General features: G+C 40.6%; 1 protein-coding gene across 2 annotated transcripts; it reads left to right on the top strand.

Annotated features, from left to right (window-relative positions):
• Positions 1 to 28,049: 28,049 nt before the first annotated feature.
• SPOPL (speckle type BTB/POZ protein like) lies at positions 28,050 to 61,263 on the top strand. 2 transcript variants are annotated; one of them, XR_010028530.1, is made up of 11 exons: positions 28,050 to 28,131; positions 43,118 to 43,252; positions 43,425 to 43,546; positions 43,797 to 43,948; positions 47,413 to 47,540; positions 51,577 to 51,754; positions 51,849 to 51,904; positions 53,450 to 53,572; positions 54,806 to 54,948; positions 55,035 to 55,193; positions 57,083 to 57,223. XR_010028530.1 is itself a non-coding variant. In XM_063161582.1 (11 exons), exons 2-11 carry the CDS (start codon positions 43,175 to 43,177, stop codon positions 57,225 to 57,227), a joined length of 1,179 nt encoding a protein of 392 aa, XP_063017652.1. In that variant the 5' UTR covers positions 28,050 to 28,131; positions 43,118 to 43,174; the 3' UTR covers positions 57,228 to 61,263. The 2 variants fall into 2 exon arrangements, 1 of the variants encoding a protein (XP_063017652.1); XM_063161582.1 differs by having other exon boundaries at positions 55,035 to 55,088; positions 57,083 to 61,263.
• The last annotated feature ends 10,826 nt before the right edge of the window (positions 61,264 to 72,089 follow it).

The following is a 72,089-nucleotide window of genomic DNA, read 5'->3' as shown; positions in this document are numbered from 1 at the left end:
TCTCAAGCAATACTGTCCTTCCATGCTATTAAGCATCTCATCCTCCCAAGTTTATAATAATTGGAATCCTCTGTATTTTACCACAGCATTTCCCACTGATTTAATCAGTCTATTCATATTTCTTGCTGACCTGATTTTTCTCCCCTTTCACTTCTGAATCCTCTATTGACTTGCATTAATCTTGCCGAGTACAAGTGGGAACTCATTGAGCTTTGCATACAATGCCTAGTGAAAGAGGTAGCCAGGTGCCATTGAGAAAAACCACAGCCCAACACACACAAGTAGAGAACCAAAGTGATGGTTAAAGCAAATCTGTTCCTGAGAAACAGATTCAATTCAAGTCAAAACTCATTTGGGTGAAAGAGTACAACTTTGTATAGGAAAATTAATGACAAAATTGTTACTGAAATTAAGGTCCAGACAAGTTTCATCTGTATCATACTTAGGTCCTGCAATAAACTCTCTTCATGCTGTGCCACAGGCAAAATACAGACAATGCTCTGCAAATATCAAAATTTGTAACCAGCTACATTTAAATAACATGAAGCCATTTAACAGGACCTGATCACAGTTTGGTACTTTTGACTCCATCTTAAAATTGGAGAATATTTACACAACAGCTGCCTGCTTGTACAAACAGGGACACTTCAGTATGATATAAACTCATGCTGTGCACCTAATACAACCTCCCTAAATTAAAACTTATTAGTTAAGAGATTGTGAACAGAGGACAATTCAAGCTGCTGCAGTTTCATGACAAACACACTTTATTGCCTCAGTTTAATTGCCCCTTCTTAGCTGCACTAAACTGAGGAGACAAAGAGGCTGCAATTTCATGACACAGGCTGAAACTTTGTAAGATAATAAATAAGCACACCAGGAACATAAATGCAAAAACTGGTTTGTAATAGTCAGATGCAAACCCATGTATACTAGGAAAGAACCATTTTTATGCTATGGAAAGTGTGGAAACAAATATCCACTGGTGCCTAGAAAAATATGCAATAGCTCATCACCTTTTTTCCTCAGTTTTAGTCTCACTCACGGTGTGGAGTAAAACAGTTCTTCCAAGTACAGTGGCTGTACTTGACATTTCTACTGCTATTTTATAGATGAGAAAATTCTCTCAAACTGGGAACAAGAAACAGCATGATACTACAGTACTGAACAACACAACACAGCTGTGATAGAAAGCCCCACCACAGTTTGCCTTTCATGCGGTTCTTTGGTTTTGGGTAATTGCTCCTGAAGTGTGGTCTGTGGATCACTGCTAGCCAGCTAAGTCATGCCAGGGGATCTGTAGAGCTGCACACAGTATCTGCAGCAAAGAATTTGATAGAAGGGAATGTTTCCCTGAGAAATTAGAAGCCTAATGTGTACCCATAATTACACACTCAACCCCTCCTCTCAGTTATAGGGGAATATTATCAGAAAGCAGCATTGTCCCTGTAAAGAACAAGGACTCAGGTTTCAGCTGGAAATAGAAAGGTTATAAATGGCCACAAGCTAAACTTTCAACCAGGGGAAGGTACCCTTACCCACTTACAAGAAAACTTCTAGTCCCTTCCTGAGATTAAATCATTTGCCTACACTATTAATACTAGCACAGCAGTATTTTTTATCTAGAGAGGCAAAAGCCAGAACATGCAAAAAAGAGCAGCCCTTTGGCAAGGGAAACAGTGTAAGTTTAAAGGCACAGAAGGCATCACTTAATAACAGAAGTGTAATTAACAGGTTTTTATCCCACTTTTTTGCTAATTTTTTCTCGTATTTGCATTGTATTCCTGGTTTGTTGTGGTTTTAGGGTTCTTTTTAATGGATTACTAAGAGTTTTGTGAGCTTCTGCCACGAAAAATACAACGTAACTATTTTGCTAAGACAGAAACAAATGGAAACACTTTTTTCCTTAAGTGCTTAAGGCATAAGGGGTAAGGAAAAGGAGAAAACCATTTCAGCTGGATTTATTATTGCATTTAGCAAGTGTGCATGCAAAGATACTTATGAACACAAATTTCATATTACAACAAAAGGTTCAGAACCTTTTGCTTATGTTGACAATTCTCCTCATCACTATACTATTACAATAGCTATTGACAGCACTCTTATGAAAGTAACAATTATAGAAACTGGCACATTACATCTCATTTTTTTTCTTTATTCTAGTGCTTTGACCTTTGAAAGTTAGTATAGATTCTCAGAGTAATTATGTAACTGTAAGTTTATGTCCAGTACCTACTGAAAGTATTTGCAAATTTAAAATAAATAATTTCCACCTTTAATTGCAATAGCAGAACTATTGCCTTATTACTATTCTTACTCACTTTGCAAGTGCCAAAGCTGCTGCAGGCAAATTGCCCTTCTATAAAAAAAGCTGCACATGAAGTTGCTGAAATAATCATGCAGCACAGTATGGGCATTTAAAAATGAAGTAAAAACATTATTTGCAGATTCAGAGGGGCAATGAAAAAAAAAATGAACTCTATCCCAGCCAAAACCAGAACAAGTAATAATGAGCACTTATTGGTTTTAAAGTTTTAATTCACCAAATACTGCTTATTGGTATTTGATGAATTAAGCCACACTATCTCATTACTTTAAATGTCCTTGAAAGTTCCCTGCCATTTGCTATCTGAGAAAAGGCAATGCTCTTTTCCATCAATATGGGCATGAAATCCATATCAGATTTTCCTTTGAAAAGCTTATGTCTGTCAATAGAGTTTCTGCATACCACTGTTTTCCATACTGTAACAAATTAAAATTAAATGTCTGGTGAAGAGGACAACACACGTGCATGCTTTTTGACAAAGAACTGTCTTCACCAATCACAGGCGCCAAGAGCAGAGGAGTAAGAGGAGGAGAAGGAATTTTAAATCCTTTTTTAAAAGGATTGGAAAAGGCCTAAAAGCTCTTTGACACCCATAACACAGCTTCCACCTCACTGGCAGAACACCCCTTACAGTCCAAACAAGCATTTTCCACATCCAAGGAGTGTTCTCCTGGAGTTTGAAGAAGCCAACTACTTTCCACAAGCCTGAGCAAGCCACAGGTGGCCCAGGACATGTCACAGGTGGGATGGCCACAATACACAGAATATCACTGTACAGTTTCAGAAGGCTTTAAGCATTCCCAAACAGAATAACACCATACCTCATCAGAAAGCTTCAAACAACTTCAGAAGGCTTCAGGCATCTGCCCATACTGAGTAACACCATACCACCTCAGAAGGCTGCAAGCAGCTGCTTTTTCTTGCCCTTTATCCCAACCTTTTATACCCCTTGTCTTCATGCACTGCACCTGTGTGCCTCTGTTCCCTTTGGTGGTTGGTCAGTGCACCTGGGCACTCCATGGCTCATTGAAGTTGCTGAAATAATCATGCAGTACAGTATGGGCATTGAAAAATGAAGTAAAAACATTATTCACAGAATCAGAGGGTAAGCAATGAAAAAAATGAACTCGATCCCAGCCAAAACTAGAACAAGCAATGATGAGCACTTATTGGTTTTAAAGGTATTTGGTGAATTAACCCACACATTTTTTTTTTACAAAATTGTTTTTTACAACTGTCAATGCTGTTCTCCTGCTTCTCACAGCTGTACCCATTGGGGATGAGGCTGGGTCACAGCTCCACTCCCAATCACCACAAAATGTGTCCCTACACACAGGTCCTCTGGAAATGCTCCCTCCAGCAGCACCTCTGCATGGCCACAGCCTCCCTAAGTGTTCCAGCAATGCAAACACTGCTGACATTCCAACATGACAGGTCCAGCTCCTGGCTGCCTGCTCTGCTTTGCCCTTGAGACAAAGACCACAGTCAGGACCATTAGTCACTCTGTTGATCAGAGGAAAAGCCTGGCTGAATCAATGCAGTGTTAGGATCTAATCCTGCCAGAAGAGTGAAGAGAAATTTCTGGTCAAGCAGATTAGCCACACTGCATGTCTGTGATTAATTTCAAATTAGGCTGATGTAGTCTAAATAGAAGTGACAGCTAGAAAAAGCTGGAAACTGAACCTAAAAGTGAGGGGATGAACCACTGCTTGAACAGTGATCTTCCCACTGTATTAAAGTAATTAATTTAATATTTTCATTGAATGACTGCAATTACAGTTAACTGAAGGGGAGGATTCCTGTTTTCTGAAGATCCAAGATATAAATTATATCCTTCATCCTCCTATCTATTTATTACCTGAATTTTCAAGAACTCTTGGCTCAATAAAAGAGATACCATTCCTCCAATTTCTGGTTTTATTTCAAATGTCTTCATATCACTTCATGATATGAAGTCTGGATCTATTTGGTCCATATCATTCTCAGTGAAAACAGCTTGAAAAGGGTTAGAGATAATAAATTTATGCTAAGCCTTCAGGTGTTAATTCTTATTAATCAATTTGGCCTGTATGAAAAAGCCTGAGACCACGGAGATCCCAGGTCTCAGCTTTTTAATCATGATCACAATTTAATGCAGACTATATACACAGTACCAGGTAAAAATCAGATAGTTTAGCCCACCTAAAAGGAGTACGGAAATACATACTCCAGGATGCAGTTTCAGTATTACATTTGAGGTACTACAGCTGAACTATAACTTATTTGCAATTCCAAATTACTAAAATCACTTAGGGGACAGTTTGGTACAACATTCAGAGCCTGATCACTGCAGAGATAGCACAAAAAGGAACACTTGCTGCTGTAATGATTATCTCTGGAGACCATGCCTTTTGGAACTGTACAGATCCCATTCAGAACATTTTGCTTGTGTTTCAAAGTGAAAATGGAGCTGCTGGAACACTGAAAAGAAGTCAGAAAAGAACCTTGGCTATTTCTCAGTTTTAGATCCCCATAAGCATTCAGATATAATTCACTTTCATATGTTAAATCTGAAAGGGGAAGATTTGAAGTTTCAAAGGCCTATTTATCTTCCTCTTAATCTGCCCTGCTTGCTCCTGTGCAGTGAAACTCTTCCTGTTATCTGCTCCTGTCTATTATCACATTCTCCAACTCCCCTCTGGTGTTTCTGACCTTCACCTGCATGTGCTGCTCCTCTCATCCCAAGTTCCTCTGGGGGATGCCAGCTCTGCTCTGAAACATGTGGCTACTTATTTGTAAACTCTTTTTTCCTTAAAATCCACATCCACTGTGACACGTGGAAACAATGACATGACTAATGACAGGTCTGCCAAAGGGAATCTGGGAAATGTATGATAGTGGAAAGAGCTACAGCAAAATTTGTTCTTCATTGATGAGTTGTTTTAGGGCATTTCTGCACTGTAAAATACTTCAGGACACAGGATGTCTGAGCTGCTACTGGATGGGACAGCTCTCAAGGACAGAGCTGATCAGCCTGAGCCCAGTGCTGTGCCAGGAGGGTTAGAGAAGGAACTTAGTGTGTCTTCATCAGAGCATCCATTAGAGTGTAGAATTTCATTAGCAACTGAGAAAATGCAATTCCATTCAAGTTAGCAAAACTCACATGATGCCTTATTTGTAGAGAATTTTTTTCTTAAGGTCTTAGGTGCAGGCAAACAAATGCTCCTTCTGGTAAAAACCTATCAATTTTGAACTTCTGTTGTAAAAGAGGGAAAGGAATTCCTTGACATTTCTTGAAACAACTACAATGCATCAATTATTCTCTTTTTATGGTCTTTTGACAATACAGAAATTTGAATAACCATAAATTTAATTTTGAGAGGTCTCCCATCAGTGGAAGAGAAAGCCTCCCAAGCAGAGCTGCTCTGTTGCTCACAGCTATTCCAGTGAGCTCTGAAATGCCATTCCCCACCTGGGGAGGCAGAGCAGAGAGCTCTCCATGCACCTCCATGGGGAGTGACAGGCAGGGAACAAAGCAGCTTCAGGGACAATGGCCGGGTGTGCCAGCCCTGTCCCAGGGGTCACTCCCCCACGCTCCTGTGTGTGGTCAGCTCTGCAGCATCACAGCTATTTTTGAAAATGTAGAACTCCTACACTAATGGGATTACTTGTAATGCTGTGTAGTGAAACCAAAACATGAATTTTGATTAAGTGCATGTCCTGAATTTTTTAGCTAGCCAGTGCCATAAACTGCATTTTTATGACATCTTCATCCTTGACATTTTGACTTCTATTTTTTCCAGGTGGGTTGCTTAATGACCAATTTCCAGCATGCTCCCAGTGACTCAGGCATCATTTCTGCACCAGTCTGATCACCCTGACACAAGTTCTCGCTCACACCCACCTTCCATCTCAGACTGGGGGCCATATCTTATTGGCTGAACAGCAGGAAAGCATTAGCAGTAATTACAGAAATGTTTTTCCTCTGCTCTAATTACAGTGACATCAGCATTCTATTAACCTTTAAATTACTGGTATTTTTCCAGAGAGAGCTGTAATGAAAAGCAGTTAAGAAAAAGAGTTTCAGAGCAGAGAAGAGAAAGCAGAGGTGCTTTATGCTGGTGCCAGTGTAGAACCCTCCTGACAGTGCCCTGGTACAGATGGACACCACTGCCTCTCACAGGCCAGAGACTCAGCCTGTGTGTTTTGGAACAGCTTCACTGATCCTGCAGCCTGGGATCTACAGAACAGTTTTTATTTCCCAGTACTCAGATATCTTGGGAAAAGCCACCTGGAGCTCAAAGTGCTATTGCAGGTACCTTGCAGCTGAAAACAGTGAGAAGTTACCATCTTGCATGTGCTCCTGAACAGATAGAAAAATAATTTTTCTGGATTTACCTCAATAACAATAGACATTAAGGGCTGAAGAACATGAAAAAAAATTAATTTTCTTTCTTTTGTGATAGTCCAGTTTCATCTGTTATAAAGCTGATTTTATTCCCTTGATGAGATTCCTTAATTTCTTTTGCAACTGGTCTCAAAATGGAAATATCTTTTCAAGAGAAGCTATGGAAAGATGAGGCTGGCAGAAAACCAATTTTTTTTTGAGCAAGTCAAATGAAGTAACAGATATTTTTGTGTATTCTGAAAATTATGTTTAACATTTTAGGGACGCTTAGTTAGAGGAAATGATATTTTCTTTGTCCCTTTAGGCTTTCCAAACACTTCTTTCCTTTAAAGGAAGTGGGTGGAAATACTTGCCATGAGAATATGGGGACTATTTATGGTGATAGATATTTTTTACTCAATTGTTTCTGGCAGAGATGCCTGTTCCCCAAATACACCTCAGCATCCAGATACACAGTGGCAAGCACTTCTACAGTGATACAACACAAATTTGTGCTCACAGCATACACAGAGCTTGGCACAGGAAAAGCAGAGGAAAACCAGCAATGGAGTAAAATAACCTTACTATCTCATGCACAGCTAGAAGGAGACCAATGCAGATGATTCCTCATAGTAACAAAATTGTTCTCTTCTTTCAGTGACAAGAATTACTTTTGTAGATGCAGTTCTAGCTTCAGAGTAGACCTCTGCTGTGTATCCTTTGTAAATGTGCCTAGGGTTAGCACATTTATGTGAAATCTCTGGTTATCACATTGATTTGTGGCTAACGTATTTATGCACATGTATTGTGAACTTCACACAATCCACTCCTGAAGAATGAGACCTGGATAAAAGAGTTCTGACTCAGATATTTTTTTTTTATTTATTAGAAGGCAATCCTTATTTCCTTTTTCTCAGTATCTTTCCAAAGAACCGTTCTAGTGCATGTAAATATTTAAAAATAATTGGACAAGGTGAAGTGGGTGCTATGACAAAAGATCTCAGCTGAGACTCAAATCCTTGATCTGAGCCAGGCAGAGAAGGGACTTGAGCCAGCTTTCTTCTCTTGCTGTGTGACAGAGCCACCATGCCATAGATAATGCTGGATTGATTATCTCCCTTTGTGTTTGAAATTTCAGGCAGAATTTCAGAATCCTTCACTGGCCAAGAATCACTGAAACTGCCCTTCTCAAAGGAGAAATTTCAGCCTTTCCACAAAACAGTTCTGTCAACTGAACAAAATATCATGACCAGTGGACTTGTACCATTTCCTAAAACAGCCAAGAGGCTCCAGGACCATGATATTAATTTTCAGAACTTTATACTCTTAGAAACCTTAATCTTACTTCATTTCCTTGAGGGTGAGAACAGTCAGCGTGAATTTACCACAGGTCAGATGAAGATCACAGCAAGCCAAAGGCAGAGAGGAGCATGCAACCTCAGCCCAACCCTGATGGCTTTAGGAACGTGGTGTTTTCTGAGCCTTGGCAGGGCTGACTGACTCCAATACAGGAGCTCTTAAATCAGCACACATTACATTTATTGGAAATACATCTGCAAAGAATTTCCTCCTAATGAAGCAAGTAAAAAGAACTGAAATTGCTTAGTATATACCTTTAGAAAATTACTCATCTTAATGTTAAACCTTACCATATTGGCACTGCTACAATTAATAGCCTGTTTGAATTTCCCTTACACTTTCTATTACAGGAGGCTCATAATTCAGGCACAAGAACCTTACTCTAGGCTGAAGCTTGTTATTATTTAGTGTCTGAACCCATTTCATGCAGCTTTTCTGCACAACCCAGCTCACCTCCCACTCCCTGAGAGTAACAGATGTGGGGTTCCCCAACATAACCAGCTGGTAAGGGGCCAGCCAGCTCAGGTGTAAAATTTGCAAGAGTGTATTTTTAAAAGAAACAGCTGAGTCTGTTCAAGAGCAGGTGGGGTAAGAGCTCAGGAAGTGGTTCTTCTATCTAAATCTTTAAACACAATCAGAGAATGACCCTGCTCAGGGACAGGTCAAAGAAATTAGCCAGAGAATGGAAACAGAATCATGTCTGGAGAGATTTTCACCACAGCAAAAGAAGTGATGACTTTGGGATTCCTTCCAGATTGGTCATTACTGCTCATTCTGGCTCAGGTTGTGACTGCAAACATCAAAACCAGATCTGGGCAGGATCAAACCACTCTGCCATGTAAATCTGTTCCACCAGCCACAGATGCACACTGCACTCCTGTCGAATTGTCCAGAACAATGATGATGCTGAGAAAGGTTTTCTACCATGACATGAAAACAGAGCATCTTAACCGGCAAATTAAATTTATGTGAGATGATGGTTTGCAGGTGGAACACAAGATTTTTCTGGTTGGGCAGCTGGAGTTCAAAATCCTAATTTACTGCACCCTCAAATCCACTACACATTTCCTTTTCCTTGAGGCATTACAGGCTTTCTACACTCTCATTTTTACAACAATTTCTTTGAATGTTTTTGATAATTTCCTAAAATTTACAAGTCCATTCCTTGAACTCTCTTCTAATTTTTGAAAGTTTTAAAGAGTCAGAATTAAGATCTGCTTTTTAAAAAAAAAAAAAATAAACACTGCCAGTTTTACCTTTTACCTTTTATTTTGCATTAAAATTGCAAAATATTGGTAAAGGTGACTTAATACATCACTTGTCATACTATCTGCAAAGCCACAAGAATCATGAGTTTAAAAAAGCAAATTATGGAAAAATAAGTAGTAGGGAATGGTTGCCATCCAGTAGAGTGGATCTGGCAGGAAAGATCTCCAGTTTCCATTCCTAGCCTTGCCTCTCACAGTATCACCATGAAAGTCACTTTCCTTCTCTGTTCCTCACCTTCCCCATTTGTAAAACATGAATATCGTGTCTGACTTCACAGAAAGCCTTCATGATTCACTTAATCCAAATGCTTAACTGAAAAGTTTGTATGAACCTTCATTGAGGAAAAGAAAATAAAACCAGCAGTTGATGTAGTTGCCAACAAGAAAAATCCCAAGAAGAAAATGAACTGTAAATTATGATTTTTGAGAACTTTACCAAACTGTAAAGGTTATGCCCTCCCCCCCCCATGGCATCATGCTAAAACAGAGTTCATATGAAAATACAACTCTACAGATGATCATTGATGAGCACTGAACAGGCAGCCACCAAGGAAGCTGTGTTTATAGGAATCACTTGATCACAAAACACAGTGTTCTTTTCAATTTTATGTGCATCATGTCAGAGCATGATGAGATTCCACCTATTCCTGTACACTGATGCAGATTTCTCATAAAAACGAAAATCTCCCAGGTTACATCCACATATTTTAAGTCAGAGATTGGCTGAGTTTTTCATTAGCCTTAAAATTAAACCTGTTTTTTAGGGTTTTAAAAAAATCTCTTTTCTTGCATGAGAGACAGTAACTCCTCATTTACACTGTTTTGTGTTTTCAGTGAGATCACTGAGCATGGATTCCAGCTTCCTACAGTATGGATGATTATCTTTGGCCTGGAGTTCCCATTAAAACACTTCCTCATTTTGCTCTACATTGATATTTAAATTTTGAAGACAGAACTACCATGAAAAATATACAAAAAAAATCAACACTTAGTTTGGATTGTTACAGTTGTTTTGGTAGTTTGTTTCTGGATAAGAGTTGGAAGGTGTATTTCTGCTAATCAAAGGGAGAGAAAAAACCCAACTGAACTAGAAAGGTTTATAAATTCTCAGATGAAATGATATATTTTTAATTCTCAGGCATCTCTCTACAGCTCAGAAGCTTTCCTCTACTGTGACAGATTGGAAAACTCCAGTACAATTTGTCTTTTCAAGCTGTCCCTGAAAGAAGATTCTGGGGGAAGCTTTTCAAGTGCAGAAACATGTGCTGTGTTCTTTGCTTTTAGCTTATGTCCAAGCCACTGAACTGAGAACATTTTATGTTCTGTCAGTTTTAATGTTTGCTAGTCTACATCTGTAATTGTGGCACTTGTGAGATTCTGTTAGAACAAAGACTGGGGTTTGTGAAAATGTGAGGTGTGAACACAACACAGGAATTCACAGAGTTTTGTCTTCACAAAATTCCCAAACAGAGGATGTGCAAACTCTCTGGTGCTCCTGGAAAGATTTGTCAACTCAGGCTTTGTCCTGTCTCTCATGTGGGAAGTGGAACCAGTTCTTTATTCCAGAGCAGCGAGTTCTGCCTGCTACTCAATATCAAGGCACCATTTTTTATTTTTGTGGCACAAGTTCCTTGATTCCCTTGGCCAAATACTATTTTTTTTTTTTTTTGGTTTGCCAAAATACTGAAGAGAACCCAAATTATTTGTGATTTTGAGTTATATTTTGTCTGGGTAAGTGTCAAAAATGGAAGGTGATGGGAGAGGTCAACGCATTTTAGAAGAAATATTCTGTCTAGGTTATACAATTATTTCATTTTGGTTTTTCATTAGGAAACATTTTAGAAGTCACTTTAATGCAAAAGAAAAAAGTAGAAAAAATTTTACTCAATTTGATTTTAGAAAAAAAATGAAACATTTCTATGGAAGATAAATTAATAATTCATCTGAGATTTACTCAGCTGTTTTGGGAAGCAGTTTTCTTGGAAGATAGGGTATTTCTGTACCAGTTGTTTAAAAATTCAGGCAACAATCATGATCTTGTGATGAATGTTTTGACAGCCAGTCCACTGATCCTGCAATGCTGAAGTTCTCTCTCATGGACATGTACCAGTTGCTTATCAGTGTTGCTGGAGTGAGATTGCAGCTCTGCTGGTCAGCCAGAACTCAGCTTTTTACTGGGCTAAATAACATCCAGGATTTAATTTTCTGTGAAAATGAAAAGTGTCCTTTCTTATGTCCACACAGAAGGTGTGCCCTTTTGAGAATCTTGTCACACAACTTGTGTTTCTGGGTAGCCTCTGTGGGTGCTTGCACGTGCTTCAGTTTCCATTTCCTTTAGGGAACAAACACTGGGATATTTCCTCTGCCCAAAAAACCTCAGTAATATTTTGGGCTAAGTGTTTTAGTTCCTGGTTTTTGTGCATTTTCTCTGCCTTAAGAGGCAATGTGTGCTCTCTCAGACAGTGCCTGCCTGCTCTACTTCCCTGTTCCCTTACCTTGAACTTTTGTAATTGTTGTGCATTAATGGCTATTAAGGTTTTTTCACTCTAAAGCCTCTTTCTGTCCCAGGTCACAGTTCTCACCAGACACTAAACACTTATTCCAGTGTTTCAGGCATTATGCCTAGTAACAGTGTCAATCATTTTATGTCCTTGCTTCACAATGGGAAAGTACAGGAAAAAAAGAATAAGAAAAATGAAAAATAAAACCCATTTTACCGTCATTTTTAATTCGTCACCATCTTCTGTAGGTGTTGCAGTGTTGCCTTGTTAATTGCATTTCCTGCCTTGTTGTGGATGCCATAAATCTGCTCAGTGACATCAAATTCATCTTGGGAATGCTGAACAGTAACAGCTCGAGCTTTACAATCAAATTGTTCTTTATCTGCTGCTTACAGAAATCCCAGAACTGTGGCAAACGCCCGAGCCATGCATTTAGATTTGTACTGTCTGGCCTGCACTCTTCTGTCTTTCAACTTGCACTCCTCATCTAAGTGCCATCCAATTTATTACTTGCATGAAAGACTCCTTACAGCACAGGAATTGAAAAGCCTTCAAATGCTGCAGGTTTTCAGCCAGAATTGCTGCTCAACTTCAGCCTTATCTTCGTGGATAGCCCTAACACCATGGTAATTTCTTTCTTTCAGGTGAGGCACCACGGTCAGCAATAGTTACAAACAGGGCCTGCACTTGTAAAGTTGTTTGAGACTCAAAAGAGCTAATTAAGGCTTTTTAAACCAGCACGCCATACTCTATAAATGGCAACTCTGCTATGAATAAAATGTTGTAAGGTCAGGAGCACAAGTTTTTTCTTTTTCAGCATTGTCTCTAAGTGCTCCCAGGACCCATTCTGCCAGTTCTGTACTATGAAACCCTGGGCTCAAGTCCTCAGAGGTTTCTCTTATCTGTAAAAATGAGTTTGCATGAATTCCCTCTCTTCTTGCATTGTTCTGAAAGCCCTTCTGTGTATCTGCACTCTATTATCCAGTGAGCAGAGAGAAGAACAAGTAATATTGACCATTCAATAACTAATTCTCTGATAAAGAGCCCAGCTGAATGGAAAACAGCTTTCCATTTATTTCAAAGAAAAATATTGATAGACTTATCTTTTTAAATAAAACAGAAACACAATACCACCATCCATGTTTCTCCTAAGTAAATATGTTTGTCACTGATGAGAAACTCTCATAAACCAGTTTTTTAAGCTCCTCTTGTGATTGTTCATTTAGGTAGAAAAGAGCCAAATTCCCAAGCTTTGGTAACGCATTTGAGACAAGGTGCACACAGTTAAGAGATAAGAGCTATCCACCTCCTTGCACATGAGCAGCCAAGGAACTAGAAGCAAGTAGAAGTGATATTAACTGAGATCAACAGTTGGAAATTTCCCTCTCTGTTTTGGGTTCTGAGCTAGCCTGTAACTCCAAGGAATTAGTATTTGTGAAAAGTCTTCCTTCCATAAAATTTTTTAAATGAAAACTAAAAAACCAAACTCAGTAATGGTTGATGAAGCTTTGTCAACAAAGACTGATCAAAGCACTGAAAGTAAATCATTTTCCATCCAGATATTATGGAATTCAGACTCCTTCCCAAAGTATTGGATGAAAAATCAGAACTGATTTCTAGAACAGAATGCCAAAGCTGCAAATCAAAAGTATTTCAAAGGCACTTTGATTAACTGCACTACAGCCATGTGTTGTGCCAATTGATCTCTGTTTGTTTCTTGGCAAGTACTGTTTCTTGTCTCCAGAATAAATTGTCCATCTTCAAGAGTGACCTTAAAATTGCCATCAGGGAGAGATGACTCAGAGAAAAGCCTCAAGGTATTCCATTATATCACAGCTTCCTGTGAATCTCTTCATTTTGAGATGACGCTGTCATCTTCTCTGATGTTAAAACTTGCAGGGCCAAACAGGTGGTTCAGATGACAAATCTGATCCTTGTGTGTGGAAGGGGCTAGCAGCGGGCCTGTTAGCTAAAGGAGCGAGAAGTAAGAAGAAGAAGAAGCTGATAAGGAGCTTTCTCCAAGGCCGTAACCAAGGAGATCGAGAGAAGGAAGATAAGAACATTCTTCAGCTGGATGAAGCATTTTTAGAAAGTTAGGTGGAGTCAGAGTAACTTTTCACCAATGGCATGGTATTGAATTATTGTGGCCAATAGCTAAGGTAGAGGAAGGGTAAACAACTGGAAAGTGTATAAAAGATCAGCCATTTTCATTAATAAACTGTTGCCAAGTGTTACTAACTGAGACTGCTTGTGGTCTCTGCTTTGTGTCGTGACCGCCTCGACTGCGACATTTTGGTGACCCCGACGTGATAAGAACAAAGTCGGTGGGGGCCCATACGGGGTCCTAGTAATTGGCAACCGTGACCCACTGGGACGTAGTGGGGGAGGCGGCGTTGGTGCAGCTGAGAGTGGCAGGTGGAAGCCACAGGGAGGTCCGGACCTGATTCTCTTCAATCAAGACACCTGGAAGTAGGTGAGCCACCAACTAGTAATAATGGGACAAAATTTATCTAAAGAGGAAGAAAGTGTTCTGTCTACATGGAAAGTTTTGTTAAGAAATAAGGGAATTAATACGTCAGACTATGAGCTTCGTAATATATTGCTGTGGGCTAAATCACAGAATTTTGGCACTGATCCCAAAACAGCATTTAGTGTTAAGGCATGGAAGAAAGTCGGGGACAGACTTTGGCAAGTTATTCGAGTGGGAGATAAAACAGCTGTTGATTTAGCAGTAACCTGGAACTCGCTCTTTGAAGCTTTAAAGGAATGGAGAATAGAGAGAGAAACGGAGCAAGATGCGGACGAAGAGTCGGGGCTGATATCTGACGGGGGGGCTGAGGTAGAAGGGGGCTCTGATGGGGAACTTGGTGAAGAAAGTTCAGATGCCATGGGAGTTACCCGGCATGCTGCCAGAGCTTCTGGGAAAGCTGCCAAAGCTTCCGGGAAGGCTGCCAGAGCTTCTGGGCTGGGTGCCAAAGCTTCTGGGAAAGCTGCCAAGGCTTCTGGGAAAGCTGCCAAAACTTCTGGGCAACCTGCCCTAGCCTCTTCTTATCAGACTCCTAAGCCTCCTTATCTCACACCTGCGCAGCAGCTCAAGATGGTGCCTGTATATACTACACCGCTACGCCAGGTAGCTGAAATGTCTTTAGCAGAGAGAAAGGTCCAGCCATCTGCCCCCCCGCTTCCCTCCTCTCTGGTCCAGCCGTCTGCCCCCCCGCTCCCCTCTGAGATGCTTGAACAACCTGCAAGGCCATATCCTCCTTTACCTGACAGTGACAATAACAGTGAGTCAAGTGATGAGTCGCCCGCAGTAACACCTGAGTTGGGGCATGGAGCTCTGGTTTCTTCATCTCCTAAGAGCTCTAGTCTTACTGCCCCATGGACTTTGCCTCCATGCCAAGTCACTGTGCTTCCTCGACACCCTCAGGAGTTTTGGGAATTTGTTAGGAGGAAAGCAGTTGAAGAAAAGAACTGGGACATCATAGAAAGGTTAGGTGCTCCAAGAGTACCTCAGGAGAACAGTGCCATTGCAAATGTTGCTTGTGATAACCCTATGGCTTTTCCAGTTTTCAAAGCAGCTCCTGGAACAGGACAGAACGACAGTCATCATGTCTTTGCCTGGAGGGTTGTGCAGGACCTCCAATCAAAAGTAGCTCAATATGGTATTAATTCCTCAGAGGTAATGCAATTAATACGTGTGATTAATGCAGATTTGCTTGCACCTTATGACATCACTCATCTTGCTACAATTCTATTCCAGCCAGTACAATATGGTGTATTTCAAGAAACTTGGAGGCGAGTGGCTGAGCGCACTGCTTTAACAAATATGCAGTTGCCTCAACACGACCCTCGTCATGCTGTGGGTGTTGATGCCCTAATGGGCTCTGGGCCTTTTGCTAATCCAGATTTACAGGCAAGGTGGGATCCTTCGATTTTGGCACAAGCTCAGCAAATTGGCATGAGTGCCTTAACTAAAACAATGGAAATGGCAGCTCCAAAACAGAAATATGTTACTATACAACAAGGAACAAGAGAACCATTTTTGCAGTTTGCAGAAAAACTTGCTGCTGCTATTGAGAAACAAGTAGATGATGAAACTTTGCGAGACAAATTGTGTGTACAATTGGCTAAAGAGAATGCAAACCCAGATTGCAGAAAGATTATTGATACTTTGCCTGGGGAACCCACCTTGTCTGAGATGGTTACTGCTTGCTCGAAAGTTGGTTCAGTCGAGCATAAAATGGCAGCTCTTGCTGCAGTGTTAAGACCTTCAGCGAAATGTTACAATTGTGGACAACAAGGGCACGTAAAGTCACAGTGTACTGTCCAGAAAACAACATTTAGGCCAAGTGCAAGTAGCGACGTTGTATGCAACCGTTGTGGTAAATCTGGGCACTATGCTAAGCAATGCAGAAGTAGATATCATGCAAATGGTCAGCTATTGCCGGGAAACCCAAAGAGGAGCGCGAAGGGGCGCGTGGGGAAACAAATACCCCAGCAACCACAACAGCAAATGCGGGCCTTCCCAGCCCTGCAAAGCTACTCATTTGCGAACAATACTCAGGGGCAACAAGCGGGTCCGCAGGGATTGATATACCCACCGCTGACACAGTAACCATTCTAACAAAAGAAATATGTAAAGTGCCTCTTGATGCCTATGGTCCGATAGGACGGGGATTGAGTGCGTTTTTGATAGGGAGATCAAGTGCTACACTTAGAGGTATTCATGTGCATCTAGGGCTTATTGATGCTGATTATTTAGGGCAGATTCATGCTATGGTATCCATTGATGACCCTCCTGTCACTATTCAGAAAGGAACTTGCATTGCTCAGCTTGTACCTTTTGTGAGTTCTGTTCCAAATGCAGTGGACCGAAGTCGCGGCACAGGAAGCTTTGGATCGACAGGAGTACCTCAAGTGTTTTGGACTGAGAAAGTAACAGAGAGCCGTCCAGAAAAGACATGCACTCTCACCGCCAGTGGATGTCATCCAGGAACTATATCAGTAACAGGTTTGATTGACACTGGAGCAGATGTCACAATACTCTCACGACTTTGCTGGCCTCAATCGTGGCCTCTCACTCATGCAAGTTTTGGACTCCTCGGGTTGGGTGGTGCTACAACAGGTGGCCTGTCAGCCATTGTAATTAATGTGAAACATCCTGATGGCCAACAAGCTAACATCAGACCCTATGTTGCCGATACTCCTCAAAGTTTGTGGGGACGAGATTGTTTATCTCAATGGGGTGTCAAAATTACTACGGATTTTTAATGGGGGCCACTGTGTTGCAGGGCAACGAACGTCCAGTTGTACCCCTGGCATGGTTGACAGATAAGCCTGTCTGGGTTCGCCAGTGGCCCCTGACTACTGAAAAGCTTACTGCCCTGCAAGAATTAGTTTCAGAACAATTACAAGCAGGACACATTGAGGAATCATTCAGTCCCTGGAACACCCCCGTTTTTGTAATAAAAAAGAAATCGGGAAAATGGAGACTTTTACATGATTTACGGCAGATAAATGCTGTAATGGCAACAATGGGAGCCTTGCAACCAGGCCTTCCTACACCCACCATGATTCCACAAGAATGGCAAATAGTTGTCATTGATCTAAAAGATTGTTTCTTCACTATTCCATTGGCTGAGCAGGACAAAGAAAAATTCGCATTTACGGTGCCTTCTATAAATCATGCTGAACCTGATAAAAGATATCAATGGAAGGTACTCCCACAAGGCATGAAAAATTCGCCAACTATTTGTCAATGGTTTGTGGCACAGGCCTTGTCAAAAGTGAGGGAGCAATTTAAAAACTGCTACTGCTATCATTACATGGATGATATCTTGTTGGCATCGGACAACAAACAACAGTTGTCAGCTCTTAAACAATGTGCTGTGACAAATTTGAAAGACTTTGGCTTGATTATTTCTCCAGAGAAAGTGCAGGAACACATGCCTTGGAAATACCTAGGTATGTTGGTGACCAACACTCAAGTTATGCCTCAACCTGTAAAGTTAGACATTGATGTTAAAACTGCTACTGATGTACAGAAATTGGTTGGTTTAATAGGTTGGATTCGATCATATTTAGGCATAACTAATCATCAGATGCAACCATTGTTTGATCTGCTGTCAGGCATCACTTCCTCCACTGATGAGAGGCAATTGACCTCAGCGGCAAAAAAGACCCTAGAAGAAGTTGAATTAGCCCTAGCACACAAATTTGTTAACAGGATAGATCCCTCTGTTGGTGTTCAATTGTTTATTTTGAAAGACCATGAAATACCATGTGGAATACTGTGTCAATGGAATGATAATTGGGAAGATCAATTGCATATTTTGGAATGGATATTTTTATCTTTCAGATCTCGGAAAACATCTCCAGGACTTTATGAGCTCTTTGCAGATATTATCATCAAGGCTCGCAGGCGTTGTCATGAGATTTTGGGACAGGATCCTGTGACCATTGTGATACCTGTGCAACAGTGGTATTTTGAATGGTGCTTTCAAAATAATCATGAATTGCAATCTGTCTTATCTTGTTTTACAGGCCAAATCTCGTATCACTTGCCTTCTCATCCTGTTCTAACACTGACTAAAGAGATTCCTTTTGAAGGTGTTCCATGTCATGTAAAAACAGATAACGGCCCAGCATATGCTTCGCAGAACATGCAGGCATTCTTTCGTGCTTGGGGCATTGAGCATTCAAGAGGTATTCCACATGTTCCCACGGGCCAAGCAATTATTGAAAGAGCTCACGGACTTCTTAAACGTCAGGTTCAAAAACAAAAAGGGGGAATGCAACAGGAGTCACCTCAAGTGAGATTAGATAAAGCTGTTTATGTGTTAAACTTCTTGCGTCCCCTACCTGACTCACAGTTATCTCCAATCTTTTGCCATTTTTCTTCTTTGAATTCTAAGCAACCAAATTTCCATAGAAATGTCAAGGTATGGGTCAAGGATTTGATTACTGGTATATGGTCTGGTCCAGTGGAACTGGTAACCTGGGGAAGGGGTTATGCTTGTGTTTTGACAGATAATGGTCCTCGATGGGTTCCTGCTCGCTGTGTCAAACCTTACCTAGAGCGTGCGGGAAAGGACAGGATCAATTGCTCCGCAGCTGAAGCAGAACGTGCGGATGACACTGGCTAAGACCATACATCAGTACTTAAAGATGGATGAAGGAAGAATGGGAATTTTGTTGATGGTTGTGATTGTGATTTTGTGTGTCCCCTCTCTGCTTGGGTTTTTGCAAAGGGCCCTGCAAAAATCCATAGCAGCTGTATTTACAGGTCAAAAAACAAAAAGGGGGAATTGTGGAAGGGGCTAGCAGCGGGCCTGTTAGCTAAAGGAGCGAGAAGTAAGAAGAAGAAGAAGCTGATAAGGAGCTTTCTCCAAGGCCGTAACCAAGGAGATCGAGAGAAGGAAGATAAGAACATTCTTCAGCTGGATGAAGCATTTTTAGAAAGTTAGGTGGAGTCAGAGTAACTTTTCACCAATGGCATGGTATTGAATTATTGTGGCCAATAGCTAAGGTAGAGGAAGGGTAAACAACTGGAAAGTGTATAAAAGATCAGCCATTTTCATTAATAAACTGTTGCCAAGTGTTACTAACTGAGACTGCTTGTGGTCTCTGCTTTGTGTCGTGACCGCCTCGACTGCGACACTTGTGTTCTTAGAACACATTTTTTAGAGTTGCAGCCATGACTGTCAATGACTTTGAGATAATGCATTTCAAGTTTTGTCAGCACTTAAAGAGAGTTCAAAGTAGTTTTCCAGAATGATCATATTTAACTTATTCCTTTTTAATTATCTAGGTTATGTGCTTGTGTAAATACCTTGAAATACTAAAATTCAAAGGACATTCCAGTTTTTGATTACTGAACAACTGAAATGCAATATATCTGTTTGGATTTGTACCTACCTGGTCTTTTTCACTAAGACTCACTAGGGAGCTGTTATTTATGTTTTCTGAATTTAAGCACAATATCTTGCAGTTGTTCCATGGTTAATTCCTGCTTTCTGGATATGACCATTGCTGAGTCACCTTCTGTACCACTATAAATAATTCTGTTGAATTTAACAGAGATACTCAGGAATAAACAGCCACATTAAAATATCTGGTTCTAAACATCAAGTATTTCATTTTAAATATTCAAAGTATAAAACAAGAAAGAGTTGAAAGCAATCAGGCACCTGAATTCTGGGTTATAATAAAGTTGTTATTTTAATATATGCTTGTGATAACTATGGCAAATTCTTTTTTAATGAAGAGATACAGAATGAACCCACATATAAATATGAAAATATCACATCTTTCCAAATCAATGGTGTCAACAGACTCTCTTTTTTTAAAAATAAAGCTACTTTCACCTTTTGATATAAGTGGAACGTTGACCTAAGCATAATGTGCACAGGAGTTTTCTGCACAATATTTGTCACTAATTAGCTTTTGTGTTATGTAAATATGGTGAAGCAGTTGAAAGCTGAAATCTCAAATGAAGTTTGCATCCAATTACAATATTGCAAAATGATTTTAACCCTGTTTTACCACTACATAATCTGACTCAGAAGTCACATCTGCCTTAATCTACCTCTTCCTGACCAACAGTTTTAAGCTGCTGAAGGGACTCCAGCAGATCTCCATCAGTGAGTGGTGCACTTGTCATACCCCATTATTCAGCTGAGATTCTGCTCTGGGAATAGGACACATCCATGCTGGTCTCTTGAATCCCAGAGCAAGGGGAAGCTATTCATCTTATGAATCATAATATGTCTGGAGACACTAAATGCTTGCCAGCAAGGAGAAATGAACTGGATGAAAATATCAACAGTGCAAAATCTTTGCTAAGGAGAACTACAGCACTTACAGCACACATTGATAGGTAAAAAGGTGTTAAGTCTAAGTAGATGCCAAAAGAAATAAAAAATAAATAAGAAACACCTGTATTGTCTTAGAATGAAAAGATTGGCTTCATCAAAATTTCAAATATCTGGCAAAATTCTGTTAGAAATTACCATGGGGCTGTTCTGTGTTCCCTGCTGGGTATTTAGCATTTGCATTGGGATCCTTCCAATAATCCTGAATGTTGTTTGATGCTTTTTTCTGGTATTCAGAATATGCCATTTGTCCTTACATCTATTCACAAGGAATGGGGAAACTCGTATGTAAATCTCCAATATTTCTTAGAGATGAAATTCAGTGAGCCCATATCTCTTCAGCAAAATTCAGGAACCATTCTGCTTAGGAGATTTTCCTCCAAAAACTCAACCTTATTGCACAGGTTATATTATTTTGACTACTGAAGATATTGTTATCTCTCTCTCTCTCTCTCTATATATATATATATATATATCTAACAAGATATTGTTATACATATATATCTAATATTGCTTATTATCTAGTCTACATGGTTCAACCACTTTAAAATTAACTTGGAGGATAGTATTGTACTTTAAGTACTTAAATTTTATTAAAGCCATATGTCCAGATTAATTATAGATAGTAGTGGTGAATTAAGCTGTGTAAATTATGTCTTTTGTGAGGACAGTGAAATAAAAAAAAAATAGAAAAAACAGCCAATAGAATGCTTTCATTGCCCATAAAAAATTATGAAAAACAATTTATGGTCAAATAAAAATGCTGTTTGATACACAGTAAAAACATGTTTCATTAGGGATTAATTAACTTCCTGAATTAACAGAGGCCAAGTCACGTGTAAAACATGAAGGCATGAGCTTAAAATTTAATAATTTTCCCCCAATCCATTTTTTCCCCAGTGTACAATTTCCTACCCAAAAAATTGCACAATAGGGGAAAAAAAGAATAAGAAAATACAGGATGGAATATGCAGAACTGAACAAAATAGGCAATTTCATGTGTAACTCATAAATCCATGGGTAAATGATTGTGCAACAATCAGTAAATATCCAATTGTCTGTTATGCATATTTGGCAGGAATAAAAACAGGCATTTACTGGAATGACAATGCCTGATTTATTTTAGTCCTTATTAAATGTTATGTATTTTATACATATGTATTTTATATTTAGTGCTCCATGTTAAAAAGTTTGGTTTGTCAAGTATGGCAGAAGAGCTCAGTCCTATAAAATGCTACGTGAGAAGGAATATGGGGGGTTTTACCTTGCATAGAGACAATTATACCAAGTCCTGTCATGAAACTCAAGAATTTGGGGAATATTAATATTGAAATGTGCTCCTGTGAGCAGCATAACTAAGAATTTTGTTTATCAGCTGGGAAGCAGGAGGCTGTTTCTGGAGGCAACACCACAGAATCTCACAACCAAAAAGGGTAATAAAGCTCAAAACAGCTTTTCTTTCTGACACAACTGAACTGAGGTGTGGCTTTTCCTCAAAATGTGCCTTAGCAGCTTGATCTTCATTCAGTGAAGAATCTGGATTCTTCTGAGAGTCTGTTCACAGGCTCTCTGAGCCAACTGAATCGTGTTCAGATGCTGGGCATATCTCTATTTATAAATAATGATGTTTGGGGCTTTCATGAAATTCAGAACTTCATGCTTGTTCTTCTCTCTATGAAAGTTACTTTTAAAGACATTTTAAAAGCAATTTGGTATTGAAATGAGGAAGAGACTGCATTTGGCTTCATTATCAAATTTATGAGTATAAGCCACAAAGCAGCATTTGTTCTTTTTTGCTTTCTGGTACAAAAAGAAGTTTCCACACTCTCTGAAGTCTGTGGAAGGGAAGTCCCTTTGTGCTTCAGTGGAGTTTGGAGAGCAGAAGGAAGCAGAGAAGGACAAATCTGGCATAACATTTAAAACCACAGGGCTTGATTTTACTTTTTTTTTTTTTTTTTAAGGAGAGGAATGTTTATTTGCAAAGAACTTTAAAGAGGTTTTCTCATCCTCTAGCAAGTTCTGAAAAGAACCAATCAATTTGACCAAATCAATTAAATCAAAAGAAATATTTTTTTAAAAAATCTTTCCTTGAAGAAACTATTATAAAAAACGTTACCACATCCAGTTGTGGCTGTCAGGATTGTGGCTTACTGAGCAGATGAAATAATACCCCTGGTTTGCCATCTCACCTGTGACCCTCAGTGGCAGTGAAGGGAGAGTAAAGGAGACACAACCTGGGACACAGCACATGGCTACACAGCCATCATGGTTGTGCAGTTCTGGCAAAGATGAATGAAGAAAAACTAACTACAAAATGAGATTTGTTAGGGTGCATTTGGTATTTTTTAACAAGAAACTGGTGATACTACGTAAGAAAATACTGGGGAGGAATAAAACAATGATGGTCAGTGATTTGCAGTTCATCATTCTGCAGAAAAGTTGTTGTCATGCAGTGTTGCAACCAGTTTCCAGGAAGTTTTCTGCCATTATGAATTAAAGAAATACCCACAGGAAGATAGGATACCTGCTTTGAAGTCCTTGCTCTCTATTTTATGGCATAACAGTGAATAGCACAAACACAGAAACTGAGGGAAAGGAACATGACAATACAAAGCAAATTCTTTTTAATAATTCTTTTTTAACACTAATAACTTATAAGCACCTCTTGAAATAAAATGTGTTGAAAAACTGACTGAAACTATTTGGGAAACCTGTGCTTGTCTTATGAAAGTTAGAAAATTGAAACGTTTTCACATTTTGCATGAAAATCTGTCCAGTGTTTATTTATTTGTTTTAGTGGAAGAAGAAAGGGAAGCTCACACCCAGCAGCTGCTGAGCTCAGGCAAAGTTTGGAAGTCCCAAGTTCAAGCCTCTGCTAAAACCAGTGTTTGTTTATGCAACGTATAAACAGAGAAGACTTGGTGGTTACAGGAGCTTGGTGGTTTTTATCCGTGGTGAAAGATGGAAGATCAAAACTCACACTGAATCAGGAAAAACAGAGACTTGGCTGTGACTCACCCCCAGTCAGGCTCTGTGCTGCAGCCACTGGCAGGAACACTTCACTCCTCCAGTGTCACCCTCCCCTCCCAGGGAAACTGCATCTGTGCTGAAACCTTCCTGCAAGCTAGCAGATATTCCACAGTGAAGAGTGCTGGCTTCAAAACACTGACCTTTCCAATTGAAGACACATTCTGCTAAAACACTACTAAATAATTTCAGGGCTGTATCACCACTTTGTAGGAAATTAGTTATTTGTAATGACTTAAAAGTTTTATTCTTTTCTTTTTCAGAAAGGAAATCCAGGAAAATATAAAAACAATTTAAGGTGGGAAAGTCACTCTAAATTGAGTAATATCTTTATACCCTGGAACTTTAAATTCCAAAAAGCAATTAAAATTCTGAAGCCCTTCTATTACAAAAAGACAAAAAACTTTCCTGCTGAAATTTTTCACTCTATTAAAACTGCCCATATAATAGTGATTTATATCAGCTAGATCTGCCTTTGCATTTACTTAATGCAAAGTCACCCATACATCTTGGCAGCACATTTGCAGTGTTGTCTGCTGGCTCTGTTAAAAGTAAATAGGGTTGAATGAAATAAGATGCTATGGATTTATCATGATTCCTGCAGAAAGTGCTCACATTTGGACAACAGACAGAAAAAGAAAACAGAAATCATGTAATACTTGCCCTCTCTCGGGTTGCTTGCAGTGGATTTCTCTAGAATATGTTAATGAAATAATTACCCTGATTAAAAAACAGATTAAATTAAAATTCCTGTCTTTAATTTCTTTCAAAAATGTTATTTTAGTGACATAATCCTGTTGTGGATCTTGAAAACTTATTGCAGCAATGTGCTTACACACATGTATATAAATGGCTCCTTTCAGCAGAAATATCTCAGAGATTTATGATGAATCTGTAATTAGGATATATAATTTCACCATTGAAATGTGACTACTTATTGAGTGGAGAATGGCTTCCACTCACAATTGCATTTTGCAAATCACTTCAATTCATGTTTACATATGCAAGTACTTCCCTTAAATCTGTGGGAGTAATACTAAAACCAATCTATTTACAGGCCCTGGGAGTTAACATCACCATGTGCAGCAGCTGAATTCAGCTCACCTCATACCACAAAACAAGGGTGAAGAAATCTCATCAACAACCTAGAATAAATCATATTTCACATAGAAGCACAAGAAATACCATGTTTAAAACCATAGCAGACAGAATTTGTGTTTTGAGGGGTTTATCTAAGGTGAACCTCCCAACAGCCTGAAACTTGATCACACTGTATTGCCTGCCCAGACTAGAGCACTGAAAATCTCCACATACTAATCCTTTTATAGCTACATGTTAATATGCTCTCTTAATCTTTCTAGGAGCAATAAGTAAAATTATTTTAGAGGCCTTTCACATTAAACAACCCTTCCTCACACAGAAATGTATGCATTGAGAGCTTTTTCACAATGAGAAGTGATGGGCAGTCTAAATAGAGGAGTCAGTACTGCTGGCTGTGTGTACAATTAAAAACAACTACAACAGCCATTGTGCTTTCTTCAGGTGTCTTTAGACATACAGTTTCCCAGGATGTAATTTGGAAATTAAATACATTCAGTATTGAGTTTTATTTAGGAAAAGAAACTAGCATGGTCTCTTTCTGAACAGTTTTTTGAAAAGTATAAATACCACTGAGAGGGTGCAAAAAAGGGAATCTGAGGGGGAACAGCAGGAAACAGCACTAAGCAGTGGGTTAAAAGTAAAGGAAAATAAGTTAAATTTCTGCTAAAAGCAAGAGGGGACTCCAGATCTGGAAGGTGGCAGCAGCTCTGCTTGGCCCCCATTTACACACCCTGCCATGGCATGTGCCCACACCCCACAACATCTGAGGGGGAGCAAAGGAACTTTTCAGCCCAAGGGATGCATGAGCTGTAATCTCACCTTTTGACTGCTGGCAAATATGCATGTTTTCCACAACTTCTGTTAATGATTCATCTTTGCAGACTTTCTCTAGAGTGGGATTTAAGGGAGGTGATGGTTACTAGACACAAAGATTCACTTACTGATTTTCTTATGTGCCAAGTTACTCTATTTAAATCCTAAGATTCCCGTTGCAGACTCTTCAGTTACAACTAGAAATGCACCCCTGATTTTCACTAAGAGTGACTGAATTCTGCCCTGTGAAAGAATGGTCACCTTTCACTTCCCAGTAGCAACAGTGTCTCCAATCACTCAACTGCTCGGCTCACAAGACCAAACATTCTGTGTTCTGTTTGTGTTTCTCACGAATGACAAATGTTTACTGTGTTTTCTTCTAAGTAGTGGGCAACATAAAAGCAGCCTGGTCCCCCTGCAAGGATCCTGCTCACTAAATGGAGTAAGCACTGGCTGTGGGTGTAAAGTTGTTTCCTAAAAGGGCTGGTGTGAAAAAGACTCCAAATAAACAAAAACTGCTGAGACATCTGAAAATAGAGTGCAGTGCTGAACAGGTTCATGAAATAGCTCTGAGAGAACTAGTACTACGAAAGGCAGTATGGCCCTGTCAGGGCAGTTTTTCTCTGCAGGATGAATTATCCAGGGCTCTGAGCCTCACTAATGCAGTTGTATCGATTTTGAGACCTTGCTAGCCTGGGTATCCTTACACAGCACAATGCTGTGTGTTTATTCTTAGTGCTCATTCTCAAGAGAAGCAATTAAGGTGTCACTGGGTCTTAATTGTCTCCATAGAGGATGTTTTCTTTAAAGCCCTGTTTGTTTGAAAAACAAAGCAAAACACATTGCTTAAGTTTTATTTTCAGACCTCCACGGGGAATTTTGCAGTACTGTGCATGTAATTTACAAATTACCACACCATGTATTTTTAGAAGCAACTACTTCAGTGATGTAGAGAAATTCACCTGGTTCAAAAGGAAACAGATGTGACCAACAGGTCTGAGAACTGCTAGGTGGTGAATATTTGTGGAGGGAGCAGAAGATTCGTGGTCAGGGGCTGTGGACTGAAGATATTGAAGTGTCTGTGCCAGCCTGGAGCAGATCTGTGGGCAGGGTGAGAAGCTGAGAGCCCAACACCAGCCCTGTACACGGGGGAACCGTCACTGAGGACTGGCTCTTCTCCAGCCCCATTACTGGGAGCAGACAGAGCTTGCGAGTGACAATTTCAGGTCAATTTCAGGTCAATTTCAGGTCAGTATCATCTGAAAAACAAAACAAAAACAAAAATAAGTAAATAAGGAGTCCTCAGAGGAGCCCTGCTGACCGTTTGGAGCAGAGGTCCAGAGGAGGGCAATGAGGATAAATTGAGGGACTGGAACATTTATGAGGAAAGGCTGAGGGAGCTGGGCCTGGCCTGTTAAGCCTTGAGAAGAGAGAGCTGGGAAGGAACCTCATTAATGTGTATAAATACCTAAAGGGGTGCCAAGAATATGATGCCAGGTGGTGCCAAGTAGGAGAACCATGGAATGGTTTGGGTTAGAAGGTGACCTGGATTATCATCTTGTTCCACCCCCTGTCATGGCAGGGACACCTTGGTGGCTGCAAGCCCTGTCCAGCCTGGCCTTGGACACCTGCAGGGTGGGGCAGCCACAGAAACATGTGCCAGGGCCTTACTACCTTCAATATTTATATTTTTTCTCCTAGTATCTGATCTAAACCCACTCTTTCTATCTGAACCCATTCACCCCGTTCTGTCACTACGTGCTATGTAAATATCCTTGCCTCATCTTCCCAGTAAGTTCCCCTCAAGTCCTGCAAGGCCACAGTTGGGTCACCCCAAACTTCTCTTTTCCAGGCTGAACAATCCCTTTGTCCCAGCCCCTCAGGAGAAGCGCCCCATCCTTCTGCACGGGCAAGAGAGGGAACACGAGGCCAGGGGAAGGCACAGGAAGCTCCACGGGAGCACGGCGAAGAGCAGAGCAGAGCTCCCTTCTGGAACAGACTGAGCAGAGAGGGTGAGGAGCAGAGATATTCCAGAACCACCGGGACGCGGTCCTGCGCCATGTGCTGTGCTCTGGGGTAGCTCTGCGAGCCCCGAGGAGCCGCTGAGGTCCCCGGCAGCGTTCACACTGAGCGTTTGGTTCGGTTTGGCGGTTTAGGTTTGGTTCGGTTTGGTTTGGCTCGGCTCGGCCCGGCCCACTCGGCTCCCGCCCCGCCCCGCGCGCGTTCCCGGATGGAAGCGGCGCGTCCCGCGGCCGCGTGACCGCTCCCTCCCGGAAGTGCGGCGGGAGCGGGAGCGGGGCCGTGCGGGAGCCGGGAGGTGCCGAGCGCGGGGCGGGCACGGCCGGGAGCAGCGGGACTCGGCGCGGGGGCAGCGATGCGGCTCCGCCGCCGCCCGGGCTCGCCGCCTTCGCCTCCCGCCGGGCGCCGGTGACCGTCACAGCGTCCCCGCCCCGGCGGAATGAGCCCCGCCGCGCCGCCCCGCCAGCGCCGCGATCCGGTACGTGCCGGGCCGGGGGTAAGGGGTGAGGGGGAAAGGCTTTGTTGTGGCCTCGGGCAGCGCCGGGAGGTGCTGCGGGAGGGCCGGGCCGTGCTCCGGGCCGGGCGGTGTCGGCTGTCCGCGGTCCGAGCGATCCCCGCATCCCGCAGGCCCCGGTGAGCGCTGCCCGCCGCGGAGAGCCCCGGGAGCAGCGCGGTGTTCCCCGCCCGTGCCCTCGATACCCCCGGTGCGGTTTGGCTTGGGAAGTTGACGCCGTGTGGGAAAGCAGAAAGAGGCGGCGGGGGAGGGGGTGGTGGCTGGGAGGTTGTTCTGGTTGTTGGCCGTCTTTGGGCTGCGGCAAAGTTTGTGGCGGGGTTCGGGGGATGGTGTGCGAGCAGTGCTCCCCTCGGCTGCGCGCTCCATCTTAGCCATGGTCAGGAAGTGGAGTTGAGTCAGGCTGGTTTCACCTGATGATGTCGTCTGCTGAAATTCCCGGGAGTCCGGGGAGGATTTGCATCACACTGAGGCTGTTCGAGGGCAGAAGTAGGTGAGAAAGACCGTAAAGAATGGAAAACGGCAAAACAAAGGGAATAACGATATCGCTCAGGCTGAGGTCTCGGTGTTTTTTAAACTGTAGGATACTGGAATCAGCAATCCGTTTTAAAACGTAGCTTTGTTTTGTGACTGTATTCTAAATTTCTTTTCTAAATAGGTGTCGAGAGTCATAAAAATAGTATTGGGACAAAAAGGATTGTCTCGAACCTCCTGCCAGGAAGAACAATCTGTGACAGAGTCGAGTAGAGTCCTTCCTTATTCTTATCAGTTCTGCAGAAAGCATTATTTTGATAGATATCCCATATGGTTACAGGAATTTTTACCACAGTGGTTCTGAGCTAAACCATTTGTATGACTGCCAAGGCATTTTGTTTTAACCATTAGAAAAAAAGGTTAACAGAAATGTCTCATTTTCTGTTCTTTACTTGTAGTTGTATTATTTCTGGAAATAAATATCCCTTTTTAGTTACTGTCACTTCTGGAAGTATTTTACCTGGCTTCTCTCTGGGCCTTCTGGGATGTGTGACCAGGATAACCATAAATGTTTGTGAAGGATTTCCAGTGTGTGTCTACTGCATGGTTATTTCCCCCTCACTCTGCAAGGGGATATTTACTCAGGAAAGGGAAAATAATTTTTAAACAATATGCCTGTTGTGTATAAAGCTGCAAATTCGTCAGCCTTTGGTACATCAGCAGAAACTGTATTTAACTCTCTTCTGGAAATCTGAGATTTTAAATATCCAGAAATATCCTTGGTGTTATATTCCCTTCAAACAGCTTTCTGCCAAACTTTTAACTTTGGTACTTTGCAGCCTGCTTTTAAACTGTCAGTGAAAATAAAGAATTACATTCTGTACTTGCATAGGCGGCGCAAGCTACTTGTTGCTATTAAAAACTTGTATATGCTATAGACAAATATAAAATGAATTTGAAAAGCTACCAAGTTTTCTCTCTGGCCCTAATCACTGATTTCAGCCGTCATGCTGTTTACAGTTTTGCACGTTCAGTTGAAATCACATAAAACTACTTTTTTTCCCTCTTTTTTTTTTCTATAGGTTGTGTTTCTCTGTTGTTTTTTGTGCTTTTAAAAGCACCTGAACATAAACATGCAGTAGAGAGAATAAAACCAGTTGTCATTATCAGCATAAGTTGGAGTGGAGAAGAAATAGCTGAGGACAGCAACAGGAAACAGTTGACTTGCCCTTAAATCTCATTAAATTCTCGCTTCATTCATTCTTCCCAGGTTTTCAGCCTGCTTTGGCAGACAGTCTACATTGTTTTTCATATACAACCTCTTCACATCTGTTCACTTTTTTTCTCTTTGCATCCCGTGCAGTTGTAGAGGTGGTGGTAATTAGAAATTTGTCTTGTTGAATGTTTCCAGGTGCTTTGGGTATGCCCAGGCATAGGCTTCTGTGTGTCTTGCCTTACAAAACCACCTCGGCCTGCTTTTTTCTTTTTTTTTTTTGTTATATTTTCCTGTTGATGACAAGTGGATATTTTTGGTGGGTTTTTTTTCTCACAGTTTTTGTGACAGGTTCATATGCTCCTTATGGGCATTTCTGTCTCCTTGTCAAAAGCAGTCTGCTTCCTGTGTATTTAGCAAAACCTGGTTGAGACTAAGGAAGTCTTAAGTGAGATTGTTACACTTGCCAGAAGCAGGAGCCTGGTACCTGTAGTCATAAAATCCTGGCATCTTCAAAATGCTGTGCTCCCAATCAAAGCATGAGGACCGTGCATTTTGTCCTGGATGTCCTGGCCCTGGATTTTGGGATGAAATAGAGAAGTTACTTGCCTCAGTGCTTGACTAATGGTCTTGCCTGTGGTCTCCAAGAGCCTCTTGTACCTTGGCACTGGCACGGGGTGCCCAGAGAAGCTGTGCCTGCCCCATGCCTAGCAGTGTCCAAGGCCAGGTTGGATTGTGCTTGGAGCAACCTGGGACAGTGGAAGGTGTCCCTGCCCATGGCAGGGGGCTGGAATAAATGATCTTCAAGTTTCCTTCCAGCTCAAACTATTCCACGATTCTCTTGCCCCTCTACAAAATACGTACATTTTCACAAGAGGTCTTCCTTCCTTTGATTTCTTGAGAAAATTTCCACTTCCTCTTCCTGTGAGATTCTGTTGTTTCTTGTCCCACTCATATCAAAAGGCTTCCTATTGGAATTGTCCCTTCACATGGAAGTAGGAAATCTCTCATTCAGCTTGTCCTCGGTACCTTGTGGAGATTTGTTGCAGCTGTGTGAGAGGTGGTGGTAATTTTGATGTTGTACCTCTTAACTGAGAGAAGATGGTCGCTTGCCTTAGTTCAGTGGGTTTCTTAAGAAGTGTAACTGTGTTACAGAGTGAGTATTTTGCATAAATGTGGGGTTTTGGTAATGTTTAAGCTATTCAACTTGTGTGGTGGAATTTTGGCAGGAGTGTGTGTTCAGTATTGGAGAGAGCTTAACCTAAAAACCCTCAGCTAGAAACCTCAGCTGTGTTGGTTCCATTTTATCCAAATTTAATAGCTTTCCAATGTGTTTTTTGGTAGCCTGGCTTAAAATTATTCTTTATCAGCTACAAGGTTTTTTATGTTCTGTACAAGGAATCACTTTGCAACCATGCGTGTATCTGTCAACGTTGTTGTGATGAGTGTTTGCATATAGCATTTGGGAAATGTAGTGGAAAGTCAGATACTCTTTCAGCTGATTCAGAAAGTCATTGGCATGGAATAATCCAGAGAGCTCACATATCCAAATTCCCTGAATTAGATTACTTATCCTTGATACTGCCTTGCATTTCCCATTTATCACTTCATTTTTGGGTGAAAAATATTACACGTGCTACTTTTAATTGTAACAGTCTGCGTTAGTTCATCGTGGTTGATGTGGCATTTGCTCCTTGCACTATATTGTGACTTAAGAATTCTTAACTAGTTCAAGGGTGAAGTATCATTTGATGTGCAATTTACCTGTGTGCTTTAAGAAAAAGCAATTGTGTGCCAGGGAGAACGCAACAGAGTAGCTCTTGGCATAGGCAGTGCTGCTGTTGGTGGAGTAAATGTCTCCAGCAGTTGGGAAACTTCCAAAGTTCATGGGGTGGGAACCTCTTATTGTTGTGCAGTGGAAAGGATCACTGGGTGAAACCTGGGAGCCAAGCTTTCTCTTGGCCTCCTTCCTGGTAGTTCCTTTCATGTTGGTCCCCTCCCAGGAGCTCACTTACCAGTTGGTCAAGTCTTTTGCAAAATCGATTTGTGAGTAGGGCTGCGAATGGAGATGAAGGAAATGGGGGGTGATGACCTGCACTTGATTTCTTCCTAATGCCTTGTTTTCTTGTGTGCTGGATGTTCAGCAAATTAATTAGAGAGCTTTTTTTTTTTTTGGGTGTCTCTAAAAGGGTTTGGGGTGGTTGCATCAGCAGTTGCTTCCTGAACAACTGGAATTGAGCTTCTCTGGCCTGAGGAATAGCTGGTATTACTTTCTCCTCTGGTGTTCTACTTTCTAGTTCTCTGTTCCATGCTGACTTTTTCTTTGGAAAAGTTCACAAAAGCTTTCATTTTCCTGGCTTTCTTTATTCAGATTCGGTTTCTAATTGATGAATCTGCTTTCTCCATTAGCAGGGCCTGTAGCCTATGAAATACAGATGATTTCAGTACACAGAGTTTAAGTTAAAAACCACTGGGTTAAGTCGAAGAAAAATCTCAACACAAGTTATCTGTTGTTTCAAGCACTTAGTAAATTATTCTAGTGATTCAGATTAGCTAATAATTCCTCTAAATTCTTTAGAGGAGACACATATTTATTGTCTTCACAATAGGGCTCTGAATTACTTCATATGTAGACATTACCTCAGCAACAAAACCATGACTCTTTAGTGGCAGTTGTTCTTAAATTTTAAAACAGATTCCTTGTTAACTGAGATTAGTTTCAGAATTACTTGTTTGTAATCAAAACTCTTGAAGATAAAACCAGAACTTGTTTGTAATGAATTTATATAATGAGTGGTTAATATAGTTTCTTCAGCTTCAGGGATGGAGCAATATACAATGAAAATATTAAATCTTAGCTCCTTTTTGTAAGTGTCAGATGTACCAGTGGGTACACTGATATTTACATATCAAGTTCAGTTACTGTTCTTGTAACAGGACAGAATAGTAATTTTAATGTGTCTATACTGTGTGCAGTGTTACTTGCAGCAATTATTTGTGTACATCTGGATTTATACCTCTTTTTAGCTGTTTTCTTAATGCATTTGGAAAGTTCCACATAGACTCTATGTGAACTTATTTAAAGTCATACTGCTCAGCTCTGAAAATGTTATTCTGAAGACAAAGCTGTCTGGAATCTCTGATTTGTGTGATTGCAGGTCAGTGCAATGCATTGCTGTGCTGACTGTCCAGGTGGGCGTGATCTCACTCTTGGATCTGGCACTGCACTTGGCGTGTGGTGGTTTCAGAGGAATAAAATGTATGAAATCTATTTGCAGTGGGTTTCTCTGATCTCTGCAGAGTATATGTCAAGGTAGAATTTTTTTGTTTATTTATGTGCATATAGCGAGCAAATTTAAATTAAAATGGCAGCAGAATAATATTTGTGTTGCAATGGTGATATAGTTTCTAAGAAACTGAAACTACTTATACTGAAGAAGTTTGCATAAATACATTTTAGGCAAGTTTTGCAAAATCCACTGGGCAGGTGGTTGATCCAGAGTAAAGAATACAGTAAATAAATCTGAAATATTTGAATTAATACTGTTGCATCTCATGAGAGGCTTGTGACTAGGGGAGGTCCTGTCTTGCTTATGGCAGAAAAGGGCATTTTTAGTAACATTATGCTGAAGTGGGGGTTTTCCCCTTTTAAAAAAAAGAGGAAGGGAAGAGAGAAGGAAAGCATGATATAACTAGAAGTGAAAGAAAAGCTTCCATAAACTGCTCAAATTTGTGTGTGGCAAACTATACCCAGAGTTAGTTTCTATGATTAGTTATATTAATAAGATCAAGAAGCAAAATCCACTTTTATTCTGTAGCCAGTGGTTTTGAATATTGTTTTACAGGCCAGGCATCATTTTTAATGATTAAATAGCAGTTGTGTTTGGAAAGGTGCCATCCCCTCCAACAAGTGTGAGACTCTGCTCACTGAGTGCTGAGGGGAAAGATATATGGCAGTAACATCATCAAGTGTTAGTCTGGGTCACTCATAAATTACAGTGTCTGAGCCTTCAGAGCCTTCCAGAGTCACTTGTAAAGAGGTGCTCAGCACTTGGTGCTGCCTGACTTCTTGATTTCCTGGTAGTAAATCTCTTTTTTTTTTTCCCTGCTGTTTGTTTCTGTGCTCTGGGAGAGCGTTGTGCTGCGTGTGTGGGGTGGGATGATTCACTGTCTCCTGTGTGTGCACCGAGGCAGAAAGCAGCACACTCACATCTGCTTCTGGTCTGCCTTGTTTGACAGCACCCAGGATGAAACCAAATCTATTTACTGCACAGCCAGGCCACCCCGACAGGCCTGTGCCAGCCTCTCTGCCTTGCTGCTCACTTGGGAAATATTCTTCTGGCTTGAGCAACTAAGAGTGTGTCAGTGGGGAAATTTACAGGAAACTGCCAAGCTTTGGCTTGTTTTTGTAGTGGAAAAAGGGGTCTCAAACAGATTATATCAGAATGGTTCTTAAATTCTGAAGTATAAGCAAAACAGTACCTGGATGTTTTTTGAATGATAGAAGTTGTCTGCTTGTCTTTGAAATTCGGAAGCCAGTTTTGTTGGACTAATTTGTGAGCTGGACTCAGTTGTCCTTCCAACTCAGGATATTCTATGAACTTTTAGGATTTTCTTTATCTCTGTGAGTCTAAACCAGTTTAGCTGCAGTCCAGTCCTGAGATGTGAAGTTTTGCTGGCCTTGATGGCTTTTAGAGATCACAGAATCACAGAAATTCAAGGCTGGAAGAGACCTGTAAGATCATCAAGTCCAACCCATGTTCTAACTGTTCATCTAGATCATGGCAGCAAGTGCCACATCCAGTCTTTTTTTGAACTCTTCAAGGGATGATGACTCCACCACCTCCCTGGGTAGATGATTCCAGTATCTGACCACTCTTTCTGTAAAATACTTCCTTCTTAATTCTAACTTGCATCTCCCTTGGCGCAGCTTGAGACTGTGTCCTCTTGTTCTGTCTGTTGTCACCCGGAGAAAGAGACCGACCCCAGCTCACCACAGCCACCCTTCAGGAAGTTGTAGAGGGTGATAAGGTCACCCCTGAGTCTCCTTTTCTCCAGGCTGAACAACCCCAGCTCCCTCAGTCGCTCTTCATATGGCTTGTGTTCCAAGCCCCTCACCAGCCTCGTTGCTCTCCTCTGGACACGCTCAAGCATCTCAATGTCCCTCCTAAAGTGAGGGGCCCAGAACTGGATACAATCACTGCTTCATATTCACCAAAGCAAGTGTGTGTGCAGCTCTACCTCTTGGCCTGTCTTTCCTAGGACGTGTCTAATCAGCTGTTGTGGATTAGCTCAATTTCAAGACTGTTGGGACAAATTAACATCAAATGCAGTTTGGCTCTCTGGCATAATTGAATTTTAGACCCTTTTTTCTCAATTTCCTAGCTTTAAAGTATCACTTGTTTTTTGCATTGAGTCTGACACTCGGGCGTAGAGGGGGCCTGCAATGAGCTGTGACTCTCAGAATCTCCGAGGTGCAGCTGTGTGCTCAGTGTGACCACTGCTTTGCCATGAGAGGTAACAGGGCAACAAATGACTGATCAGCCCCCTCCTGAGAGCATCTGTGAGCGTGAGCTTTTGCCTGCTGACAGCGCTTGTACCAATTCAGTGTGAGCTTTGCAGGTGATGCCAGTCTGCAGAAGTTAATGAGGAGAACATTCTGCTGCCCTGCACAGCTCCTTTGCAGCAAATGACAGTACAGCACCTCTCTCCAGAGAGTGCGGGCCAGTGCTTTCCTGATGGATTTTAAAGGAAAAGAAAACCAAAACAACCCACACCACACTAGACTAGCTGTGAATCTGCTAGAAAAAAGATATTTCTTTGTTACAATTGCAATCAGCTTTCTGTTGGCTTAAACAAACTCCTGTTCCAAGTGCAAAGAAGAAAGTGAAGATTAGCATTTTTGATTTGGTGAACTCTTGATTGTGTGGAACTGAAGCATTTAGGGAAAAAATGTCTTCATTTAAAATACTTTTCACATGTCAGTGATTTGTTGGAGTAAGAGTAATGGAGTGAAACTAAGGAGGGGAAAAGATCACTTTGGCTCTATACCAGGAAACAAACCCCAACAGCAATAGATTATTTGAATAGAATATTTTCCCAAGAGGAATCGTGGTGGAAATACACCTCTTTTGGGTCCTGTAAAACTAGACTGGGCAATGAAAATGAAAAATGCTGTAAGAAATAATCTTGCATTTCTTCTCCAGGGAAATGCATAGATGACTGCTGTAGGGGATGGTCTGGGATAGCTAATACAGAGCACAGTGGGTTTTCTGTATTACAGAACAATAATGCAAGGCTAATGCTGAGGCATTTTTATCAGTGATGTAAACTAGACAGCTTTAGTTCCAGCTCTGCTGAGCACTTGGGCTTTCTCACAGCTGAGGTAAAATTCAACTTTATTTTTCAAAGCCTTTGGATAGGAAAGAAAATTGAGAGAAAAGCCTGAAAATAGCGTGTAAGCAACTTTACAGTTTTTACAACTAATAGTATTCCCTTGCTAATTTTGAGCTGCTGACCTCAGAGTCACCAGACATAGGTACACCATCATCCTTCTGAAAAGTTGGGCATTTCCCACGTGCTGGGTTGTGCCTTGCTGGGGCCTTTTTGCTGGAAGCACCACGAGGATGTGCTTTTAAATTCTGGAGTCTTAGTTGCAGCTATTTTGAGATGGCTGTGACCCCAGCTGCCTGCCCTCTCTCTGCAGGAGTTTGCTGTCCCCAGGCAGGGGTGACAGGGTGTGTATGGAGTTTCTCAGCTGTCACAGCCCAGTCCATGGCAGGATTTGTTTTCCTCGCTGGAAGAGTGCGGAGAGAATCATGAGTTGGCTGGTGTGGCTGCTGATTGTGTCTCCTGGCAGGGCACAGGCTTCCAGCAGGGCTGTGGCATGGCAAGGGTGACATGGTGAGCATGAAGCACACAGGAGCAGCCAGAGCTTCTGATTTAAGCCCCAAAGCTGGGTTTGTGTCAACTTAGTTGCTGTTGTGTGCTTCCAGAGCAAACATATACTTAAATAAGCATTTTTAATATCGTATTCCAAAAAAGCCTCAAACCTTTCTAAGTGTTATGGGCTGCCTCCTCAGTAAGTGTTATAGGGGTTTCCTGAGTGTAACCCAACTGCTGTTCCCTTCTTTTGCCACAAAAAGGAGAAATTATTCATGTTAGAAGTACTGCAGATAACACAAACTCTAGTACCTCCCTGTGGGATCTCAGCACCTCAGGACTGATGTGCAGAGTGACCGAGACCACCCTTGGGGGGCTCGGAGGTCCTGGAATGTTGCCAGAAGTGTCTGGTGGCTGGACTTTGATCCTGCACGGGAGACAACACCTGTATGAGGATGGGAGGATTTCACTGGGATAAATGGTGAAGGGATAGGTTAATTAGAGTGTGAAACACAGGGTTTAGGATTTCTGTACAGGGGGGTCTAGAGAAGTAAGATGGAGGAATTGGGGTGTGTCCTGTCCTTCTTCTTCTTCTTCTTGGCCTCCATCTTCTGTGGTGGTGTTGGCACTTTGGGATTGGTTATTACTAAAGGTGCACGGGTCAATAAGGGTGAAAGTTATTGGGGAAAACAGGTAAATATTGTATATGTAATTTTGGGTATAAAGATAAGTGACCATCCCGGGGGCTCTCAGTGTGCTCATGGCTGGCTGCTGTGCAGACTCTGTCGGGCAGAGAGAAAATCTTGTAGATAAAAAACTAACAAACACTGAAGACCGAGAAAAAACCTGAAGCCTCTTTCCGTCCTTTGGAGCGCGGGCTGCCCAAGGCCATCCCGAGCCTTTCCAGGCCATAAGAAACAGCCGAGAAAGAGACACCTCCTTAACTTAGAATTTTTCTAGCTTAGGGGATGGATATATGTTATTGCAATTGTGTAAGTGTGAGCAATTCTGCTCACTCAAATGATGCAGTGATGGAAAAAAATCCATAAATGCTGAACACAGTATTTAAATTTTCGTAGGTATATCATAAGTGTGTTTTCAGAGGAGATAATAACTGAACAAATTGGAAAATTGCCTGAGCTTAATAGACCTTTCAGGCATCTGTTATTGTGTTGTGGATCATCCAGCAGGAAACTTAGTTTAATAGTTAGCTGTTTAGGAAATACAAGAGCAATTCTTTCAAAAAGATCAATTGTGAAGGGATGCAAATCCTACTAATTAAGAAAACAATCCTATTTCCTGCAAAGTTCATTTTTTTTCTACTTACTAGTAAAAATTGTAGGCATTTATGTAAGCTTAATTAGCTTATAAGACAAAATCTTAAACAAACAAATTGCAAGCCATAGGCATTTCGTGCCACCAAATAAGTGTGACCCAGGTGGTGGGTGGCTGTTACACAAATCCTTCTGTGATCAGTGAGAAAGGAACTTGGCTTTTTTCACTCTTCAATGGTTTGGCCTTCATAAGCTGGTGCTGCCTAGAACTGTGTGATCCAGCTGGGTCCAGGTGGGGCAGTGCAGAAATAATTTTATCTTTGGCCTTAGAATGTCTTTCACTTCAGACATAACTATTTTGATTTGGTTTGTTTGTTTCCTTCATTTTTATATTCATACATATATTCTTCCTCAGCCAAGAAGTGGGAAGATGGTGTTTTTCCCAAGAATGTCTTCTTCATAATTTGAAAAATTAAACACATTCCTTGAACAAATATTGCTAGTTTTATATAAAACACTTACATATTAATTATATAATACCATGTAATACTTTGTTCACTGATCATTTAATGAGAGGAAATTAAATAAGTGCTTAATTAACACCATGTTTATTTTGAATGAGTTTTTGGGAGTTGATGTTACTGAATGAAGAAGAACTTATTTTGGATTTTTTTTTAAAGCCAAACCCTCAAAACTTCATAAACTATATTTGGTTTCTAAATTATGTATTTACTAATACATAATTAGAAAGAAGTGCTTTCTTAAGCTAGTCACTTTTTCAGTGACAAAGTTGAGATAATTCCAGCACAAGATGTAAGAGACTGGGGATGTGCTCTTGTTTAGCTCTGAGAGGTTAAAAAGTAACCTTGTTTGGAATAATGTTGATAAATACTCAATTTCAGACAGGGGAGACAAGATGATATTTTTGAAATTCATGCTATTGATGTAGGAAGTAACTTTGAATCTTAAGATCTCTTCTTAAAAGTTGAGAAAATGGAGATCTGATACAGCTTTTGATGAAAATATGTGCAAGTACATATTTTGGAAGGTAGCCTGTGCTTTCTTTATACTGTGTGTGCAGGTAATTAATTAACAATAATCAATTTCACATGGCTTTAAGTTCAGCATAAGTATTTGTTTGACTAGGAGGGCACTTCAGTTAATTCCTAAATAAAATGTACTTTGAGAAATCTCCTTCTTTTATGTTATTTCTGCCTACTTGCTCACTGTAGGAGGATCAGCTCCTGGGAGATGCAGATTTAACAGAATCTGGTCTATTTGCAGAGTGATTATCAGGTGAAGCCAATACCTTCCTTAACAGACCTGTAGAAGTGATAAGCCCATCATGTTTGGGGTCTGGAAGTACAAGCAAAGAACCTCTGACTTTTTCTTTTTTTTTGAACACAGAGTGTTCAATGAGGACAATGAACACAAACTCTGAGTTAAATCAGCACTGGCTGCTGTACAACATTCAGTATATCAGTTCATTGGAAAAAAATCCAAAGAAAGGAACTTGACACCCTTTAAAAATACATCTCATTTTCCTTTTGAAAACCAGAAACTTCCTTTACCCATCCATTGAAGCTTGTTTTCCTGCTCCCAGTGCATGCTTGCCCTGATGGTCAGACATTTCTGCCTGGCCACACAGACTGGTTTGTTGGGCCGTGTCCAGACAGGCACAGCATTGCCTGAAAATTCTTGGAGCTATTGTCTGATAATGTTCCCTCATTTCTGCTGCTTTGTTCATGATAGCCTGCAGAGTAATAAATGCAGGTTCTAGCATGAAAATTGTCCCTCTAAGTTGTTTCATCCTGCAGATAGCAGACCTGTCTTCCTGCACTTCACTGATTGAATTCCACCCAGTCGTTCCCTGACTGGTTTTGTGAACTGCAGCTCTCTGTTCCCAACCATTTGGCCTAATGGGCTGTGATGAGGGCTTGGTACTTGGAAAACCATTTTGTCAGAGCAGATGACAGTGGCTGATCAATGATTCATAAACAGTTTCTTCAGAGTAGTATTTAGTCTCCTCCCCACGTAGAGCACTGTAGAACAAAGGGTTGCATCTCTGTTCTCACCTTCAGGCTGCCTGTGCAGGGTCTGCTGTGCCCTGGTGGCCACTCAGTGTGGTCTGGCTGTCAGTCTAAAGACTGCAAAAATCCCTCTCCAAACACCTCCAAAATCCTCTTGATTTCAGGACAACATCGTAAAAGCTTGTGTTCTCTCTCTCCTTGTAGCTCTGGTAAATATCCACATCACCCCACCCAAATCCCAGTTAATTGATTTAATAAAGTGAAGGGCAGGTCTGCAGTACTGCTAGACCATTTCCACCCTTCTCCCTATCTTTTGGGACATGTTAACAGAGCATCAGAAGCTCTGTTTATTCATTCTCCCATTATTCAGTTTGCCTTGGTTGGTCCTTTGTTTTGCTTATGTTGTGTGCTCAGACTTACTAAAAAATACAGACAGCTCCTCAATGCAGGCTCCCAGTATCAAGGATTTCAAGTTACTGCATTCTGCCAGTTTTCTCAGTCTAAAAATGTGTTTGGCTTAGTAAATCCATGCAAAAAAAGTGAAGTGTTAATCTGTTCCTCAGAGGTGTATCAGGAGGTCGTGAAAATCACTTGTCTGGTGCTGGTGCCGTAAAGGGGAAACCTTACAAAAGGCTGAGGCTGTTCAGAAGGACCTGAGAAGTGTCCTTAGGTGAAATCAAGCCTTCCTTAAATAAAGGCCATGCAGCAGGTGGGAGCAGCCTCTGAAGCACAGCTGCCATGGGCAGAGCAGGTACAGAGACAAGGCAACAGATGGACCTGAAAATAATTGCAAATAACTACCTTTGCTGAGAGTTAAATTCTCAGTGATTCAAGCTGATTTAGCTGTGAGATGGGAGTGGGCAGATAACTACTGGTAGCTGGCCCAAGGTCACTGAACACTTTCTTAAAAAGAGATTGTGTACAGCAGTTATTTTCAGGCTTTTCCAATTTAGAAACCCCTTCAGAGCAAATTTGGCTCAGATCTGCTGCTCCTTCATGGTTACTGGGAGCTGGCTGGTCTGATGGGCTGGAGAATTGAGGTACAGATGAGAGACCAGACAGTCCTGTGCATCTCATGCAAATGGCAGAATTAGGAATGGGCTGTGTTCTTCTTGCCTTTAGCTGTGGAGCATCAAGGAGCAGCAATCAGGGTCAGTCAGGCTGAGGTAAGCTGTTTAACCCTTTCAGGATATGGTTCTGTCTCAAAATCCATTGCATTGGGGGAGCAGCTTCAGTTGTCACTACTGAGGGGGATGTGCTTCCAGAAGCAATGGTAATATGAGTGCTAATATTTGCTTTATGAGAGCAGAAGTTCATATGTATCCTTCCCAGGAATTTTACTCTGGGTGCTTCTGTACAGAGAATCAAAACGAATTGTAAACATGTAAGCAAAAACTGTGTAAACACAACATGCACAATAGATGTGTTTCCTGCTTAAAAAAACATGAAGCAAACAAGTTTGGTTATCTTAAATTCAGGGATGATGTTGGTTTTTCATTTATAGAAAATACTAATGAAGTACTGAATGTTGCCACAAATATTAGTTTTATTTGTGGAGAACTCATTTGTTAAAGACAGCTGAATTGTGTTTATGATTAGTTTTCAGTGTCTCAGGGATCCATATCTTACAGGAGACCTATTCAGTATTTGGTTTTCACCCTGTCCTAGCAGATCTGTTGGTAGAGATTCATTAATGCATATTATTATAAAGCATCTGCTTCCTCATCTGGTGAAAACTGAGAATTAGCTTTCTTTTCAAGCTCTTATACTCCTGTGATTCAGAGCAATCACCTGTCAGCAGGCTTTGATGTGGAAGGGCTGCTTCATACCACGAGTGAGAAGCAGTTCCAGAAAGGCAGAGGGGAAAACATCCAGTGAGGATCACAGCATTTCACAGAGCAGAATTCTTCCTGTAGGAATAATGAACTTGTTACATCATGACTGAATTATACATGCTCTTGCCGTGGCTTTTTACCAGTGTTTGCATAAAACCTTGTTTCTAAGTGTTGCTCCATCCCTGGAGAGTTCCATCATGATTAGTGATGTGCAATCACATCTTTTGAGGAAGACAATTAATGCTGTTCTATCACAGCTAAAAAGAGCTGTACAGTGAAGCAGTCAAATGTTGCAGAAAGATGGCTGCTTCTAAGTGATAGCAGGATATGTTTAAAGAAACTTTCAGCACTAAGAGAAAATGTTTTGTGGCAGAAATAATTGATTTTTTTTCTGGTTTGATCAGGGTTCATTTCACTTTTTTAGCAATTTAATGAGGCGGCTTAAGTGGGAGGCTGTGCCTGTGACAGGAATCTGCCCACAGCTGACAGCAAACCCTCCCTTAAAGGAGAACCAGCCAGGAACCCAGAGCTGCCCCATCATTGCCCACCTTCTTTCATTGGCCAGGAAAATTGCTGCTGTGTAGCCAGGTGTGAGGATCTGGGCAAGTGCCTCAGTTCCTGGTGGGCAGGAGGAGCTGCAGTGCTCTGTTAGGTGGTGCTAATTCATAACAAAATCCCTTTATTTTTTGTTGGGAGTTCAGTCAAACTGTTTTCTGGCTTTGTGTTATTATAGTTCTTCAGCTCTGTTGGTGTTAAAGATTTGTGAAAGAAAATAGTGCTTGAAATGCAGGTCTGATTTCTTACCCTCCATTCAGAAATCTCAGGGTTGTGTGAGCCTGTTCTCCTCCCAGGTGACTGAGTGTTCCTGTGAATTATGTCTGGGTGAAAACCTGAGGCACTGTGCTAATGATGCTCTGGGTGCTCTGCAAGGCAAAGGAGCAGAGCCTGAAGAAAGTTATAACACTTCTGGAGTGGCCAGAGTGGTAATTTGCAAGGGAATGTTGAAATATTGCCATTAGTGGTGGTGTGTGATGCAGAGGTGCTTATTTTTATAAATTATTGTGTGAGGGCTCAGCCTGCAGGTTTTGAGCGCCAGTGGTTGTTAATGTGTGACACCCAGCAGAGCCACTGTCCTCTTTTCAGGTTTAATTTTCAGATGCATCATTTAGTAAACACAGTAATAAGAGTTTTTGTATTTCCCACGCCTAAAAAGGGTGAACAAAATGTATGAATTCCTTTTTCTAGGAGAATTACTGAAGCTTGGATTGCTCTCTTGATACTATAAACCTGCAATAAGTGGCAATGTCAAGGGTTCCCACCCCACCTCCTCCTGGGGAGATGTCCAGTGGACCTGTGGCTGAAAGCTGGTGTTACACCCAGGTAATTACATCAATCCCAATGCCTTCATTTTCTGTTGTTGTCATAATAATTGTTAAAAAAACTAAAGTTATTGGTATATTGAATAAATATAGCTGACAATCTAAGTAGTTCTCATAGCTAATGCTGGATATGTAAATTAAATTTTCTTAACATTTTCTGATCTTTTGTTCAGGTTAAAGTAGTAAAATTTTCATACATGTGGACCATTAATAACTTCAGCTTTTGCCGTGAAGAAATGGGTGAAGTTTTAAAGAGTTCTACATTTTCATCAGGGCCAAATGACAAAATGAAGTGGTAAGGTCTTTATTTGAGCAAGCGCTTTGGGTTTTGTTTTGGGGTTATTTTACTCACAAAAATTGTAAAGTTAAATTAAAAATCAATATTAAAACTTGGACACTTCTTGAAGGGTTACTGTTCTAATTTTAAATTGCACAATCACAAAGGAAACATTCATTTCAGTAACATTTATGATTGTGGCTTGTAAAAGTATTTCTGAATTTATTCTGGGTACCATTAAAAAATTACCATTTCTCCTTTTTTTCAGGTGCCTGAGAGTGAACCCAAAGGGATTAGATGATGAAAGCAAAGACTACTTGTCATTGTATTTGCTTTTAGTCAGTTGTCCAAAAAGTGAAGTCAGAGCAAAATTCAAATTTTCCTTGCTGAATGCTAAAAGAGAAGAAACAAAAGCAATGGGTAAGGGAATATTAATGTGGTTTTGTAAGAACATCAGCAATGTTATTTTTTTCAGTTGAGAGCAGAATTTAATATTGAGATAAACTTTTATAAAATACCTTTTCTAATTTCCTCTTAGAAACATAATTATAAAATCCTGTTCATGTTTCACACGTTTCTGATCACTGAGCAATGTTAATTCTATCCTGAGCAGTATAAATTACAGCACATTTTTAACTGCTGTCACTCCAGGTCCTTGTCATTTAGTTTTTCCAGCAGATTATTCTTGTTTCCTGTTAGCAGAGGTGTATTTGCTTGTTTGTAGCTACATTGGAAGTGTTTGATTTCCATTGTTAAATAGGATAAGCAGAGATGGCTGGATCTTTTAGACATCCTTTATAATATTTTGGTCTATTTCAGCTGATTTACACTGTAATCAGTATAAAAAAATGTGCCATGTATCCAAGGAATTAGAAGACTTTGAAATAACTGATGATTTGATTTTATTGTTTTGTTGGTATGAAAAATGTATGGAAGGCTCTTAGTTTCAAACTTGTGAGCACAACCTTCATTGGAAATGCTGTTTGGGAAAGCTGGCATTCTTGTGGAAATGAATAATTTAATGCTGATCTGCACTGAATTTGTTCTGCTGCAAGTCCTGTGTATGAAGAATATCTATTTTTCTTCCCTTCTACTCCAGGATTTAAGAGATGTTTCAAGTCCTGTTTTGTTGAAAATTCTGCATTTCTTGCAGAAAGTCTGTAGTTCTGCATGTTTATACCCAAAGTTCATGCTATTTCTCCTTAAATAACTAGGCCCACTTGAAATCAGCAAATTAAATCCACAGAACTGAGTTCAAATGTAAAAATTAAATTATTGGACTCTTTGGAAGGAAGGTAAATGCATGTTTCACATGCATGTTTCACTCTAGTAATCCTTTTACACTGATGGTGATGGTTTCTTCAGTCCCTGCAAACTTTCTCTTCTGGAGCTTATGTGAGCCCAGCTACACTTGTGTACATTTGGAGGATGTATGTCTGGACTTGACACAGTCCTGGAGTAGATTTCTATTTGTAATAAAATGTGAAACTGCATCCAAACCTATTTGGAGATGATCATGGAAGCACAGAATTGTTGAGTTTGCACAGGAGCTCTGGAGGCTCAGGGTCATCCTGAGCTCTTGGCTTGGGACTTGTGATGCTTTGAGATCTCCAGGGATGGAGACTCCACAGCTTATCTGAGCAATCTGTTTTAGTCTCTAGCCAGGTGCTGCTGGCCCTCTGTTTGCCTTAGGGGTTCATTGTGGGTCGTTGTTGATTTGTTATCCCCCAGCACCCCAATCTCCAGTGACCTGTTTGTTCCTTTCTGTAGCAAACACCCAAACCTGACCCATCATCTCTCTGCTGGTTCATCATCCACTGCAGTGCTAAAAATCCTGAGAGTGGGTGTGTCTGCAGCTTCTGCCACAGTGGCTGTGCTGGGTTTGGCACTACAGGAGTTATAAATAGCTTTTCACTTTGGGAAATTACCAACAGAAGTCTTATTTCTTGGTCTCTCCAGCCATTTGCCATCTGCTTCTGTGGGTGCTGTGTATTTACTGAGACAGGAAAATGATGCCCCACTTCCAGTGTCCCTTGTAAATTGATAATTCATGCATAGGCTGCTGCTTCAAGGGATGAAGCTGTGGATGAAACAGAGTGAACTAACATTTTGACTTTATTAGAAGAAAAATACATTTGTACTTTTGTGTTGCTCTATTTTGGCTCTTAATTTAGGGGGTTAACACTGGTTGTTGCTGCTAAGAGTAAAATCTAAGTTTGCAGAGTAAAGAATTGGGCTGAATCTAGAGAAGAAATTTGTGAATGCTTTTGGGAATGTAAATTTCTGATTTTTTTCTCTTAATTCAAGGTAATGAGGTTAAAAGTTGGTGAAAGTGTGAAAGCACTAATCCAGATGCCAAAAAAATTAGATAATATTATTTTACACATATGTTTCCTCCTTGGTATACAGATTTTTGAATGTGAGCAGTGTTGTGTGTTTGTGCTGTTGCCCACACTGCACTTGAGGGAGTGCATTTCCCTGTGCTGCTGTGCTCTGCTTGGGCTTGTGGGCACAAGAGTGTGAGGAGGTGACAGGGACAGAGACCTCAAAACCCCCCCCGTGGCAGCTCCTGGGTGGCTCCTCAGTGTGCTCTGAAAATACAGTGAAAATAAATCTCTAGAGGACATTTTGCTTGATATAATCCTAGTGAAGAGCTGTTGTGAGTAGAATTTTTCCAGCTCTTGGAGGTGAGGGCAGTGTGTGACACGTGTGTGCTTTCTGTGCTCCAGCTCCAGTGTGTTCCACTGGTGCTGCCAAGGTCAATAGTGTGGGGAAGCCTGGCCTTGCTGATGGCTTTATTTTGGAGGGGTTTTTAACAGATTCTGTCATGAAAATCACTTTGCTTTTATTACAAACTTCTGACTTGAACTTCTGAAGTGCTCTCTTTAGCTGAAGCATCTCTGTGTACAGCAAATGAAGTGGTGATGTGTTTCTTGCCCAGCTTTTTTGGAATGAAAGAAACAATCTTTAAGAAAGAACTCTTCGTAAGACCCCTCCCCACTTCCCCCTCTGCTCTTATTTCAGTATTCTTGCTGCCTTCATTTTGAACAATCTTTCTAAATTTAATTCAAAATGTGCTTTATTCTACTTATATTCTCAAAACTATTCCCAAATAACCTCTTTTGCACATTTTACTTTAAGTGTAGGGTGCTCTTTCCTGTGGTTTGATTTGGGCAACAAGTGGCCACTTTTCAGTCAACCAGCCATGCAAAATGTGTGATCTTAATGGGTTTACATGTGTTTGCACTGACATGACTGTGGGAATTCTTTTTTAGCTGTGAATTTTAGAAAAAAAAAGTTGTGCTGTCACAGCAAATCTGATGGATTAAAAAAAAAATTCTTATAACTGGGGCCAGAAAATAAATATAATTAATATCTTTTATGACCGAAAGATAGTTTAGTAGTTGAAAGCTTTCATTTCTATTTTGCTATTTTAGTGCTTTTACTGTATTTCAAAATCATTTCAACCTGTGAAACAAGATTTTCCATTTCAGGAAGAAGTCAAACCAGATTGTTATGACAACTGCAGAGCGTTGTCAGGATGGGTTTGTGGTGACAAATTCATTGTAATGGTGCTTCCCTCTGAACAATTCCTGTTTTGACACATTGGCATTCTCACACACTCACTGAAAAACTCCTTGTGCTGGATGGTGCCTGAGATCTAATGAGAGGATATGGTTCAAATTACAAATTGTGCTCACCAAGTGTTTTATAAAATAACACTATTACAACATTAAAAAGGCTTTAATCAGTTCTGTTGGCACGTGATCCAAATGTGTGAAACTGATGAGTTTTTTATTACCACTTAGTCTTGATGTGGAATTTGGTGCTGTTTGTTAATATTTTCCCTTAACTTGCTGTATTTGTGCACAATTTTTTATCAGAAAGCCAAAGAGCATATCGGTTTGTGCAAGGCAAGGACTGGGGGTTTAAGAAATTTATCCGAAGAGATTTTTTATTAGATGAAGCTAATGGTCTTCTACCAGATGACAAGCTTACATTATTTTGTGAGGTGGGTATTAATTTTTAAATAATAAAGTTTTAAATAAAATGTTTCCTGCTCTAATAAATAGAGATTTTTGTTGATTTAAACAGTAATGTACTCTAAAATTGTCTTCTGAAAACTATGAACGTGGTAAAATATACATTGCTTTGTCTGCATTGCATTTTATTTTATGTTTTTGTGCTTGTACACTGAGGTGTAGAATATTGAATTGATCACTTTTAACTGCTGGACTTCTTTATGAATTTGCCACATTTGTTACATCAGAATTGACTGTAGAATTATTTGTGCCAGAGGTGGCTGCTGTGTGCTGTCTAGGGAAATGCTGTTTTACTGAGGTCACTTTTATTTAAAGAAGTTGTATTTGGAATTAGAGGATTGGTTTTCACTGGATGGAAATGTTCACATACTGGTTCACATTATAAAAGAAACCCAACTGATTGTCAAAATCTATATTCCTTTAATATCCTAACTGTTGGCTTTAACCAATGATCAGGTCTTTCCAGTAAATTAAACACATTATTTTTTGACAAATTGTTACATTTTGTTTTCTGAGAGAATGCAAGTATTTTGTAGGAGGTGTGCTTGATACTGAAAATTAACATTGAGAGCTGTGCTATAAATTCAACTTCATGGTGTATTGTGGATCCCTTCTTCTATAATATCATTTATATCCATAACCTAAATTTTCCTATTAAATTTCAGTAAAAAGCTTATTTGGTGTTAAAAATGGAAAGCAGAGAAAGTAGCAGTGTAAGTGGAGTGTATGTTGAATATACATTGGCTGGTTATCTGGGCTGCCATAAAGTGATTAGTGACTTAGGAGGATGATAGATGCTCTAACTGCTAATAAGTTTGCTTTGATCTGTGTATTTACAGGAAATGTGTAAAATTGTCTTGGCAAGATTACAATTTAATTATATGTCATTATGCTGGGTAGGAAGAATAATTGAAATGTGGCCCTTGAGACTAGATATTGCAAATGTAGTGCATCTTATTTTCACTTAGACAAGTTAAATTAGCTGCATGATAAATTTGTTATGAATACAATTATTTGGGTGATAAAAGCAGATATAACAAGTGTTTTATGCTTCTGTAAAGATACTTTTGAGTATTTCCTCTTCTTAAGTTGTCCTCCTAATGAGCACTTTGATGTAAATGAAAAGCTCTTAAAAGTAGCATTTGGTTTTGGAATAGATCACTCTAAATTTAGAGATTAGGCTTGTTTAAAAAATATAAGTAGAAGAAATACTGGATTTCCACAGAGAAATACTGTTATTTAAATTCTGATGCTAATCACTGAATTCAGCTGTGTTTCCCTATGAAAATATCTTGATGTTTTAATGTGAGTTGCTTTTGTGAAGTGTTGGACCTACCCTGATTATAAATGTGGAAGGAAGTAAAACATTTAGTTGTTCTCAGTGAACGTGTTAAAATAACTTCTGGCTTGTTTCAGGGTGAAGGAAAAACTTGAAAATACAAATATTTTAGCAATTTCTTTCTTTGGATGTGTGATACCAGCTCTTCAGCTGTCCTTAGAAATGACAGGTGTTGTTTGAAGGACCTGTTTCTATAGACAAGCCTGAAGTTTTTGTCCTTTTAGAACTTTACTGCAGAGCTCTGATTTCCACGTTTGCCTTCCTGCTTGTTTCCTGTTTGGAAAACTGACTTACCACTTCCTGACTATTCCACTTTGCTTGATAAAACTTGTCAGATGTAGCAGATATTGAGTGAAGCTCTCTGATTTCTGACTGTTGGTGGGCCCTTCTTCCTGTTGGCTTGCAGGAAAATTATTTGGTTGTCTTTGGCAGCAAAGATATTCATTCTGTGCTACCAAAGATTCTCAAAATCAGCTGGATCTGCCCTTGGATGGCACCTGAGGGGCTGTTAAGTCTAATATTTTGTGAAGTCTGGTGCTGCCAGCAGCAATTTGGGATTAAATACAGCCTCAGTTTTTTGGGCACACTGATCTCTGACTGAATTCTCCCTTTCCATATAATCTGAAAGTACTTCCAGATGTTCCATTTGCTAATAGAATAGAATGTTCCTGCTTTCACAGATCTCTTACCTGCCTTAGTCCAAGGAATCATTTATATCACCCTTACCATTAGATTACCACAGATTCAAAATCCAGAAAATCATGGACATTATCCTTGTTAAGTGCCATCACACAGAACTTGTTCAAGTTGACAGGTTTTCAATAGTTATATGGGATTAACTTGATTGGATTTATTTAAATAGGTTATAATAATAAGAGGATGCATTTGATTTATGGCATGCCTGTTGGACTGAGATATGAAAGGTCAGACCCCTGTAATCCTTTGTATTTAGAATCTTTAAAGGACAATACACTCCAGGTCACCTGGGTGGGGGAGATTTGAGTTAAAACTTTGCTTGGGTTATATCTTAAAAAGATGACCTGTAGCAAATTGTGTTGCCCAGCTCTCAGTATGTATTAGAAGCCATTCTAAATCAGAAGTTTGGAAGGTCAGAGCTCAGCTGAAGTGCACATTAAGAGTGTGTAGATAACTTTCCCTAGGCATTGTCTGTAGCTAACAGGAGGATGCTGTGTGGACAGCTGGGACCATGAACTTTGAGTCAAGGCTCTGGAAAAGCAGAACTCTCCTCTGGCAACAGAAGATGAGCTTGGCTAAGCTAAAACTTCCTTTGTGTGTATGTATATCTCCTGAAATCACTGTGTGTGTGAAAACTGGCAAATAGCTCTATAGATTTTTTCAATGTTATAAACTGTCTAACTGTGAAAGGGAAATTTTGCTGTGCTTTGGGTTTTTCTCTTTTTTTAAGGTGGAAGAATGAAAAAGAATTTCTTGTATTCACAAGGGGGTATGAGATGATACAGGGAATTAGGCAGTGATTCAAATCCCCAAGCTGCTGTCATAATTGGATCATCCTCCTCCTCTTCTGGTCTGGAATTTGGCTTGCAGTGCTCCCACTTTCTGTGAAGCTGAGCTGTGCTGGTTTTGCTTTATGCCAGATTTATTCCAGATGCCTTTGGAAATCAACCAAAGCCCTGATCCTAACAGTATCAGCATTTTCTCTTAAGATCTAATCCTAATTTTCTGTATTTGGGAGATGGAGTGATCACGATCTTGTAGTATGGCTTGTTACAAAGGTTTTATTCTCAGGTCTGTGCTCTCAGACAAGAGAAGCAAAACCTGCTGAGTTCTCCTGTTTTCCCAACACACTGATTAAAGAACTTGGTATGTGAAGATAACTGAAAAAGCAGCAAGGAGTGCTGCTGTCCTGTTCAATTCCTAAATAAAAGACTTAAACATGGGGAATAATGGCAGAATATTCACTTCAAATGCACATATTTCAGTTTTCTTAACTAGTTCTGTACAAAGTTACATCTTGTGAGAATGCATTTCATTATTGAAGTTACTTACACCTTGTATTTTGAATTTAATGGCTTTTAATCTTGTTTGGAAAACAATTACTTGTGGTTCCTGCCTCATCTGGACTAAGTTAAATAAAATAATGAAGGAGCTGTTACTTGCACTTAGTTTGCACTATCACACTGTGGGTTATGTATGAACTTAACTGTCAGTACAATAAGGGATATTGAAAAATTCTACAGATTGTTCTTCTGAACTTTTCTGTGACCATGTGATCCTGATAATCTCTATATAATTTTATATTGTGTATATTTTACTGAGATGGGTGAAGTGTTGAACTGTTAATTTAACTCTGAAATAGCATTAACTTGTTTTTGTTCCCACTGGTTTTCCAAGAACTGTATCTGTCCTTATTTATATTGGCATTTCTGTCAGGTGGCATGTGGTATTGTGCTCTCTTTTTGTTTTGGTTGGATAAGTACACAATATTAGAGTAAGCCCTATTTGTTTTTTGTTACTTTAAAGTAAACTGTAAAGAATTAATTTATGGTTCTGGCCTAATGCCAGAAGCTTCACTGTTTTTTGCTTTGCTTTGGAATTGTTGGAATTCTAGCAATAGGTACTACTGTGATTTAATTCTTGTTGGCATTCAGTTATGAAGGAGTTGTCTTGCTGTGATTTTCTGTTAGGTAAGCGTGGTCCAAGACTCAGTAAATATATCAGGACAGTCTAATACAAACACTTTGAAGGTACCTGAATGTCGACTAGCAGAAGATTTAGGGAATCTCTGGGAAACAACAAGATTTACAGATTGCAGTTTTTATGTAGGAGGACAAGAATTCAAAGCACATAAATCTGTCCTTGCAGGTACTTTCTACTTTTGTATTGCTATTATTTTGTAATTTAAATTGCCATAAATTTAAAATTTGATTATATTTAATATTTACTTTTCTTGATACAGCACGATCTCCAGTTTTTAATGCAATGTTTGAACATGAAATGGAAGAAAGCAAAAAGGTAAGCTTCACTGAAAATGTTACATGTAAATATTTGTACCTTGTGAAAGAGGAAAACATTGCAGAAAACTTGAGGCAGAGCAGATTGAGGAGGATGAGGGTTCTTATGTGCATGAGGGACAGTTCCTGAACCTGTCCTGGTGAGTTCTGAGGGAGTTGAGTAGAAAGAGTGGAGAGGTGCTGGAGGATTTGGATTTTTTCAGGTACTTGTATTTGCCCTAGACAGTGTTTTTAAACATCAGCTACTGGTGTAATTGACCTGGTAATCCTGACCCCCCTTTTTGACTCAGTTTGTATCTTCCTATCAGCTGGTAGACTTGACTGAGGTTTTGCTGTAGAGTACTGGAGTGTTTTTTATGGTAACCAAGAAACAAGAGGTGGATTATGACTGGCATTAAGCCCTCAGGCAGTGGAACACCTTTTCATTCACAGCTTCTGCAGGCACTTGACCTGTGTAAGTGTTTTGGATAGAGGGTTTCTTAATCAGCAGAGCACTGCTGCTGCTTTTATGCACTTGATGTCTCCCATAGCGAGGAGCTGTTTGTGTCTTTCTTGAAGAATTATCAAAAGTGGGTTGGTTATGGGCAGAATCCATGAAAAGGTGAGGAACTGATGACCTCACAGGAGGGTTGTGATGGATGGTCATCATTTGGTGTTGAAAACTGCAAGATGCCACTTGCACAAACACATCAGGTGAACGTAGTGCTGTGGTACAGCTGAGGGTCACTTTCCTTGCCAGCACCTCCAGTTTTCACAGGTGGAATTGGAATGCTGGGACCATTTCATTGAGAGGTTCCTGGTCTGAAAAAAACCCAGGCATGTCACAGCTTGAGTAATGTGCCATGCCAGGCCTTTGCCTTCATCAGATCCATCAGTGCATCTCCACTGACAGGAAAGCAGACCATGCACATCTCCTGTGCCTGGGATTTTTATACTCCTTTCAAAACTCTGGGGTTTGCTTCTACATCTTTGACATCATTTCCCACTTCATTAGTTGTTTGTAAGAGATATTATTTTAGGATTTGTCAAGCTTGCAGTGCCACTGTTGTATTATGGCAGTCTTCAGCTGTGTGATGTCAGTTCAGTGTGTTTGCTTTTTGGATTCTCAGAACAAAACCTGGGCTGTGTTGACTCAGTTTAAGTTGAGCCAAGAATGGCTCAATTTGTTTTGTCTGCTTCTCTGATTTCTGATATTCCAAACACATTGTCTTTGTGTTGGAAGCTCAGAAGCATTTTTCAATATTCCTGAAACTCTTGATTTTTATGTACAGTCTGTGTGATAGACTCCAGAGTTATGCATTTCTAGGAAAAAAAAAAGAATTACCTTTTATTACTGGAGCTTTTCCTGCTGATTTCTACCTAAGTTTTAAGAGCTATTTTGATTGCTTTCAGCTTAACATTGTTGAATGTTACCTTAAATTTGTTAGGATTTTGTCTGATGGATGGTGAATGAAAACTTGTAGCATACATGTAGTTGATATTTAATATTCAATTTGAAATTGTAGCTAAATTCCAAAGACTTTCATTGTTTCTTCTTCTTTACCAGAATCGTGTAGAAATAAATGATGTAGACCCTGAAGTTTTTAAAGAAATGATGAGATTCATTTACACAGGAAAAGCACCAAACCTTGAAAAAATGGCTGACAATTTGTTGGCAGCTGCAGACAAAGTAAGTAATTGACTCCAAACGTCCCAAATCTGGTGTTTGCTTGGGGAATGTTGATTTTAAAAAAAAAATATTTTCAGATTGTTTAATATGTATTTTGCTATTTTAAAACATGAGGAGCAGTTCTTATCAGAAATGAAGAAAGATAGGAAAGAATAGATTTTTTTTTAGCAGTATAAGGCTGATAAATCTTTTTTTAAAGAGAAGTGTTTCAGGTATTTATTTCTAAAAATATTTATGAAATATTTTTAGAAATTGGAGACCATTAATAGGATTTGGAAAATTGAGTTTTGAATAAAATGTATACTAGATCTTTGTATTCTTCAAGAAGATTTATTCAAGTTCTTGAATTAACTGTGCTTCCCTAAGTACTGCTACTTTAGAACTTTCATCTTTTTGTCTTCCCTACAAACCCAACAGTTCTAATCTTTCATCTCATCTTTGTTGGGATCATGTCTACTCTTAAAATTGTTGTTCTTTGAAATACTTTTTCTACTGTGATTTTTGAGGTGAAGGGATTTATAGCAGCTGAGCAATTAAGGGTTTTTTTTTAATGCTGGCCTTGATTTAGGGCATAATTGATAAATGTAGAGACCTTTATAAGACTGATTATATGAGGTTGACTATTATAAGGTTGATATATATATATGATTGTCTGCAATACCAGAAAATAACAATGAAACCTGTTCAGACTGTGACACCCTTCAAAAAAGCAGCACAGTTTATTCATGCAAAATATAATATGGGGATGCAGTTTTTTCCCATCAAATTTCTTGTGGGCTTTATCAAAGGAATGAGGGAAATTAGGAAATTCAGAGATGGGTTGGGGATTAAGTTAAATTTGTTTTAAGCAATGTAGTTGATGAAGCTCCATTGTATCATTTCCTGCCCCTCACTTAGAGATGTGAACCTGTTCAATGCTGATTTGGCTCTTCGTTTCTCCTCCTTTACCAAAAAAAAAAAGTTAAATGAAAACTACTGAATGAGTTATTTCTGTTGTTTGATAAAAACTCTGTCAGCAGGGTCTTTAATGAGTTTGTGCCAAGCCTAATGCCTGTGTTCCACCTGAGAACTGTCCAGTGCAGCACACTGTGCTGTGCAGCACCCGTGGGGAAGCAGTTTGATGTTAAACCCGTGAAGCACCAAGCCTGGCTGGAAGTGTCTAAAGAACTGTAGAGATGGGGACAGAGGGAATGAGTTTGAGGAATGATTAGTGCAGTTTTTCTCTCTCTCCAGTATGCACTGGAACGGCTGAAGGTGATGTGTGAGGAAGCACTCTGTAGTAACCTCTCGGTAGAAAATGTTGCTGACATTCTTATCCTCGCAGATTTGCACAGCGCTGAACAGCTAAAAGCACAAGCAATAGACTTTATTAACAGGCAAGTAACACTTGGATTACTTACTAAGTATGTTTGTGTTTATATTTGGTGTACTTTCTCAATATTAGCACACTTCTCTCTTGCAGGTGCAGTGTTCTTAGACAACTTGGGTGTAAAGATGGGAAAAACTGGAATAGCAAGTAAGTTTCCCTGCCCCACGATGTTCTGTACAAACACTGCTAAGTAGACTGCAGATCTTAAGAACTGTTGCTTCATTTCCACACTACTGAGGCCTGTCACTGACTGTAAGTAAAGTAGGATTCAGCAGATGCTACCCCAGTTATGATTGTGACTCCCCCTTTAAATGCCAGGGAATGTTAGCTGCTCTCCAGTGTGAGATCCTAACAATAGCTGGTTTTCATTCCCTCTCCCAGGGGCACAGTGCTGTGAGATGATGGAAGCAGCCTTTATAGAGAAAACCATTCTCATGAGTATCCAGCTTTGTGCCTGGAGGAGTGATAACCCCAGTGTGGTTTTGAGACTTGCTTGGGTCAGTGTGAGCCTGCAGTATTTCCACAGAAAGGAGGGCAGTTGCTCTCCTTGCCTTTGGGGACGTGTTTGTGCACCTTCCCACATGCCAGCACAAGTGCTCTGGAGGCCACACAACTTGTCAGTCAGGTCCCTCTGACTCTGAGGGCTCCTGCCTACACTGGAAATAGGTTGAGACTGTGTGGCTCAGCCTCTGGATTGCAGCAGCTCCAGTGAATCACAGAGTGGAAGACAGCCAGCTGCAGAACAGCTGGCAGTAGGCTCAAACAGTGTAAGGGCAGTGGAGCACTTAATTCTTGCCATCAGAATCTCCAGAGAACTTAAAGGCTGTGTTGTACCACTTAGTTTAAATTGTTGTTTCTCCTTGAAAAAAAAAAGGTTTCATAGGCGTAGTGGTTGAGCATGATGTGGAAAAGCAGTGGGTGGTGAAAGTAAATAGTAAAATATCAGTAATAGAGATAGGTCAGAATTGTAACTATGTAACTACTTCATGTATTTCTTCTCAAGTGATTTGGAAGTTCCTGAGCTGATTTCTGTCTTGAATGTTTGCTAGCTAACATGCTGGCCATCTTTGCTTCAGCTAAAACATCTACAGGAATTCAAGGAAATAATAGGAGAGGGCTTGGCTTAATTTACTGACTCTGGGCACCAGAGAGTCTGAACTTTAGTATTGTTTCTCAAGGCCCTTACCCTCACTGACTTGCAGCAGCAGATTAAAGGCTTGCGTTAGAAATCTACCAAAGATTAGAGGTCATGTGGTGTAGAGGTCAGCTGATAACTTCATGCTTGATAATGTTCCTGAAACAGTGTGAGGGTGCTCACAAAAGGCTTGTGAAAATGCAGAGCATTGGGAACTTGGGATTGATGCATATTAGTTTCAAATTTTTCCTGTGTCAGTGTGACATGCAACCCAACCAATACAATATTCTTCATGTGCAAGTGAATTTTTTGCTTTTTTTCCTGTTATTTAACCAAAAAGTAAATACATACATTGAGTAAATACATAGTTTTTATCTCCTGGGTGTAAGTGTGATACTTGCTGAAATCTGTTGTTACTTTTGTGTTAGTTAAAAATCAACAGTGGCCATTGAGAGCTGTTTTGAATGTGGCCCATCATCTACATTGAAAAAAGAGTGAATGTTCTCAATATGAGACTGAGACTGCAGGCTCCCAGTGAAGGGGTCTGGAGCCAGCCAGCTAATCTGCCTTCATGGCTCTTTCTAGGAGATGAACTGCATCATTTTTGAGGCAGTTTCAGCTGATTCATCTTGTCATCCTTCTCTCTCCCCAAATTGAGCATGCCCTTTTATGTAATGAGATTATCGTGTCTTCCCTTGCTTTTTGTCTCTGCACCAGACCTCATTTTCTTCCTAGTTTTCCTCTTTATTGTTTCTCATGAGCAATTTCAAGGTGGTTATTCTGACACAGTTCTCTAGCTGAGGTCTGGCTGGTACCTTTTGTCCCACATCTGATTATGTTTCCATACCCAAACTGCAAATTGCTGCTTCTCTCTGTTGGCACCCTCCCCGGCATCCCCGGTCTGTCCCACAATATTTCACTGCAGCACTTCTGCCTTGCCTGCTCTTCTCCACCGTGCATTTGGTCTGTGAAATGGTGTGACTGTTCTTAATGCTTCTGTTTTCAGCCAAGCAACAGACATAATGGAAACTGCAGGCTGGAAGTCCATGATCCACTCCCACCCTCACTTAGTAGCCGAGGCCTTTCGCGCTCTGGCGTCTGCACAGTGTCCACAGTTTGGCATTCCACGCAAACGGCTAAAACAGTCCTGAGATCTTCCATGAACTCTAGAGAAATTGGACTGACTCCACTCCTCCTTGTCCAGAGGTGTTTTCACAAACCATAACAAGAGTTTTTGTTATCCTTGTCCACAGAACAGAAGCTGAAAAAGCCTATTGTTTGCTTTTCAGATGGATAATTTATGGTTTAATCCTCAGCTTTAAATTAGACTGATTACTCTAATTCACTGAAAGGCCTTAAATTATCTTCAATGACTCTCTAGTCCATATAGTCTAATGTATCTTGATTTTTTTATTATTTTTTAACGTGCCTTGTCTTTTTGACTAGGCTCTGCAGGATTGCACTAGCTCCATAATGCAGTAAAGTTGAAAACTGAAGATTAATTTTTGAAAGGGATCTTCCATTATTTTCAGAAGAAAAAAAGAAAAAGATTATAGTTCGGTCCTGTGCTAACTGGAAGGTTTTGGCTGGCCTCTCACTAAAAGCACTTGAACCAGAGGCACATCATGTACCCTAGGCAAGTGCTAAATATAGGGAGAGCCTGTTAACCTTCAGCAAATGCCCACAGGCTATTTATGGCAATATACTGCTTTGAACATAATTTATTTTTCATTGTGGGGGCAAATATGCAATGGTTTGGCCCAAAAATGTATTTTCATTACAGTTTGTAATGCTTATTGTGTGTGTGTCAAAGCTGTCCCAGCGGTGAAGAGAAACACAGAATAAACCTTTTGCTTGTGTTTCTTTACGGTCCATCATTAGTTTACATTTAATGCAGAACTGAACGAGAGGTGAAGGAGCTCAATGTGAAAAGGAACGGTGTTGTATATGGAATAAATATATCCCAGTGTATGGTTGCATAGAAAAGTCAAGGATGCATAGAATGACCAAATGTAAATTGAGGAAATGGGCCAAATGGATTTTGAATATGCACTTTTAATGTGTAACTTTTGTATGTTGTGTGGTACATATATATTTTGCTTTTGATGAATTAATGAGGTACAGGTAATTGTGGCTTAACTTTTTAGATACATTTTAAGATGCCCACAGCCACATGGGATTTAGTTTTGTTAGAAAAGAAAGGCATGTCTTTTTAAGACTCAATTGAAGGTGGCTATTGCGAGCTTTCATATTTAAGTAACAAAATATTTTCGCTTATTTGAAAAAGGCATGTGAATGGTAAAAAACTTTGAGGGGATTTTTCCCATCTTGACGTACATGCACGGCTCCCACAAACACCTGGGGAGGCTGTGCACACATCCAGGAGTGTTTCCCTGAAATGTCAGATGGTATCTGCAAGCAGAGACTTGCTCAGTCTTGCATTTCAGTTATTGTACTAGCATTGTGGATGGTATTGAAATTCTGCATAATGTGAAAAAAGGATGAAACATTTGTAAACTGCTTGTCATGGGCCAGTTCTTTACTATATGAACCTTAGCTTTAATATCAACATCCTCAGTGTTTGATAGCTTTGTTTACAATTGGGAGGAAAAGTCTGCAGTAGTGCACACTCTAAATGTTCCCTGAGTTATTGCATTGAGTTTACTGTAATAGTGATAATATGCTGTATTTCTTTTTTTGGGGGGAAGATTGGGGTTTTACAGTGGGGAATGGGAGGAGATCTCACCTAATTTATAAACAACTTTGTGTAAGGGTTTGAGTTTGCCTATTAAAAAAAGTCGTGCAGGGAAGAGAGGAAGAATTTCAGATTGTTTCTCCATCCTCATTTCATTGAGATTCATCTGACTTGCTCTGAATGAAATTTTTAGAGGAAAGAATATTTAATTTTATACTTTGGCATCTAGTGAACCACTTACAAAGGTAAATTGGAAAAAAATGCCCAGTCCCATTTTGAAGACTAAAACCTCCAAACATGAATTTTTTCTTACCCTCTAGCTAAATCTTTATGATGGCTAAAGTGTAAAATCAGAAATTTTAATAATACACAAGGCATCAAATGATATATATACAGAGATTTATCAATTTTTAAATATTTATCTGAGATAAGGTCTCACAGGCATTCTCCAGAACAGGAGGTGAAGGTGTTTATTCCAGAATCATATTTTTGCTGCACTGTGTAACGTGTTGGGACTTCAGCTCCTCATCCTCATCACTGTAACGCTCACAGCGCTCACGTGCAAAGTGACTTGAATATTTAATGCTGTAATGATTGCCCAGGTCAGCCTGTTCTAAAGCAACAACTCACAGTAATCAGATGGAAAGCTTAAAGATTTCTAGGATGTTTTTTTTTCAAGCCTAATAGCACACTTAGTACCAAAAAAATGTCAGACACTGTGCTGTGATATTGTGTGCATCATAGAGTGTCCCCTCCTCGAGCCAGGCAGTGTGAACTGTGTGTGACACCAACAGGAAAGAGCCCTCTGCTGATCCATCTGTTCAGACTGGACTTTCTTTATTTATGTTTTCAGGTTCTGACAGATCTTGAGAAAAAGGTAAAGCAGTTGCTGTATTCTTAAGTGAGTGCACTAATTATTCACCTCTTTAATTATTTACATGCAGTGTTCTCACTGGAACGGGACGTTGATAATTCCAACCTTCCCCTTTGGATTCAGTAACTCGGTTTCATTCCCCACATCTCAAGAAGTTGCCCTTAAAGCCTCAGTTGGAAGTGCAGCAGATCAGGAATAATCAGTGGTCAGGTTTTTCCAGGCTGAGACCCTGGGGGTTTTTCCTGGTTCCCTCCAGATTAGGAATATGCCTCTGTATGAAGGTGCCATGTTTTGGCTTGCCAACACTACTCTCATAGATGTGAACCACCACTTCTGTGCTTTTCTGGGGAGAACCCTGCATGTGTCCTGTGTGTGTGTGCGTGTGTGTGTGTGTGACTGTGTGGTGTTTTTTGTCAAGGGTGACTTTCTAAAAATAAGGACTCAATTTGCTGTTAAAATGCTATTATGTATTATATATATATATTTTTTTTTTCTCCATTCAGACCTCTCCTAAGGAGATGCTTTGGGTGGAAGTTGCTTCAATAAATAATCCTTATTTCCTAGTCCATTTACTGCATGCAGAAGTATGAACACATTGTGCCTTTATAGGAAACTGTTGCAATGAAGGGATGATTTAACAGGGTGCAAGGTCTTTGTAAAATGTATTTGTAAAGGTGAAGAATGCTCTTTGGTACACAATTGAGATGGAAAAGTTCAAATTGCATTTGACCTCTGTTGCATGTTGATTCTTGCTTCCTAAATTCAATTTCACCAAGGTACAAACTACACAAGCAAGTGGAATAAGTATTACAGATACAAGTTGAGTAATGGTATATTTTTGTGAAATTGTGATAATATTTGCTGTTACAAGATAAGTGTATGTCAAAACGTGATAATCATGGACACAAGGATACTCTAGTTCTGATGTTTTTGTACACATTGAGTATTTAGTATAAAATTCACCTTTGCACAGGAGATCAGTAGAGGACCTACACAGAGATTGTGTTCCTTTTAAATCCTCACAGCAAGGCTTCTCCTTTGGGAGAATAAAAGCCATGTGCAGTATTTGAAACTGTGTTTCATAGAAGGCAGTGAATTGCAAACGTGAGGTACTGCCACCTGAAATGTTGTCAAATTTTGTTCAATTTTACAGTTGATTAAAATTCCTAAGCTTAATTGCTTTTTTTTTGTAATTGACAAATGGAATGTTACCTGTCCTCTGTCTGTTGTCAGTAGTGTGTTTAGTGCAGAGCTTAGCTCCTTAGCTAGCCAAGACACTTAGTCTCATATCTTGGCTTCTGCTTACAGTAAATGGACTATGTTTGTAAAGGGAATTCACTATTTCAAGTGTTTTGCAAGGATCTTCACTGTATTTGTAACCTGGTTTTTGAAGGCTTAAGATCAATGAGTCCTATTTTAGAAGTTAAACCAGTGAAATGACTTGGACCTGTTTTGGGGTGGAAATGATAAAGAGAAATTCAGATATGTAAACAGTCGTATCAAACCATCCAGCCTTTTTTTATCAGCTGATGTTAATGGTGAAATACTTTTTGTACCTTGTTGCTGAAAATATTTTTGCGTTTCAGCACATCAAGTTACAATAAAGTTGTTACTTATACAGAGTGTGTCTGTCTTTATTTCTTGTCTGTGCTTGCATTTGTTCCCAATGGCTGCCTTTGCTTTGAGAAAGATATTTTGTCTGCACTGTCAGTCTGATGTCAAATATGCTGCTGTTCTTTTGGAAGCCTCCTTTGGGGAGGATCTTGCAGCCTTGGTTATTTTTAATTTTAACCCATTAACCTGGTTATTTTTCTGGTTTGACACTTTAAAGCTCGGGACAGCTTAACTTTCCCACCTGAGGTGTCTCCCTTAGCACAGACTCCGTCAGGGCTGGTGGGAAGGAGGGTTGATGCTGTGGTAGTGAAGATGGGATTGGTGGGTTTGAAATCTGCTTTCTTCTTCCACCCACCATCAAAACCCATCATCCTTTGTCCTGCCAAGGAGCACAGGCTGCTGCTGAGCCCATCCAGCAGGAATGCTGTTGGCATTTGTTACAGGAGAAGTGCTGTGGAAGAGGAGGAGTGGTATGGAAGGGGTTTCATGTGGTTATAAATATTTGCAGTGATATGTGGCGCTGTTGGCATGTGGCTTTGGATACTCTGAACTCCTGAAAATGGTGATGTCAAGGTAAGTTATTTTATAAAAAGTGTGTGTCTGGGTAGGTACATGCAAAATTCTCCAGGTGTGCTTAAAACAAAATAAATCATCCCTTAACTGACTCCACAGTGATCCAGTCTGATGTTCTTCATGGGGTTTGTATCAGTAATGGCAAAACTCACATCCCCACAGAGAGTTCAGTAACCTCTGAGGGGAGCAGGACTGGTTACCCCTGAGTGGTATCAGAATTATTTATGCAATCCAAATGTCTGACCTGAGCTTGAAATTCCAGATAAAGAATGTTAAACTTCATTATTTCTTTATTTAGAAGGCCATATTTTTATCCTTTCTGAAGATGGTTTTCCTCCCAGTGGTTAATCATAAAAAATGTTGTTATTCAGCAAAATTGATTCAATGAGGATTGATTTTAGAAACCGCCTGGGTTTTTTTTTTTCTGTAGTAAATTCCAGGGGTTTTTTGTGTGGAAACTAAGCACTTGAAGAAATCCTTTTCTCCTTTAAGTTGAATATTGTGAAAAGTATTTTACAGTGTTGGTCCAGTCCTGTGTATGTCCTCTTTCTTTAAGAGGGAGAAGCTCAAATATTGATTCTGAATTGGTGATAGAGGCTGATGGGTAGAAACCATCTCTTGCTGTACAGCATTGCCTGTCCTGCCCTGTGCTGAGGGGATGGTTTGGTGCTGAAGTGTTTGAGTGCAGCCTGAGCAGTCAGGTGAGAAATTAAAGTTGATTAAAGTGAGTCTTTGTGCCACTACTCCAAACTTCATAGCATTAATGGCTTTCTGTGTTTTAGATGGCTTCAGTTACAATTACTATTCAAGGTAGAATATTACCCATTCCACTACAAATTTTACTTGCCAGATTTATTAAGTAAATTAGATTAAAGATGCAGCTACTTCCATTACACACAAATAACTTTGCACTTAACATTGTGATAGTGTGCTAACAGAGGAAATGCTATTAATTGCCTCTTAAAATTAGTCTGGAACAGTTTATTTTTCTGCAAACATCTTGGCAATTTTCCACTAGAAGAAGTTGTTTCTTGTTGTCAGTTTTGAAGATTCCTTCTTTGTACTCTCAGAGAAAGTTGAAAAAAATACAAGGAGTCCGGTGAAGGATTTCAGGATTTGCTTTTTCCATTACAAGCACTGCACCAAGGGAAAAAACCCATCCCAGGCTCAGCTGAGAGAGTTCTTGAGTGCTTCAGAATTGCATTCCAGGGGGTGTCAATAAGTTTTATTTTAACAGCATGTGAAGCTGGTGCTCAAAGTGTAAAATTTGGCTTCTTGTGAGTCAAGTATAAAGAACAGAAACAAGCTTGTGATTTTTGAGACTCGGGAAGAAAAACCAGCGTTGCAGAGTTTGCATGGCCTTGGCTTATGGAGAAAGTACCGGGAGTGTTTTGAGCTCTTGGTTCAAGTGTTTGAGGGAGCAATACCAGGTGATCATCATCCTGTCAGGCAGGGAGCAGGGCCTTCTTTGAAAATGTTTCCTGACACCAACGTGTTTGCCTTTAGAGCTTGGAGCATAACAATATTTTGGTGCAGGTGCTGTGTTTCAATCAAGGGTAGGTGGATAATGAGTGGAAATCTCTGCTTTGCCCAACTTATGCATGTTTCATGCGTTGGCAGTGATAGTCATGCAGAAAATAAATTACACCATGTCAGACTTGGTGCTGCTGATCAGAGTGGAGACAACTGCTGCTGCATTTTAAGCAGTCACAGTGTTTGACTTCCCACGTTTCTCCCTGCACAGTTGACTGAGCCATTTCTGTTAAAAAAGGTAAATTTTGAAGAGTATGCAAAAAACATTCTAATAGGATGAAATCTTAAAGCATAGAAGCTCTAGCTTGTCTGACCTATTTTAACCTTAATTGCTACATAAACTATTCATATTTTCAATTTTTAAGTTGGTGAGTTTTCAGTAAGCTTTGACATTAATTTTATCTATTATCTGCACAATTTTCTAACCCAGCTGTGTTTATTGAGTCTTGAAACTTTAAAACAAACCACCTACTTGCTACTGAAGTGTACAAGTGAAATGTTTCCCTCCAGCAGACATTTAATCTTGCCTCTGGTCCTTGTGCCATGCCCAGATTAGGAGCTGTGGTGGTCTTAGTAAAGCCCACACCATGTGTTTTTAATGGAGAATAAAAATGGTCAATGAAATGGTGCATCTTGTCCCTGTCACCTCTTGCAGGTTGGGCTGCCCTTGTCAGGCACACACAGGAGGGAATTCCTGCACTGCCAAGCCCTCGTTCCTCCCACACAGCAGCACTGGGGTGGTTGTGCTGGATCAAGGGTTTGTACCAGCTCTGATGGGGAGGATTATTGCAGAGCCACAAATAGAGGGACGTAAAATATTCGTGTATTTATTGGCTGTTCTGGTCAAGATGGATTTGAGGCGTGGGTATGGGGCAGGGTGGATATTTTTTGAATGCAGCTTTTTCTTCAAATGCCTTGCTGTTCATCTCTTGTGGGTTTTTTGAATGTGTGCTGGCACCTCTCAAATAATGGAAATAAATACAAAATACCTAGTGAACCTGCAAACGCTTTATAGTGAAATCTGAGCAAGTTCAATTTTGCTGATTTAAAAAATGGAGATACAAATTTCCTTGTGATGGTGCCTTCTAGCAGAAAATGTCAGATGTGGTTAATCTCAGAACAAACTATAAAAGGGGTTAAATTGTGTACTAGATTAGGAAAATACTCAGTGTTTTACCAGTAGTGCTGGAATAGCAGGCATCTACTTCTGACAAGCTGACAGACCAGAGAATTGAAACTTAATGAATCTTAATGCTTTCTGTCATGTACTTCAATTTTCTCAAATTATTTCTCCAATTAGTTCTAGTCTTTGTGAAGGAATGATTAATGATAATTAATACATCCTAATAATTTGCATATTCAATCTCCAGTGTTTCTAAAAAAATACAAATTTGTGTATGTGAGCAAGGCTGGTTTGTCTGTTACTTCTTTGGGGTGCTGGGGTTTTTCAGATTTTCAGCTTTGGATTTCCAGTTGAACAGGGAGAATAAGATGGATGCATTAGGGAGTTTAATATGGTCTCTCCAAATAAATAATTTGGACATAACCCAAGGCTTCAATCTTTCCTGTAAAGAAGTTTTCTCTTCAGTGGATAGGTGGGGAGGGTAGGGGTACAAAGTTATTGTCAGCAGCTCAGCTCATCCTTTGAGCATCAGCTTTGGGAAATATTTACAGCTGCAATTTGGCAAAACTGAGTAAATCCTGGAGGGCATCTGCTCTTCAGAGGTTGGTTTTGGTTTGTTTATTTTATTTTTAGAGTCTCTATATGCCTCCTTTATATTGTCATTAATTTTGTTTTACCCTGGACATGCACACATGGAGGGATTTATCCAAATAAATAACCATGTGAATTTTGTGTTTAAAATCAGTACCATGGGGTTTTGAAAGTCACTGGTTTTTTGTCTGCACAGGAGCTCTGGCTTTCCATGCTGCTCTGCAGGTATCCAACATTTGACTCATTAAAACAAACCCAAAACTTGCCCCAGCTCTGGGATCCTGCAAGGGTCTGGATGTCTGAAATCAGCATCTCTTTGGGTAGCTCCAGAAATCCTTTTTCTTTAGATAAACTTCATCAAAGAAATGGAGTGTTGGCAGTTTCAGCTGTTTTAAATCAATAAATACTTCATTCCAGTTGTTTTGCCACCCAGTTAAATATGTAGTGTTTACTGGGGCAGTGTGCCCCAGTTAGATTCACCTCTGAATATTCTGTACCAATCATTGCTGAAGTGCTTAAGCAGAGTATAAAACCTGTTTTTATGGAAGAATTATCCTGAAAAAGCAGTGTGGGTGTTCAGAATGTGTTGATTTGGTAACCAAGGTGCACCCTCAGCAGGAGGCTGCAGTTTGCCAGTAAGGTGTTGGAATATTCTGGGCAGTTGGAAAAAGAAGCAGAGGTAAAAAGTGCAGGTGTTTTATCACTTTAAAGGAGAAAGGTTTGGGGTTTTTTTAAATAATCAGCTGTTGAGGGTGCTCCATGTGGTATAAAACTAAGCATTCTGAAGTTGGGCCAATTTTGTGTAATAAATACTCAAAGTTACACTATGAACAGTTGTATTTACTTTGTCAGTGCTGTCAAAAGAATCCATAATCTTGCAGCTTGTTTGCAGGGAGCAAACTAAACATTCCTGATTCCTCTGTATAAAAATATGTAGGGGAAGGTGCTATTGCACTGAGATTGTCTTTAGCAATAAACCTGGTTTGTGTTTTTGCATGAATTACAGAGATGGAAAGAAGTTTTTCCTGGGGCATTTTTCTTCCTTTTTAGAAGCAAGAATGGAACCTGGGCCTGGCTTAGCAACATTCAGTGCCACTGGGACAGCATCAGGAATAAAAATAAGCTTTATTTACCTGTATGTACAGATTCTCACCCCAGAACTATCAATAATTGTCATAGTTCTGTAATCTTTACTTGCTTCTTGTAGGGCTAAACTTGGTGACTATTCCTGCAGCTCCCCAGGGTTAAACAGCTGGGAGGGAAGTGCTGCAAAGGGAGGTTGGCCACTGTGTGGGGCTGTTAAAAGCTCTTTATTCAGCAAGTTTGGCTCAGAGAGTGAAGCTGGGGAAGTGAAGTGAGGGAGGGCACTTCAGTGGGGCACTTGCACTTTGTTATGTTGTTATTGTTTTATTTTACATCATCAACAGAAGATTCACCAAATAATGGGTAAGCAGAGGGTGATGAGTGCTTTTATTTCCAGTAGATTTGAGCTGGAAGGACTTGGTGTCCCTCTCACACGGTAGGCCAAGTATTCTTTGCCATTTGCACCTTGCAGAATTTATTTTGTGTCCCTCTCCTGGCTGCTGGGAGTGGGTGAAGGGAAATGACAGAGGGAGAGGTTCTGGCTGTGCTGGGAGTGCTGGGCTCACTCACCTGTTCCTGTGTCGGGGTTACTCTCGCTGCTCTGGGGAATAGCTGCACAAACGATTTGGAAGGGAGGAGAATCTCTCTTTGGTCCCCAGAGCTGTGTGCTGGCACCATGTGTGTCCTTCTGCAGCCTGGAGAAGGGATTTGGACACGGACACATGGAAGAGCCTGGTGTGATGGTGGTACAGTTTGTTTTCTGAAGGTGTTGGTTTAGCAGAACATCACCTTTACTACACAAATACCTGAGCCGAGTGCTCATTGTGAGCTTTAATGTGCTTTTGTATCCTGCAGCAGATTCAAATGTCAGTCATATTCTCCTTATTTCACAGCCCCCCTGATCCCTGGGGAAGGTGCACATGTCTTTGTGTTCCTTGTGTCTCCCCAATAAAACAACCCTCCAGGAGGAAATCTGTGCAGGCCATACAGCGAGATGTCAAATTAATTGCACCGAAATAATGAGTTAGCACCAAATGCTAATTAAATATTGATGGAAGTCATACTTTCAATTATCTTCATTATGGCACAATGTTTTATGTAGACATGAAGTGCTAGGAATGTGGGCATATATTATCATTAATCTTGTCATACAAAAATATTAGCAATTTCTCAAAATCCACTGTAAATGTGCTGGAGGCCCGTGTTTAGTGTGTTTTTGACAGAGCAAAGTTTTTTGTGGTGTTTTTTTTTCCTTTTTCTTTTGAAGGAGCAGGGCTGGAAGGGCCAGGAGATGGGGCTGAGACAGAGGGGGCTGGTGAGTGAGGTGTGGCCCAGGGTGTTCTGCTCTGGGACAATGTGTGCACTAGGAAAAAACCTTTAATCCCAAGAAATTTAGTAAAGAGAAGGACTTTGTTAGTCAAAAACAAAAGGGCTAACTAGACTAGAGGCTAATTAAATGTTGAGTCCCAGGAAGAATCCATTCCAAAACCAGTTTCATATGCAGTTGCCTTTGTGGAGGATGGACAGAATTTACCATGTAATTCACAGATTAAACTGGTACTGTAGTGTGCAGTCTTGCTGCTCTCAAGTCCGTTTGAGCTCTTCTAGAAAAAGAAAAAAAAATTACTTTCAAGACCTCCAAAGTCATCCTGGAAAATACTGTCCTAGGAATTCTTTTCATTTTAAATGGAACTTCTTTTTCATCAATCGATAGAAGGCATAAACTGAGGTGAAAAGTAATCCTTCCTGCAGACTTTGAGGAAGGGAAAAGTTTGTACAGGACTGCCTTGGTGGGCCTTCTTTTCCAAGCTGGAAAAGAGATCATCCTGCCATCTCTGCATGAAGAAATAGTAAAAAAAAAAAAATAAAATAAAATGCTGCTTTTGTGCCTCTTGGCCATAATTGGTAACTTCTGCAGCAGGTGAGTGTGAAGGATGCTCACAGCAGTGGCTGCATGAAGTGCCAGTGTGTCTGTGTTCCTGTCCCAGGAGTGAGAACGTTCTTTGTCACTTCTGAGAGGCTGAGAGTGGCGACAGGTGGGTGACCATAATTAGGGAGGAGGATGTGAAGCTTTTTATTGCCCTGGGTGCAGCCTTAGTGCCATTGTCTAAGTGTAAATTGTCCCGAAAAGATGACTCTGAGATTATTCACCCCAGACTCTCGCCGGGTCCAGGGAGAGGCATTTTCAAATTACCAGTGGTGAAGTGTGGCAGAGCAAAAGGAGCTCTTGAGCTGAAGCACAGCTAATGCCCAGCAGAGCAGAACTGCAGCAGCAGCTGCTCAGGAGGTAATTCTGTGCTCATAATGATTCCAGCTCCTCTCAAAAACCATCACTCTGCAAGTGTCCCTCATCTGAAGCACAGAGCTTCCCCAGACCATCAGAATGGAATCTCTCCACATCCCGAGCTTGTGAAATTAATGACTGAATATTATGCTGAGAGCCATTTAATTAAAAACACTTTCATTAATAATGCAGTTGGAGAGTGTATGTGTGTTATGTAATTAAAGATAGTACATCAGTAAATGATACTATGCAAAACCAATTCAAAAAATTCAAATGAGTTGGTGTAGCATAAGGAACTTAATTCAAGTGGGAATAAAGTCAGTGTGAAATAAGCTCAGAGGTTGGTTTTTTTTTTTATTTTATTTTTCTGGAAGCTGCAATTAATCTGCTTCTGGCAACACAATTCAATACTCATATTTTAAGTAAGGGGCTGTGCTTGTTTTAAAGATAACTGGGGTGGTGGATCAAACTAGATTTCTCTTCCCTCTTTTTTCCAGATAGAAGGATCTCTAAATGTCTGGACACTGCTGATCCTGGCTGACCTGGGGATGAGGGCAGCCTTGCACACCATTCCTCTGTGCTGCTCTTTCTGCTTGCAGCATTCAGGTTGTGCCTGGCTGTGACAAAACACTGTGGGCCTGGAGTTTGTGGTATTTTCACTTTAAAACCCAGTGCTGGAAGGGGAAGAGAGGGGTTATTCCCTCGGGGCAGATCAATCTCCCTGTGTGGCACTGCCTTCAAGCTGCTGGGTGCTTTGGTTTGTGTTGTTTTCCTCCCCCCCCGGTGCTTTGGCTAATCCAAATCTTCCCCGATTGAAGTCAGAAACGCCTCAGTTAAATATATCTGACAGGAGAAGTGGATTGGAATTAAGCAGCTCTAAGTACTATTTAATAAATAGGCTTGCTTATCATCTTCAATATGGCAACTTGAAATGGTTTTTAATCCTTTAGTTTACCTGCTCAGAAATCTGTGTTAAATATTCTGTGCTCCCAGGTTGGCAGTGCTCAGCATCACCTGCTTCAGACACACTCTGCCACCTCCTCTTCTTTGAGGGAGCGCTGCTGGCTTAGGAGGGACTGACAGCTCCTCTCAGAGCACTTTCCTGCTAAGTCTTCTCCTGTCCAAGTTAAATGAACTTGATGTGTTTTGAAAGCCTGGGCTGATTTTTCTTTTTCTTTGTCATTCTCTAGAACAGCTCGGTGTGAGTTGCATTTCATCGGGGGCTTTTGAGATGTGGGCAGGAGTGTGAGTGCTCTCCACCCATCTAAAACCTCATAACTGGGATGTTTATCTGGTGCCTGTTTAGGTGTTTATCAGTTTAATAATGAAATAATTTGATTTGAAAGGAACCTTCAAGACTCTCTTGTTCCACATCTTCCCTAGACCAGGTTGCTCCAGGCAGGATCTCCAGCCCAAAAGATGCCAAATCTTGTTTTCTGGGAAGCAACAGTGACTAGAAATTCAAAGCAAACACCTTGATAGCTTTAGGTGGGTGTGAGGTTTTGGTCATTTTAAGCTTCAGGGCTAATTCAAATAACCTCCGAGTCTCATGTTTCACTATTCTCTTTCCTGCCAATTTGGAACCAATTATAATGTATCACCTTTCAGGAAGATCACCAGCTTATTTGGAGCTGTTAAGATAAGGTAGCCGAGGTTTAATTGGCTTGTAATGATGAAAGAGCCACGAACTGTCTGGGAATGAGGAAGAGAACAAGGAAATGGGATTTGAGTCTGAGGGGGCAAATGAAGGGCTGCCAAGGGCAAGGGTGAGGGCTGGATGCTGGTGTGGGACCAGGCTGCCAAAAAAGCTGCCCTGGTTTCCAGGGATGGTTTGCATGAGAGGCAGGGCAGCCCTGGGTGCTGGAAGGGGGTCCTGGGGCAGCTCTCCCAGGGGCTCCTTTGTTGTGGCTGAGCTCGACTCCTGCTGATGCCTTGTGATGGCTGAGCTCAAACAGAGACTGGACAGAGCTAAAGAATAAAGTAGGGGTTTATTAGGAGGTTTCAATAGATCCACCTTGGGCAGCACAAGAGTCCAGCCAGGGCTGCACCCAAGATGAACCAAAATGGTCACAAAATGCACGACTGGGCACAGGGTCTCACACTTTGATCAGTTCAGCTCCATTTGCATCTTGGAGTTAATTGTCCCATTCCAGCTTTAGCCCATGAAGTCCCATCCTGATTGTTTTTCTCTCTCCAGCCCACAGTGTTTGTGCTCTTGGTGCTGAGATTTGGATCATTTGTCCTTGGTGCCCAGCTAGAGAAGGAATTGTTTTGTCTCCCTGCTCTGTGAAGGGAGCTCACCATCCCCTAATATGAAGCTCAGAACTACACACTAAAGCAGCACAGAATCTGAAAAATACAAAAGCTAAACCCTGAGGCATCAGTGCCATCAGGCCACATCCTGTGGTGCTCCTGCCCTGCTCCCATGGCCCAGCTCTGGGTGGGAGTTCCCCTCTGCCCTCCTGACAAGCCAGAAGAGCCCCCATGTGCCAGCTCAGCTTCCCACATCACTGCTTTGCTGGCAGCTGGGAAAGCTGTTTGAGCTCTTGGCTTGCACAGGGGGATGCTCATCACGCTGAGCCCTCAGTGCAGCTCAGCTCCCCCTGTCTGGGCGAGGAGTCCCAGCACATTCCCAGAGGGAAGCGAGCCAGGAGATCTCTGGGTCCAGCTTTAAGTGTTCCATGTGGGCTCCAACCCATGCCCTTGGTGTGACCAGCACCTGCTCTGGCAGCTGAGCTGATCTCAGTGCATTTGCCATAAGATGAAGAAAACACATTAAAAAGTCCTGCGTTTGCCATAAAATGAAGAAAATACATTAAAAACTCCCTGAAGCACTGGAGTTTTTTTCCCCTTCTGTTCAGGCTTGAGGACAAAAGCAGAGAGCAGTGCAAGAGACTGACCTGGTTGCTGTTCAATTCCTGTTGAATAGGAAGGTGCTGATATTTCTTTTGGAGTCTATTTTAGAGTCTCACCACTGTTTATGCAGGTAGGAATTTTTTCTTCTCCAGCTAAACTGTTTTCCCATGACTGTGATTGCTTTTTAATTGGGCTGCAGCTGGTGCTGGATTTGTGCTGAGTTGGAGACTGAATTACATCTTTGGAAATAGCAATTTTTTGTGATTTTTTTTTTCTTTTTTCCTTTCAAAATTCAATCAGGATGGCTGGAGTCCTTGCTTGAGGGTACCAAGAGCTCTGCCCTTGCTTCTGGCTGACAACCCCCAGTATTTGGGGCTGCAGAGCTGTGCCATGGAGTTGGTGGCAGCAGCCTTGGCCGTGCCCTGTGGGCTCTGTTCAGTTCCCATCACTCCTGGCTGCACATCTGAGCAGGTTTTTCAGCTCAACAACCCCCAAGGGAGGCATGGTTTGAGGCATGGTTTGACACCAAGCAGAATATTTCATAATTCAGCTCCTCTTCTGTAAACCCACTTGATTTGTAAGCTCCAAAACAAAGGATGCTGCTCCTGATGGACACGTGCAGGAGGTGCTCACGAGGGAGAGGTGGGAATGGCAAAGTCTGGTTTTTCAAACTAGACACCCTCCAGCTAAAAATCCACTTGATTGATGTGTGTTCCATTGAGCTACTTAGTGTAGAGCAGCTTGTTATTGTCTTTTCAACTGTGCAAATTTGAATAGAGACGGTGCT

Source organism: Melospiza melodia, chromosome 8 (assembly GCF_035770615.1).
Source record: "Melospiza melodia melodia isolate bMelMel2 chromosome 8, bMelMel2.pri, whole genome shotgun sequence".
NCBI classification, from domain to species: Eukaryota; Metazoa; Chordata; class Aves; order Passeriformes; family Passerellidae; genus Melospiza; species Melospiza melodia.
This window is presented reverse-complemented; position numbering and strand designations above follow the sequence as displayed.

Bases quoted from the DNA above. Each gene is read 5' to 3' on its own strand.
- SPOPL (XM_063161582.1), top strand. From the start codon at position 43,175: ATGTCAAGGGTTCCCACCCCACCTCCTCCTGGGGAGATGTCCAGTGGA. The intron at 47,541-51,576 runs GTGGGTATTAAT...ATTTTCTGTTAG, and splicing joins AGCTTACATTATTTTGTGAG to GTAAGCGTGGTCCAAGACTC. The intron at 51,755-51,848 runs GTACTTTCTACT...TTCTTGATACAG, and splicing joins ACATAAATCTGTCCTTGCAG to CACGATCTCCAGTTTTTAAT.